The 71,106-nt window shown below is 44.3% G+C and overlaps 5 protein-coding genes and 1 long non-coding RNA gene across 8 annotated transcripts; 2 read left to right on the top strand and 4 right to left on the bottom strand.

Moving 5' to 3' along the window:
• Positions 1–11,796: 11,796 nt before the first annotated feature.
• Positions 11,797–29,565, bottom strand: LOC123092715 (rho GTPase-activating protein REN1). Of its 3 annotated transcripts, none has more exons than XM_044514536.1 (26): positions 29,386–29,565; positions 28,575–28,681; positions 26,359–26,470; positions 24,737–24,862; positions 24,462–24,498; positions 23,436–23,512; positions 21,324–21,391; positions 21,163–21,241; positions 20,764–20,908; positions 19,924–20,031; positions 19,680–19,757; positions 19,047–19,102; positions 18,888–18,957; positions 18,615–18,699; positions 18,179–18,422; positions 17,859–18,071; positions 16,716–16,871; positions 16,592–16,632; positions 15,099–15,159; positions 14,935–15,018; positions 13,653–13,769; positions 13,419–13,579; positions 13,187–13,277; positions 12,710–12,767; positions 12,460–12,542; positions 11,797–12,330 (listed from the first exon to the last, which is right to left on the bottom strand). In XM_044514536.1, the coding sequence occupies exons 3-26, from the start codon at positions 26,392–26,394 to the stop codon at positions 12,178–12,180; spliced, it is 2,427 nt and encodes an 808-aa protein (XP_044370471.1). In that variant the 5' UTR covers positions 26,395–26,470; positions 28,575–28,681; positions 29,386–29,565; the 3' UTR covers positions 11,797–12,177. The 3 variants fall into 3 exon arrangements, with proteins under 3 accessions (XP_044370471.1, XP_044370473.1, XP_044370472.1); XM_044514538.1 differs by having other exon boundaries at positions 13,419–13,561; XM_044514537.1 differs by having other exon boundaries at positions 26,359–26,436.
• An 857-nt stretch (positions 29,566–30,422) lies between these two features.
• On the bottom strand, positions 30,423–34,063 carry LOC123092713 (uncharacterized). The gene is made up of 5 exons (XM_044514534.1): positions 33,779–34,063; positions 33,204–33,277; positions 32,909–32,988; positions 31,081–31,232; positions 30,423–30,861 (listed from the first exon to the last, which is right to left on the bottom strand). The coding sequence occupies exons 1-5, from the start codon at positions 33,981–33,983 to the stop codon at positions 30,791–30,793; spliced, it is 582 nt and encodes a 193-aa protein (XP_044370469.1). The 5' UTR covers positions 33,984–34,063; the 3' UTR covers positions 30,423–30,790.
• Positions 34,064–34,192: 129 nt separating this feature from the next.
• Positions 34,193–34,769, top strand: LOC123092714 (LYR motif-containing protein 4). The gene has a single exon (XM_044514535.1). The coding sequence runs from the start codon at positions 34,280–34,282 to the stop codon at positions 34,553–34,555; it is 276 nt and encodes a 91-aa protein (XP_044370470.1). The 5' UTR covers positions 34,193–34,279; the 3' UTR covers positions 34,556–34,769.
• Positions 34,770–37,254: 2,485 nt separating this feature from the next.
• On the bottom strand, positions 37,255–38,763 carry LOC123092712 (uncharacterized). The gene is made up of 4 exons (XM_044514533.1): positions 38,451–38,763; positions 38,268–38,371; positions 38,012–38,177; positions 37,255–37,892 (listed from the first exon to the last, which is right to left on the bottom strand). The coding sequence occupies exons 1-4, from the start codon at positions 38,622–38,624 to the stop codon at positions 37,491–37,493; spliced, it is 846 nt and encodes a 281-aa protein (XP_044370468.1). The 5' UTR covers positions 38,625–38,763; the 3' UTR covers positions 37,255–37,490.
• Positions 38,764–40,745: 1,982 nt separating this feature from the next.
• LOC123094989 (uncharacterized) lies at positions 40,746–42,182 on the top strand. The gene is made up of 3 exons (XR_006446069.1): positions 40,746–40,957; positions 41,589–41,787; positions 41,871–42,182. It is a non-coding gene; the product is annotated as an uncharacterized lncRNA (long non-coding RNA).
• Positions 42,183–44,394: 2,212 nt separating this feature from the next.
• Positions 44,395–45,741, bottom strand: LOC123094988 (IST1 homolog). Its single transcript, XM_044516832.1, has 4 exons — positions 45,466–45,741; positions 45,255–45,358; positions 44,967–45,132; positions 44,395–44,872 (listed from the first exon to the last, which is right to left on the bottom strand). Exons 1-4 carry the CDS (start codon positions 45,637–45,639, stop codon positions 44,762–44,764), a joined length of 555 nt encoding a protein of 184 aa, XP_044372767.1. The 5' UTR covers positions 45,640–45,741; the 3' UTR covers positions 44,395–44,761.
• Between the last annotated feature and the right edge of the window lie 25,365 nt (positions 45,742–71,106).

The following is a 71,106-nucleotide window of genomic DNA, read 5'->3' as shown; positions in this document are numbered from 1 at the left end:
AGTATCTCAATGTTAGCGGCCGAGCGACGGTGGCAAGGTGTTTTACATTCATTCTCATTCTTGCATGGGACTTAAGCATGTAACCAAGGACACACATTCCAATTCTGAACCACTTTATATGCACTGGAGCATGTGCATGTAGTTCAAATTTGAATTATGCACATGAATGCATAGAAAACTCAGTCAATGTATAAAAATGTCCAAGAGAACCCCGAAAACTCCCAAAAAATGACACAACACTTGTGTTGTTCTACGTTGACACGAGAAAAATTTAGAAAGTAAGAAGAGGCAACATATATCGTTTGTCCGCCAAGGTGGCACGTTCCCTACTGAAACCATCTGGCTTGTTGTGAGAGAAGCTCCGGTTTGCGAGAAGCTTATACCCAAACCTCGCCCAAATGGGAAAATATGTTTACCACGGCATGTCGATGCCATTCCATGATATCATGTCAAGTTTCATGAATTTCAGCCGAGTTTTGGATTTACTATAATTTTATAACCATGTATCTCAATGTTAGCGGCTGAGCGACAATGTCAAGGTGTTTGACATTCATTCTCATTTCTTGTCTGTGACCTAAGCTTGCAACCAAGGACAAACATTTGATTTTGCAACCCGTTTTTTAGGGACTGGAGCATGTGCTTTGATTTTGAATTGTGCACCTGAAATTGCTAGAAAACCAATTTAACGTATAAAATTTCCAAACGAACCCTGAATAATTCCAATTTTTTTATGACACACATATAGTTGCATGTTCACTGCAGATAAAAGGTCTAGCAATTCAAACACTGTCCATTGCCGCTGTGACCCCATTATGTAATTCAAATCAAAATGAAAAATCAAGTAAATCCCACATAGTTTATTGTCACCAATCGTGTGAGATGCAGTACAAAATATCCCGGAGCACCGTTGTTGTATAGTACACCTATGGCTTACGCGAGAAGGTGCGTCGGCTACAGTCCACAGCCGGCGTGTCAAGCACACTAGATTGCTCCCCAAATACTCCCGCCTCTGCATCCCTCACAATCTCAAAAATATCTGCTCGCCGTTATCCAAATTTTTAGTAACCCCGCCTTCTTACTCCCGCCTAGTAAAATTTTCAGTTGCCGTAGTATTTCCTCAAACACCACCTTAACCCCCCCCCCACACACACACACACCACACACTCCACAAAACCTGCGCTCACCGACACAGACCACCCCCGTAACCATTTATAGGTCGCCCCCATCGCTGCCACTTCCATCCTCAACCTCTGCATGTGTGCCGGGGAGCTCGAGGAGCCAATGGCCCAAGAGAGGTTTATCATAGCCTCTTCGCCTGACGCCGGTGAGGTGGCCTCCGAGGTATCCCCTTCATCTTCCGCGGGCTCTTTATTGATCCGACGTTGCCGGCCCCCCGATCCGCCAGCCGCTGCACCCCTTCGCTAGTTCGAGGACTTCCCCATCCTCCCTCGGACCCGGCAACCCACAATGTCCTACCTCGGGGTCCGGTAGCGGCGATGGGGGATGTGGGTCGCTGAGATTACATATCGAGAGACCCACACCTACCGGTGGCTCGGTAGCTTCCACACGGCTGAGCTCACGACCATGGAGTACGACCACTGGCAGGTCCTCTACCACGGCACGACGGCTAGGCTCAATTTCCCCTTCGGCACACATCCGGTCCACCTCGTTCCACCGGAGCCAGGGCTGGTGAGCTCGTCTATGGCGCGGGAGGACCGCGAGGCGTGGGAGCGCCTCGAGGTCGAGGCCGCCGACGAGGCCTACATGCAAGAGCTCCGCCGGCAGCACCCAGAACTCATGGAGGCGGAGCGGGCGATCTTTGTCGGCGAGGTTATCGCGCTCTCCTCCGATTATGAGGTCGAAGGCGGCGAGGACGGCGGCAAGATTATAGCGCTCCCCTCCGATGACGAGGTCGAAGGCGGAAAGGACAGCAGTGCGGAGGGCGGCGAGGTTATCATGTTCTCCTCCGATGACGAGGTCGAAGGCGGCGAGGACAGCGGTGCGGAGGGCATCCAGGTGGGCGGCAAGGACGAGGAGATCGATGTCGACGAGTGGAGGAGTGCCTTCCCCAACGACCCCGATGACGGCACCGTCCCGGACCCAGCTCGTGGCACACCGTACCTGACGAGGAAGGATTGGCTCGACCTCTACTTCGATCGAAAGTAGTTTAGCTTAGTTTAAATTTATGTTTTATGTTCGGTTATGCAAAACTATCTATGTTTATGTTTGAATGCATGCTACTTTCGGTTGAACCTGCTTTGAACTTGATCAAATTGAAGTTTACAACATTAAGTTTAGGCGATCGACTAGAAATGGCCAAAAATTGCTGGAGTATATATATATCCACTAATTGTTTTAGTCCTAACTTTTAAAGGATCGGCTATAGATGGCCTTATGCCTTGTTTATTTCAGTTCTTCACAATGTGATGCTCTATATGTGCAACTATTTGTCGTGCAATTCAATTTCATCAATAACAGTTTCAACAATACCACTATGAATTACGATATTTGGTTGTTGTTAAGGATATTGCAATTAACATGCCTTTTCATTTTTTAACAGTAACTAGTGTACTTTAGACCCGCACAATACCAGTTTGAATGACTATTTGCTTGTTTATAAATGTTATGCCTAATGCAGTTAACACACCTTTCCACTTCTTGTTTTGCTTAACTAGCGTGCTTAAGCCTGCACACTGAAGCTATCATTTGTAGATTATGTTGTCTACCATGGATATATTTGGTTGATGTTTAGCCTGTTGTGCTTAACATGCCTTTATATGTACTCATACAGGACAATATTGAGAATAGTGTTGTTTTTTCCATCGAGGTTAGTTTCATCGCATTGCTTATATGTACTTATTGTTCAGGATCTCGGTAGCTGGTACCATATAGCCTGGGGGATGATAAGGGATTAATCGTCGAATCAGACATTTCACTGAATATATTTGTAACCCATTTATCAGTAGGTTAACTAGGTCATATTTAATATATCTGAGGCTACATAGGAACATGCATTGTAATGAATGACTAAATATGCAATCCCATGCTACATAGCAACAAGGAAGAGTGTTACCTTAATGTTCGTGTTACCTTAATGTTCTGATGATGTCTAGATATACATGTATAAAATCTTATATAATGGGATGGATGGAGTGTTGTACTACATAATTTTGCAATTGTTGTTTAGCTTCTAATATTAACTTGGTGCTTTTAGGTACACATGTCATTGCCAAAGATCCACACTTCAACCCTTTCTGCGTATGTGGCAATGAGATATTCATAAACCAACATCAAGTGAGGAAACTGATAAAGATTGTTATTAAAATGGGTCAAAAGATGTCAATCAAACTATATGTTTACACTTTATGCAAGACAACAGTGAACTGCAAGATGGTAAGTAAGAACCCTGTAGCCTTCTTTTTACTGCCCGTAATGAGTTGTGTTAGATGACAATGTCTGAATCTTTTTTCCTTTGCAGTGGATCCTGAAGTAGTTTACTCAAGATTACCTCTCAAACTACATGATTGGCGGCCAACCATCACAAGGGGTTGGACTAGAGTTGTGCATGTCTTCTGCATCTAGGAGAGCACAATAGGGCCATTCCGCTTCACCTTGTTCAGCAACCAGAATGTGTTGCCTCTTTCTTTACCATTTGTAATAGTACAAGTATAAAACCCCGGTTCATCATTCTTTATTTGATGCTTATGTAATTCTTAAACATATGTACCTGTGAATTGAATAATGCATTGGTTGTTTGAACCTGATGGATATGAATAAAGCTATAGCCTACTTTCAAGTTTAAATTAGGTACAATTTTAAACAGCAGCAATTAAATTAGGGCGAAATTACGAAATGCAAGTCATTATGGCGCACATGGTTAATAAAGCACAGCGTGTGCGATATACATCATAATCCGACACGGTTCACAGAGTGGAAACATGTGTAACAATGCACACAGTTGCTGTTTGCAAAGCGTGTGTGATGCTAGACACTATCGCATACGGTGTGGGAAAACTAAATGTGTGTGAATGTCTACCTATCATACACGGTTTGTGATGTGCCTAGAAAACTCCCATGCCTGGAATCTGCCTAGGCCTGGAATCTGCCTGGGTTTAGGTAAAAACCACAAAACTCCAACTGTGATGGCAATGCCAGCACAAACGAGTAGCAAGGATGAATCGTTTCGGATATGCGAGACATCGGAAACGATTATAGAGGGGCAACTGTATGCATCAAGGCTCCCTATCCCCGACGGTTTCTGGGTCGTGTGGGAAGGACCCCCCTATCGCCCACACTCACTAGATGACGGTTCCAAGCGCCATCGCGGAAAGGGGTTAAAAACCGTTTGTATAGCACCGATGCGTACCAGTGAAATAAGATGCATAAAAGATAAACATCACATGCAATCAAAATATGTAACATGATATGTCCATCATCATCTTGTGCTTTTGATCTCCATCATCGAAGCAACGTCATGATCTCCATCATCACCGGCTTGATATCTTGATCGCCATCGTAGTGTCGTGGTCGTCTCGCCAACCATTGCTTCTACGACTATCGCTACCGCTTAGTGATAAAGTAAAGCAATTACATAGCGCTTGTATTTCATACAATAAAGCGACAACCATATGGCTCCTGCCAGTTGCCGATAACTTTTACAAAACATGATCATCTCATAAAACAATCTTTATATCACATCATGTCTTGACCATATGACATCACAACATGCCCTGCAAAAACAAGTTAGACGTCCTCTACTTTGTTTCTTGCAAGTTTTACGTGGCTGCTACGGGCTGCTAGCATGAACTGTACATACCTACGGCACAAAAACTACAACGACGATTTATCAAGTTTGCTATTTTAACCTTCACAAGGATCGGCCGTAGTCAAATTCGATTCAACTAAAGTTGGAGAAACAGACACCCACCAGCCACCTTTATGCAAAACTAGTTGCATGTCTGTCGGTGGAACTAGCCTCATGAACGCGGTCATGTAAGGTTGGTCCGGGCCGCTTCATCCAACAATACAGCCGAATCAAGATAAGACATTGGTGGTAAGCAGTATGACGATCAGCGCCCACAACTCTTTGTGTTCTACTCGTGCATATCATCTACGCATAGACCTGGCTCAGATGCCACTGTTGGGAAATGTAGCATGCAATTTCAAAAAAATTCCTACGCCCACGCTAGATCTATCTAGGAGATGCATAGCAACGAGAGGGGAGAGTGTGTCCACGTACCCTCATAGACCAAAAGAGGAAGTGTTAACTTAACGCGGTTGATGTAGTGGAACGTCTTCTCGAATCAACCGATCAAGTACCGAACGTACGGCACCTCCGAGTTCTGCACACGTTCAGCTTGATGACGTCCCTCGAACTCTTGATCCAGTAGAGGCACGAAGGAGTCGATGAGTTCTGTCAGCACGATGGCGTGATGACGGTGTTGGTGAAGTGATCTGCGTAGGGGTTTGCCTAAGCACTACGACAATATGATCGCAGGAGTAAACGATGGAGGGGGCCACCGCACACGGCTAATACAATTGATGTGCCTTTGGGGTGCCCCCTGCCCCCGTATATAAAGGAGGAAGGGGAGGCCGGACGGCCCTAGGGGCACGCCAAGTGGGGGGAGTCCCATTCAGCTCCCCCTTCCTTCCAATGGAGAGGGGAAAAGGGGAAAGAGGTGGAGAGGGAGAAAGAAAGGGGGGGCGTGCCCCTCCCCCTTGTCCAATTCGGACTCCATTGGGGGGCGCCACCTCCCGTGGCCTGCCTCCTCCTCTCTACTATGGCCCATGAGGCCCATTAACTTTCCCGGGGGGTTCCGGTAACCTCCTGGTACTCCGAAAAATCCCCGAACCTCTTCGAAACCATTCCGGTGTCCGTACACAACCTTCCAATATATCAGTATTGACCTCTCGACCATTTCGAGACTCCTCATCATGTCTGTGATCTCATCCGGGACCCCGAACAACCTTCGGTCACCAAAACACATAACTCATATAATACATATCGTCATCGAACGTTAAGCGTGCGGACCCTACGGGTTCGAGAACTATGTAGACATGACCGAGACATCTCTCCGGTCAATAACCAATAGCGGAACCTGGATGTTCATATCGGTTCCCACATATTTTACGAAGATCTTTATCGGTCGAACCGCAATGTCAACATACGTTATTCCCTTTGTCATCGGTATGTTACTTGCCCGAGATTCGATCGTTGGTATCTTCATACCTAGTTCAATCTCATTACCGGCAAGTCTCTTTACTCGTTCCGTAGTGCATCATCCCGTAACTAACTCATTAGTCACATTGCTTGCAAGGCTTCATATGATGTGCATTACCGAGAGGGCCCAGAGATACCTCTCCAATACTCAGAGTGACAAATCCTAATCTCGATCTATGCCATCCCAACAAACACCTTCAGAGATACCTGTAGAGCATCTTTATAGTCACCCAGTTACGTTGTGACGTTTGATAGCACATAAGGCATTCCTCCGGTGTCCGGGAGTTGCACAATCTCATAGCTGGAGGTATATATATATTTGACATGAAGAAAGCAGTGGCAATAAAACTAAACGGTCATTATGCTAAGCTAACAGGTGGGTCTTGTCCATCACATCACTCCACTAATGGTGTGATACCGTTTATCAAATGACAACTCATGTCCATGGTTAGGAAACTTAACCATCTTTGATCAACGAGCTAGTCTAGTAGAGGCATACTAGGGACACGGTGTTTTGTCTATGTATCCACACATGTATCAAGTTTCCGGATAATACAATTCTAGCATGAATAATAAACATTTATCATGAATAAGGAAATATAAAATAACAACTTTATTATTGCCTCTAGGTCATATTTCCTTCAGAGAGTATGGTATAATACATAAAAAAATCTAGATATATGTTGACAAATTTCTGTTCAATCTACTCATTAATGGTCGACCGATTAATCCAACTAATAGGCCGATTCACTGATTAATCGCTACTCCTAAACCAACCGAGCAGCTACTAGTTAACAATTTCTTGAACATTGATTTCGTGTAGCATTGTATCCATTGTCATAGGGCCACCATCAACCTAACACTGAATATATATACGTAAACCACACCAAATTTCATCCACCGCATAGCACTAGAATGACTGCTTGAGGCGAGGAGAAGCAACAAGAACAATGATGTAAAAAAACATGGCAGGTCGGGAATTGGGTTTTCACATAAGTGCTTGTAACACTTTATTTATTGGTATCTAAAAAAGTACATTGCAACAAATTGATTACGAGAAACATGAATAACAAAAAAACATGATAATTAAAAAGCTACATGAAGGTTCTTCGAAGTGGTCTTTACCGCTACATTTTGCATCTATCTTTAGCTCTTCGTAGAGTTACCATTTGAGGAAGTAAGTTAACACAAGAGATTTTGTCGTTAATCTACTAGGGGGTGAAGGCGGTGAAGGCCTCGCATTTTTTTTAAGGGAGTGAATGCCTCTCATTCAATTGAGGACAATGATGTTGGATTGGGTTTCCAATTTTGTCTTGATCAACGATTTTCAAGAAGCTCTCTCATTCAAGTGAGATGTTCAATTTTAAATTTGATTTCACGACTTTGACTAGTCAATGATTTCTCAAATTAATCGGCAACAACCAGCTTATAAAAATATATCAATCTCGCCCACGCTCTCGTCATCTGTCACAAAAAATATGAACATGCAATATTGTAGAACCAATATGAGATTGGATTGAGTTCCCAATTTTGGACTTGTCAACAATTTCTCGAGGAGCTCTCTCATTCTAGTGAGGTGTTCAATTTTGAATTTAGTTCATGATTTTAACTAGTCAATGTTTTCTCAAATCAATCCGCAACAACCAGCTTATAAAAATACATCAGTCTCGCACCCCCTCATCACCAGACAAAAAAATGTCAACATGTCACACCATAGAACCAATATAACACATATGTCACCACTGCAAGAAATTGGCGTGCATACGTGTGGGTTTATTTGCAGATAACACATAATTATACATTCATGATTGATCCAGGGATCTGGTTGTAATTTTTATTACTTTCAGTCTTCTTTGTACTGCCATGATTGATTATGAATAGATCGAAAAGTTCTCTGACAAAAAAAATTAACGTCTAAAAAGAGACCATCAAAATACCACATTACAAAAAAAACCTCATCATCTCTCCCGCACGTCAAACCAACTTTTTTTAATGAAATCACAAAAACACCAACCATGCGGCAAAGTGTGTCCAATCCTTCTAGTGTTCATCTACGTCTTAACTTCTTCGAAGAGTTACAGTTTGAACAAGTAAATTACATTGAACTACCACTTTTGTAAAACAAAAAACTACTAAACACTACTACCTCCATCTCGGTGTATAAGTCATTCGTGTAGTTTTAGGTCGACAATTTAACTATCCAAATATTTATTATATGTAATGAAAAATATATATTTAGAAACTATATCCGTGTAGAAATCTAGTGATATATTTTTCATGACATATAACACATATTTAATTTCTCAAATCGATGACTTAGAACTACGTGAATGACTTATACACCGAGACGGAGGGAGTACTTTGATTTGCTTTTTGAGAAAAGTGCCATCTTTGTGGCAGAAGTAAATGTGGACTTAAAAAGACATTTCTATGCCTAATACGTCCTACTTGTACCTATACATTTTGAAATTGTCACACTTATTTCTTATCATTTAATGCATTATTTAATATATTATTGGACTAACCAAATAATTATCAGCCAAAAGGCAATTTCATGTTTGTGTTTGTGGATATAGGAACCTTACTGAACTCTGACAAATCCGAGAAAATTCAAGCGTCAATATTTCAACGAAAGAGGACACCTGCCAAAAGATGGGCTCAGGAGCTACAGGACCACACGCCTTAGGCCTAGGGCATGTGGGCCCATAGGTGCCCCCTAGACTTACCGTGCCATTTTCCGTCACAGCTACTCCCTCCGTTCCAAATTACTTGTCTTCGATTTGTCTAGATACGGATGTATCTAGCACTAAAATGAGTCTAGATACATCCGTATCTAGACAAATCTAAGACAAGTAATTCAGAACGGAGGGAGTACATACTTTGTTATCCGAGCCAAAATTCATCTACAATCATGTGTTGGTAGTCTGACGGAGGGGAAATTCACTGCCACCTTCACCAATGATTCGTCCTCCATTGTTTCTCGATGTGGTGTGAGTAGTCCACCTTCCAGAATATGGGTTTGTAGAAGTAGCTATGTAGCAACATCTCTCTACTGGTATGTGATAAATAATTACTTTATGATCAAATCATGATGTTCGATTGGATAATTTATAGATGTGTATTAATCTCACGTTCATATTTCCTTTCATTAGTCAATCTAGATGAAAGAACAATAGAGTTATGTTAGTGGTGTCCATTAGGTGGAGTGGAGTGAATCCCTATTTGTAAAGTACACTCAATGTCAAAGAGAGAAAATGCTTAGATGGATCTTCCTCTCTAAGGATAAATGATTGCTTGACTTGTTATATTGTATCACGAGCGATGAGAGGAAGGGAGAGTTCTTTTGGGCGGTTTAAAAAAATAAGCTGCCTCTTCCCAACTTAAAAAATAAGCCGTCTCCTAAATGTTTTGGGACTTCTAAATTAGTTTTCTCATAACTAGTTTAGAAGCTCCAATGAATAAGAGAGGCGACTTATGGGGAAAACTGGGGAGAAGGCGGCTTATTTTTGAAGCTGCCAAAAGAAGTGACCCGAATTACTTTCAAACGCATGGCATCTTGCTTATGCAATGCTCTATTTCAGTATTTAATATTTGAAGTGAGTTCACAAGTGTTTCGAGTACATTGGGTGGAGTGTTAGCTATTAGATATGGTATGTGTTGGCCTCTGGTAGAATTATGGATGTACAGTGGATACATAACATGATCCAAATCTATGATGATATTTGTCATGAATGTTTGGTTGATCATTACACATACATATGCTTATACATGTGTCGTCGCTATTATGAGAGACACTATCAGTGAACATATGAACCCCGTTCCAACTCTCTACATAAAAAAACTCCCCAAAAAGTAATATACATGCATTTTTGTTTTCAATATTTAGAATTCCAAAAATACAAAGCATTTTGAACTACATTATGTTTAAAAAACTTGTTGCAACTATTGGGGCCAGTAAGATTGACAACCTCACTACAATGATTCGGGGCACAAACAATTTCGTAATATGTATTGCATGTTACTTGATAGAGTCTATGGGTGTTGCCTTTAGGGAATCATACCTTGGTTTCTCGGTTGAAGGAAAAGGTTACCACTTGCTGCAAACCTCTACTTTTATTGTCCCAACAATTACTGCCTAGCACTATCACGAGAGTAGCAAGCACCAAGCCCTTTTCTGCTATTGTCGAGGAGGTAACATTAAGTCTTCTAGGTTCTGCATTACAATTTTATCTTTCTTATTATGTAGTTTGTTAGTTGCATTTTATTCACCTTAGTTAATTTATTAAAAAACTAAAAACAACAACACAATATTCCAATTGGTAGTTACTTTCTTTTATCTAGTTACTAATAGTTATATATGAAAAATGTCATAAAACGATATGACAAGGTAGTCGGCCGTGCGTCCATGCATCAATATTGTGCAAGATAGTCCAAGCCACAACAAACCCGAAACATTTTCCTCATCTCCTTCCACGAGAGAGTCAAGCTAGGGTTTTTCTGCTCTCATCGGCCCCGTCGCCAATCTTCCCCATCTCCTGTGGCCTTAGGGTCATGGAGGCGCGGTGGATCCTGTCCCTGCCGGTGGGAGGGCTCATGCTCGGTTTTTAGGTGTTTTTTTAGATTGTTTAGTGTTTGTGTCCTGCTCGAGAAGACGAGACGACGACAGCTCCCTGAAGATGGAATAAGATTCTCCTGCCTAGCCCCAGCTCCGGCGGTGTGTCTAGCGTTGTTGGAGGGTGTGTGGAGGTGTGTCTCTGGCAGATCTCGTGGGATTCAGTTGCCATCAGCCTTTGGTGGATCTGCTTGAATCCGGTCTTTGTTTGTCTATGTTCATGCGTCTATAAGTTGGATCCTTTCAGTTTACACTTTCCTTCATCGGCGACCGATTGTTCTGGTGTGTTGGTCCTTAGGGCCCTTAGCACGACGCCTTATAGACTGCCTACTACAACAAGGTTTGCACGGCTTCAGTGAGGGAGGGGTGATGACGGCGGCGCCTTCGGCTCGCTCCAGTACTTGTAGTTGTCGCTAGGTGATCTACTGACATAGATGTTATTTGTATTGCTTCTTGTGTTCTTTGCATTGCCATGATGTTTGATGAATAGATCTGAAGTTATTCTCGAAAAAAAATCATGGAATATCTCACCCTACATCTTCATGGCAGCAAGATTCCACACCCCTGCTCTCGCTAACGTGCGTCACTCAACAAAATTCCGATTAATCCATCTTAGTACCTCCAAAGTTTTCAGTGATGCTCTACACATATCGATGACTAAAGTCAGAAAACAGTATGCTTTGGCCATGCAACTGCTGCAAAACAGTAAACGGAAGAGATGAAAATCCTGAAATATTGTCCATCCTTTCTGTTTTTTTAACATAGTACAGACGCAAGCGCTCATACACACACGCATACACTCACCGCTATGATTGTCCATCCTTTCTGGATTGTGGCACAGGAACCGCCATCGGTGTATGTGTATCTGTATCCATATCTTATACAGTACTCCACAGAACTTGGTCATATAGCGCAGCAAAAGAAAAACATATGGTGAAACTCTCTCAGGCTACTAGAAACTTCCTGAAAAACAGCCGGCAAACTGCATTTGGAAGAGCACTTTGGCTGTGGTCTAGAATTTACGGAGATATGTTTCTTATACATGCCACAATTCAATACTTTCGAAATGTCATTATGAAAACACAATAAAACTGTGGGGTTAATTAATTATGGTACTCTAAAACTAGGCTGTTCGTGCGATCAGCGATTTTGGTGAACACTGCCAGCGATGCTCCTCCAATGAAAATACATGTGCACGCATCTTGAACTGGGTCCAACTCTCACGGTAGGATTATCATATGCATCTCCACCTCAAAGAAGTCGTCCCTGTGGCGCTGTCATATGTGCATCGCTCCACTACTTGATTTTCTAGCTTTAAGATGATGCAGTGTCAAATTCCCAGTCCTCATGTTGAGTCTTTATTTGGAGCTGGACCCGTTGGTGGGCGAGCCAAATCTAAGTTTTGCATCTCACTTGCGAGCATTGCCCTTCTTTCTTTCAAGAAGTTGAGCCGGTTTGTCAGCTTAGCTAATGCAGTTGGTGGTCCACCCCCAGGTTCCTGAAAGAAATAACATGCATATATAGTTGCATAAATTCAGTAAAATGAAAAAGAGAGGCAGTAGTAGCACCCACAAACTTATATCAAACAGGGACAGCATATAATATGTCCCAAAGGCATACAGATTACCTCTGTTCTATTACTTGAAAAGGCATTCAGTCCTTGAAGCCTGTGTAGGCTATTTGAGTTTTGCCTCAACAATCTTTGAGCACCTGGGCAAAACAAATCATTTTGAACTACTAAGATTGTTGCTATTAACTTTTGCTTCCTTGGGCACAGTTACTCTAACGATATCAAGTATAATTACTGATAGTACCAACTGGACCTGTATTGTATTGATAGTTAGTACTCAGTTGCAGCTTCTGGTGAGCTGGCTTACCTGTTGAAGAAGACGAATTCTGTGCGGCTTGCCTTCTCAATTGTTCAACAATATCCGCCTGAAATGAATCAATTCTTTTATTGAATAATGGAACTAAAATGGAAGAACTTAAAAGCACAACCAGGTTGTGTTTCCATCCAGTCATCCTTAACTTCAATGAGCCTGGGCCCTTTGCCACTTAATGTACTATTTGTAAAGTATTGAAATATGCAAGATAACAAGGGCATTCTTTTGGCATAATTGTTACTGACATTTTTGGTTCTTATTGTATATCAGGAAAACTCTTAACTCACATGACTAGCTTGCTTATACAGTTTGAACAGCATATACTATGTTTATCATTCCAGTATAGTATCAGGAATAACATTAGATCATTCAGCGCAAGGTAACAGCAGAGTAGCAGTCCCGGTCCCAGACAGGACATTTCTAGCAAAGCGGAAGGAAAAGCCTCAGATTTCTCTACTCGTATGGTCTTACCATGCCTGCATTGGGTAACATTCGAGATAAAGGATTGGTCCCAATAGCTGATGATGCTTCGGTTGATGAGCTGATTTCATTTTGTTTCTCTCTGGAGAAAAGTAGCCACTTCAGTACAAGTCTATTTCAAGTATATTCCTTTCCATGATTAAGAACTCTAAATAGACAGAACAAAATACTAAGAAAGGATCTAGCAAGCCTTACTACTCCAACTAAAAAAACAAAGCCTTACTCGGCAAGCTTGTCTTGGAGCCGTTTGTTGCATGATTCACATAGTGGGATGGAGCTCAGCTGGGCCTGGCTGCTGAGTTGTCCGCGTAGATCACAAGCCTTTTGCTTCAAATTCACAACATCAGCTTCAGCAGCAGCAACTTCCTGAAGATTAGCCTTAGTCTGTTTTTAACAGAAGAAAATTTTCAAAACGGTGAAAAGAATTTAAATTTAACGAAATATAAACACCGAGTACCTTGCTGTCTATTGACGACGGGAGGGACACCTGCCCTCTTCGCATATTCATCAGCCCAGACTCCAATGAGGCCCTCAAACTTCTCTCCTTATGCAGCTGATCTCGCAAAGTTTCCACCTGTTGAATGCACAAGCTATTCATGTTGAATAGAAAATGCAAAACTTACTCTAAAAACGTACCAAAACAACTCCATGAGCTCAAGAGTACCATATAGTTGTGAGTTATAATTTGCTGTATCAAACAATCGCCTACCTTGAGGGCTCATAGATTGGTGGTCACCATTAACTGAAAGTCCCAGTAAGGTACCCATTGTATAATAAGTTGTATCATCCAATTTGTGATGAATAAATGAGAACGACAGTGGCATTTAAAGGTTTTAGTAGAATTATCCAGTTTGGGTCGCCATGGCTAGTGGAGTTCAGGTCATAATATATCATTGTTACAAGAAAGATAATTGCTTAGCATTACTTGACATTATTTAAATGGAGAAAAAAAAAGCAAAAAACATGTGTATTGTCACATCGCCCCATCGTGGCTAATGGTTCAAATTGTAGCCTAAATCAAGTATGAAAATTACATGGCCACATGGGGCTGTCCGGGTAAGTGCTCTTAGCTTGTAGAGAGTTACTAAAACATCTTAAGATAGAACCAGTCAACATAATCCACAAAACAAAATGCAGCAGCAACTCGTATGTTTCGACAAAATCTCAAGGAGTTTTTTCTGATACCTAATAAAGTTTGACTGCCAAATAGAGCCAGAACTGGTAGCTTGGTTGCCTTTGCTATGATATAGGACAGTGTCTTAAAGCTAGAGAACATTTCTGAGATAGAGAAGTATGATTAGCAAGGCACGCAAATCCTGTTTTCTGTAACAGCTAATGAAGCATTTAAAAAGGGGAAAAGGTGAAGGAACATGAGTTTGTAGTGCTGCATGTCAGATGCTTCAGCAGCAAGAATTAATGGCCCATCTGAAGAAATGACACAATCAAACCCTGAGTAAAGTGCAAAAAACCAATTTGTTGACTCCAAAATGTGAGTACCATCCCCAAACTTAATGTGGCTTTCGTGATGTGGTCACGTTTCTTGGCTTAAGATGTTTGGGTAGTACTTGCGCTTATAACTGCTAGCGTAATATTCCTGTTGCACATAGTTTCTGATGCTTTTCCACATCTATTGCAAGTTTCCTTTCGTTGATGGTATCATAATAATCCCTTAATGAGACAAGCGACCTAGGGGTTCTCTTTCTGGAAAGAAAATAAAAACCTTGAGTTTGAGCTCTTACTTCTTTTTCAAGTGCTAAACGGCGTTCATGTAATGTTCCTTTCCGCTTTTCTAGACTTGTCTGGAGGTTTTTATTTTCTTTGACCTGAAAAATACAAACATCATTTCAGATGAAAGAATTCGATGTTACATAACTTTGTGTGGTCCTAGGGGAAAAGGATGCACCTCCTTTGAAACTTTAGATTGGAGATCGGCCTTGTTGTTCTCAAGCTTCTCAATAAGAGCCCTAATACAGAAGCTCAATTAGAATATCAATAACTCAAAAATATCAACAGTGTAAATTATAAATATTATGGGAAAATAATACTCAAGAAAGTATATGCATGCACGGGTGAGTGCATATATTCCAGAAAGTACTTGTTCATCTCGGAAGAATCTAAAAAGGAATCATAGCAACATGTATAACTTGTGCGCCTACAAAAATGTGTGTTATGCAAAGAAGATGAAAGATGTAATTTTTCTTTTGGACTTTTGCGGCTACAACCTTTTGTTTTTGTTGTACTGTGCACGTTGATCATATTTTTGCACAATATTTACAGGTTTACATCTCGTAACATGTTAGCCCATCTACAATTTGGGGATCTTTTCTAGTGTGCAAGTATGCAATTCAAAACCATGTGCAAACCTCAATCTCTATGGCAATTTTTAGAAGGTACAACTATTGCAGATGCAAATGATAAATGCTCCACCTATTATGGAATGACGTTCCAGGACTGACCATGGAAAATGTGCAAATACCCTTTGCAGTTTACAAATCGTCATATTTGTGCATTAGCTTTTCAAGTGCACATATTACAGCATGTGTATATGCCTTTTGCAGTTCACAAATGCTCATATTTGCTTTCAAGTTCTCGCATTACAGCACGTTTGTTCTTCCTTGACTGTTTCACACATTTTTTTAAAGCAGGTACATGTTTTCAAAAAGAGTTGCTCAAAATCTGCACTTGACATGCTATATTTTGTTTACTTGATGACATGCACTAGTGCATTTTGAAAAGAAATGTGGAAAATCCAAGGAAATGTGCATTATATCAACATGTGATATAATGTGTGCATTTTAAATATTCATGCACAAATATAACCATTTAAGAGCTACGTAAAGATACAAGACCTGGAGGATGAATATAACAATTATGAGCCTCTTTGATTTGAAGGGAAACAAAGAATTAGAACTCTTATGGATTTCGTCATTGTAGCATCGTTTATTCGTAGGAATGAGGCAAAGGAAATCATAGGGAAATTTACTTTTGACGCCAGTCCAACGGAAAAACATAGGAAATTTAGCATCCAGTATGACCTCATGTTTTATTCCTACGCGTAGGATCAAGGTAAAGCACAGTGATGGGATCAATCACGTTAGCGTTGGAACATCATTAGTAGGACTCCTGTATTTTTACGATTCAAACAAGTCATGTAAAACTTTCCCAGTGTTTTACAATCCTCTGTTCTACACATGCATTCCTATTGCGTTCCTGTATTTTTTTTCCTATTCCCTTGTTATAATCCTATGAATAAAGAGTCCCATATGTATAATATATGGTCGTGTTTTGCATGAACATTTGAAAACATTTTTTACAGCTGCATTTTGGAATTATTTTATGTCTCCAATAAATGCACATTCAAATCAGCATTACAGGAGCATATAGCCGTCTACTTACTCATCATCACTGCAGCCCTCAACGTCCAGGTCCTTTCTTGCCTGTAAATACATTACTCGTCAAACTTTATGATTATCGTGGTGGCATTGAAATGCAGAACTATGCAGATAACAACTGAACTTACTGAAGTACGGCCCCATAATGTCTTTTTGCCCCTATTAGCTGAGCTGCTTGACTTCGTAAATTTTGCTTTCGAAGATGATGAATGGGATTTTGCTATATGATCTGTGGATCCTTTGTCCTCCCTTGACAAACCACGTTCTGTTTTTCCCACTTTCATCTGAGGTTGAACAACCTATCATTGTCAGTACATGCAGTGCCAGAGATATTGTTTTAAATAAATTGAGCAAGATGAATTGTAAGGGAGACAAAGAAGTTTACAAGTGCATTAAGTCAGAGCATAAGGCCATAGTTTTGGCCAATCTGTGTGTTTGAAGCACATGAGTTAGTTATTTGAGGCTTCATGCAAGGGGGCTCTAAAGTGTAAGTCTTTTTTTTTTCCTTGAACACACCCAAATGCGTGTCATTTTGTATTAGAAATAGTCTTCTTCAATATCATATCTCAGACCATTAAGCTACTGAGAGTGTGCCAAGGTTCTTTCATACAAGAATGAAATACAAGCTTCAAGAATATATTTGAAATATATAGCAATAAGCAGTCCCTGTTTTCTTCGAGAAAACGCAAAAGCCTTGCATTTTAATGCATTGATAGAAAGAAGAGTTTTTACAAGCCCTCAGAAGGGCACTTTAAGTTCTAAGCTTTAAGCTATGTAAGAAATTGACACTAAGTTTTAAGCTATGTTGGAAACGCTGAATCAACTGTTGACTTCTTATCAGCATGCACGTGATGAAACCGTGGGCAAGTCAAATATGAAAGCATAATCTATTCATCTTTATGACTACTTGGTTCGACCAGCAAAATATTAGCCTTTAAACGGAATACTCATTTACCAGATTTAGAAAGAAACTTCAGTGACAAGTTGCACATTGAGAAGACACTATCGGATGAGCGAACATGTTCAATGTATGATTTCACCATAAAATTTGACTGGCAAAAGTGAAATTAATTTTGATAAGGAGATCAACTATCATATTTTCAGGGGAAGATCATCCATAGTCTCTTTCATTGAATATAAGCTGACTTATCTTCTCTCTCTCTCTCTCTTTTGCAAGGAAACATGGTTTTTGCAGGAAATTCTGACACCAGCACTTGGAATGCCCCATCTATAATGTTTGAAATTTGTACTATTGCTGTCAGTTAGCATACCTTGTCACGTTTGGCATTGATTCTACTATTGCCATCACATTCACTGCCGCCAGAAGAGTGTTCGGTATTATCATCCAAGTCTTCTTCAATGTCATCTTCACCAGAATCATAAGAACCATCCTCATCATGGTTGTCATTATCCGTGGAATATTCCTTGTCAACATCACCGTCGTCAGACTCAGTATAAGCGTCCGAAGAACCTTCTTCTATGTCCTATATAGGTTACTGTTTAATTAGTATTCATGACGTCACTTCAAGGAGAACCTAATATAAAAAGAAAAGAAATAAATAAGAACATGACAAGGGAAGAAAGAGCATACATCAAATATCTGATCATATTCCTCAAGCATGATGATAACAATAGCTTGAGCATGGTTGGCTGCAGCGGCAGCTTGAAGCAGCTGGAATGAACCATCCCCAGCCATACTGAAGTCTTTATCAATTTCACATTCACCAAGAAGAAGAGGACGAAGAAGGAGTGGTGCCATACAAGCCGCCAAAGCGGAACTAGACATCCTGTTCACAGCTTTGTGTGATCCAACGATCATCATCATCTTAAGGATCCTAAAAGAAAACCGATGAGTCTGGTATTCATTGGTGGAATTTGATGTTGTTATTGCTGTGCAGGCTAAATTTAACTCATCATCAAACCATTAGATAATGTAAACGGATGAGGACATATTCTTACAGAATGACAATCCAAGACATAACACTTTTGGTGATAAAATTTGAAACAAAAGCATCCTAGGTAAATACCTCTGCAATAATTGCCGATTTGGTTCCGGGAAAACTTCATATATAACTTTATTTAAAGCATCAAGTCTTTTTGTCTTGTCAGTTCCTGCACCACCACTTGTCTTTATCAGTTTATGGTTCCAAACAAATAAAAATGTTCCGAGGGCATACTGGTGCTGATTTTTTGGTACATACTTCATGAAAAATAGTTATTGGGATTATACATCAGTTTTTTTAGGCTCAGGAATGCATTATTGTTCTTCAATTATAAATAAAGTTCTGAGCCAGTCTTACGGTAAGCTGTAACCAGCGCGGTGCAACATGCTGCAGGAACTGGCGAAGCTGGCATCTCTCGAAGAATAGTCTGTAGTTTGGAGCAAAACAAATGTTACAGAAAATATAGAAACATAGTATATTCCTTGTGAATCAGAGTTAGCGTTGCCAAATAAACACCTTAATACAGTCACCAATAACATGCCCATCCTCATCTGGGGAGAACTCTTTCTTTCCTACAAAAATCAGTTAAAGTGAACTAGCAGACATAAAATTCTCAGAGGTTATGCAAAATAGTTGTATCTTCAAAAGAAAATCTTTGTGAAAGTGCAGGGCAAAGAAAAAAAAGGTCTTCTAAAGATTCAATTAAACAATGGTAAAACTCCTGACGCACTAAATTGCCAAACATCTTAAATAAAGGGCAACCTGGTGCATGTAGCTCCCGCTTGCGCAGGGTCCAGGGAAGGGTTCGACCACTTTGGGTCTATAGTACGCAGCCTTTCCCTACATTTCTGTAAGAGGCTGTTTCCAGGACTTGAACCCATGACCTCATGGTCACAAGGCAGCAGCTTTACCACTGCGCCAAGGCTCCCCTTCAAAAGGGGCAGCCCCAGTGCATGTAGCTCCCGCTTGCGCAGGGTCTGGGGAAGGGTCCGACCACTTTGGGTCTATTGTACGCAGCCTTTCCCTACATTTCTGCAAGAGGCTGTTTCCAGGACTTGAACCCGTGACCTCATGGTCACAAGGCAGCAGCTTTACCACTGCGCCAAACATCTTAAATAAGAACAAAAAAGTTAGAACAGAGGAAATCACCCTTTTCATAATCACGAAATCTGCGTTTGACTTCTTCAACATCAGCAGATTGACGGAGGATTCCTTCTCCCTTGCAACCTACAAACACAGTGTTTTTTTGCTCGTTACTGAACGGCAAGATTTTTAAATGTCATGTTTCCGCATGATTGCTTTCAATGCACACCAGGTAAATATGAGCATAAAATTAAACCTAAGGAAGGGTCGGTCTGGATAGTGTACTGATATTACAGGGAAAAACACTTACCATAATCTTCAATGAACCTCAAGGCCTTCTCCAGGAAAGCTGGACTACCATCAGCCTCTACAAGTGCAAACTGTGCAGGTCTCCCAATAACAGATGATTTATCCTCCGCTGCAAACGAAACAACATAATTTGCTTATTCAGTGCAACATAAGCACACACAGATGTGGGAAAGAATAATAAATTAGACATTATACATTTGATTCAACAAAAAAATGGCAATAAATACTATGGCATCTGACACTGGCATACAAAATAAACCTACTCAGATCCGCATAATGCAGTTTTTTCTGTAACAGCAGAATCCAGCTGAATTAAATATTAATGAATAATAGAAGGAATAAGGATCTTCATGTAAGTAGTGATTGCCCATGCCCTGATCAAGTGCATGGAGGAACGAAGCAAGAAAATAAATCCCTACGGGGTCATCATCTCTACGCTGTGTCTACTACATTGGGCTGCAGTGTTAGTGTAGGACTAGAGACATGACATCCAAACTGGAATTTATCCTACAAACTTCATTTTTTGAGTGCCCCGGAATTTCTCAACCATTAGCACGTTTAGGAAGTGATTAAATTTTTTTTTTTCAAGTAGTGAACGATGAAGTTGAACACCAAACTGGAAGTCTGGAACATACTTTGCCAGATATATGAAATGAAACAAAAACAGGTGTGATCAAACAATAAGAATGAAGCCTGAAAAAATTGACATGAAGAAATTTCATAAATACAGCCCACAATGTGACTTGTCTATTTTTATATAAATACCATTAGCCCAAAATAAAACAAAAGCTTAGATGTTAGCCCAGCTTGTGCAGGTTTGGTGAAAGTTAACATAGCTTACACTGTTCAGTTGAAGCTTCAGAAGATTCTGTTCCATCAGCGTTAAATATTGAATTTTGCCCCACTGTACTCGCTACAATTGGTGCCTGCGCTAAAGCACTCTCTAATGCATTTCTCCACTCGTTGAGTTCTTCTGTAGTTTCTGCCTGCTTGGAGACAAATCACACCATTAAATTCCTAAACAGTGCCACACAGGTATGATAGTAGTATTGAATATTAATCGAACAATTGCCCCTCCCAAACACAACCAGGGTTGCCACGTTCCACTGCTCCAGTTCCACAGCCACCCCTGTTGCCCCGCTATTTACTGATCCTCAAGAACCATACTAAGAAATGCCAATCGTCCCAATGGGAACACAAAGATCAGTACGACAGGAATTATGAAAGATATGAAACCAACCTTCAGAGTAAAAGTACGCCCTTCGCGGCCATCAGGAAATAACACTGTTAAAAGTTTCCTGTCTTCTTTGACTACAACACTGAAACATTTATCAAAATTATATGTTTATTGGATAGCATTAACGGAAATCCCCCTTTCAGCAAAATTTCAATTATGCATACCTTCCGGAGTTATTCAAGTCGATTCCACCAAGTGTAACAACTGGTTCATTTCCTCTGGGAGGTGCATTCTGAAAATAAAGCAGAACATACGAGCAATTGGCATGTTTAGAGGCCTAATACTAATATTTATAGTTGCCCATAAATGTCATGAAGAATCCTAAAAGAACTATGTATGCTTCAGCAGTAGTACTTGTTCTGTAATCATGTTCACCCCCTAAAAAATGGTGGCACTAACAGTCAACAATATCCTTGCCTTTACTATTTGCTTTCTGTCACTTCCGGTATCCAATTAATAGTATGAAAAGAGAATTTATATCCCGCTTCACATTCGGGTTCACTCCTTAAACTGTGCAAGTATCACTATTTGTATTAGGATTATGACCTAGACCAAAGTAGCAGTGGTAGAGCTTCAGAGAAAAAGTTGGGCGGGCTGGTCAGAAGGAGAAACTAAAATTTTCAAATTCCACAATATATATACTACTCCTTCCGATCCATATTATTCACTCCATCCCAAAATGTAAGACCATTTTTGACACTACGACAAGTAATATGACCGGAGGGAGTATTTGTTTCGGTAGGCATTAGTCAGTGCGTAGCACTTTTGTTCATCAACAGGATGAAAGACTATTCGTAGTGCTACAGGCAGCCTATAGGAAAATTGGCATTGAATGATAAATGAGATTTTTTGGGAATATAAAAAATACATTGTGCGGCTCAGCAGCCAGAAAAGCTCGTTTCAGACCTATGCTGCTGGACGGCTCTGGGGGCAAGGGGCAGTGCTGGCTGCATGTGCGACTCGCTGCCGTACCATGCTTGTCAGTTGCCAGTAGGAGGGAGCCTGCAGGCTTGGATAAACTGCATTTAGTAGACTGGGCTGGGTTCCGAAGCACAGTTAAAATAAAATGAGCACAATTCCTGGGTGGGCCATGGCCCAGTTTTGCCCTAAGGAAGCTCCGCCCCTGCAAAGTAGGCACTAATTTGTTGGGATATCTGAGCAATAAGATGCCATTAGCTGATATAACTTGCCTTTCACCTTTCATGTATTTTACATGGTGTCGGCTAGCATACTATCATGTGTACTTTAGTTATGTCCTTACTCAACCTTAACAAGCAGATCAGATAACAAGGTATACAGAATGATATCTAGACATCTGATTCTTTCCTCGAAGCATTTTGCTAAAGACTTCAGGTTATATATAAAGTTTTCGTCAGCTGCACTCATGTACTCCATTAAAATGAATTTGCAGCAAAATTACTACATTATAGTTTATAGTACTAATACAACATCAGCACAGAAAAAGACTCGCGCGAACTTGCATGTGCTATTAATCAATATGTAGTACCACACCCATCAGTTCTACAACAAGAAATGGCAGATTGGTAGCTTCCCTAGGGCCGCACACATTTTCAAGTGGTATCGATTAACCGATGGTACAAACCGGAAGTTGCATATAACTGGTGTTGTAAACAACGAGATGTATACTCGATGCTCTATTTTCAATCACTGTTGGAAATTTGGGACCATGATCTTGGAGGTACACTGTGGAACAAGGCTGGCAACTCCAGGGGGGCAATAGCGTAGCGGACAGCTAGGAGAAGCGAGTGAGAGAATAGAGAAATAGATGTGAGACTATTTCATTGCTTAATTAACGTAACACCACTGGGTCCTCTACATATAAATATAACACAATTCCAATGTAAAGAACAAACCATATCGTATTTCCAATTGGCTATGGCTCAGATTAAAAGAACCCATTTACGTATAGGTACTATAGGGATCTTGTCCTTAATTGGTTGCACTGGCTGGAGCTAGCGCCAGTTGCTGGCCTTCTTGGGCCATGTGGCACACATAGGGAATTCCCCACATAGCAATCATGGTAATAGAAATTTCATGGAAAATAAATAAGGTTCAAGCATTTGCTAGAAGAATTAGATAACCCAATTGAGCAGTCAACTAGCAGATTTACAATCTAATGCCGTGCAGACCTTTAGTCTGCTTTGTTACAATAAAGTTTGTGTTAAGCTTGGAGAACAAAGCAAGTTAATCATAGGATCTTTATGAGTGAATAGCTGATGCAAAGAAACACAGCAAAGTACTGCAATGTATCTTACAGGGTCACTTCTGAAGAACACTAATGATGCCCTTGTAAGAACAAACCAGCGCTTTTTCCATGTTGTCCAACCAATCCCTGTTATGTATCACAAATAATCAAATATGAACAATAGCGTGGCTACAAATATTTAGAATTCAAATTAAAGCAAAGGTGATCAAATGTAAGAAAATGACAGTTTGGGTAGCAACAAAATTCCACATGCAAAATATGGAGTTATAAGTAGAAACATTCTGATCCACTTAATTAAACCGCAACAGAATTTCCTTGACAATTTCAGTAAAAATCATCAACCATGTCTGTTGGCTTGACTTCGTTCTTCATTGGGCTTAAAGGTATCATGATTGTGAAGCAATTAGATTAGCCTACAGACCAGGCATTTTACAGAAGTACACGTTACTCTATGCCCAAACTTTTAAGCATATGACTTTATGGGGAAGCAAGCACTATAATGCCCCCATGCCATCAGAGAAATAAACAGATAGTATGTTGTTAGATTTTTAGTATTCAGTACAAGAGCGACTAGGTTGAACCATAGCGAGTTCTAAGTTAATGTGAATGATTATACTTTGCAATATATAGTCCAGCAAACTGGCTAATATTCTACCTGCTAGAATATGATACAGTAATACAAGCAACGTCTAATGGACATCATGTTTATAAAAGCTCCATGACAGATGATATGATTAACATTGTCATAATTGTGTGACTTCAGGCAACATGTTTTGCTGTTCTTCTGTGGTTCAATCATACCCCCTCCGTCCCAAAATAAGTGTCTCAACTTTAATACAATTTTGTACTAAAGTTAGTATAAAGTTGAGACACTTATTTTGGGACGGAGGCAGTATTAATTTAGTATCCCATTGGAAGGACAAAAAATTCCTATTAATAGATATATGAACTGGAGGGCTTCTGACCGTAGTCCTTACCACAAACATCTTGTTTAGATGTAACGTCTAGCAGGTAAAAGAGAGGGAGAAATATATATCTAGCCATGCTAAACCACAATTTAGCCATCCGAACATACCTTTAGATGAAAGCAGTAGATGTCCACTCTTGAGAACCTGCAAACAGATATACAAAATTGACACCATCATTCGGAGTTAATAGCATGATTTTGAAATAGCAGTTTAAAGACTCCCATTCTGATCATAAACAGACTTATAGTAAATCTGAAGTTGCAGCTATGGGTAGCAGTTACATGGCTTATGTAAACATATATAGAGAGACATTCTACCAAAGCTTAAGGTCATTTGGAGAACAGTGTGACATAAACTTTGAGTGCAAGTTGATCCGACAAACCTGGCAGTTAGGACATGAAGTTTGTGGACTATCACCGGTTTCACCAGTCTGGGAGTTCGGGTCTCCCTCTCCACATCGGCATATCTTGAACTGACCTGCATTCTCCGAAGGCTGCGAAGATGATACCTATCAAAAGGATGAAACGAAGTGGAGTAAGTACTTAGCATAAAGCAACAAACAAGTGATAACAAGGCAGGCAGAACTTGAGATTAACTAAAACGAGCAAACTACATGCGCAGATTTATGTGCACATAGTATCAACTGAATCAACAATAGAGGATCTTAACAACAGAACATTTGTCTTTTGTTATTGTGCTATGGAAGCACTATATATTCATATCGATGGTTACCATTCCTTGACAAAATTTAGAAATCTCCCTTGGTCTCTTTCTTATCTTTATCGCCTACTGTTGTACTAAAATACCACTTCACCTTAAGTCATAAGTACTAACTTTCATGCACCAACCAGCAGAATCAAAAGTCCAAACTGATGGAGAAGGTCGGGTGATCCACATATACTTCAACACCCCCTCACACATGTGGTTTGAGAAGGCCTAAACGTGGACAAAAGGAGGGCAGGGCAAGCAAAAAAAATTATTCAAAAGCCGAGACTTGAACCCAAGACCTCTTGTGCCTAATACCATATTAAGTTTCATGCACAAACTTTCCCGCAAAAAAAAAAGTTTCATGCACAAACTAATAGAACCAAAAGCCCGAACTGATGGAGAAGTTTGGCCAATCCCCATATACTTGAACAAATATGCAGGCCAGCCAGGCACCATATGTCCATATTGTCCAAGTGACATAAAGGTAAATATTTTATTTTAGAAAATAACAACACATATTTTTCTTTGAGGTAGTCAAAAGGTAGTCCCTGCATAAATTTCATTAAAAACACAAGATATGGTTTAACTTGATTTCTGGAATCCAGGCAACCCATTTTGTCTATAAATGATAATATTTTATGCTTATCAGCTGCCTAGTGACTCTTAACAACAAAAGTACAGTGAGATAAATCATAGAATCTACGCATTAGAAACACATCTATAAAGAACTACAAAAACTAAAATAAAGAATAATTGTTCTATTGCCAGTAAAGGAGAAGCAAAGAAGCGGCACGGTGGAGCCACATCAACTCCTCAAAAGTCTACAATACCAGCACACAAACGTTTGAAAATTTTAGTAAGTCTGCTTGTACAGCCCCACTCTGTAAATATTTCTTGTTTTAATAGATTTTTACTGTTAGAGCCCCCCTATATATTGTCAGCCTGCTTACTTTATTCACAACCCAAATGTCATGAATCATAATTTCATTTCATTTGGCATGTCTTTCACTGGAATGCATATTGAAGATCTTTTTTTTGTTAGTCAAGTACACCACTTGATAAACATAGCAGGCGCTCACTCACCGATCAACCAAAGTGAGCTCTTTGTCTCACATTTTATTGCAAAACATTAATTATATTGGTCTAGTATCTTCTGAAAGAAAATTAAAATCAACTGAAAAAGTGACTAAACAGTGGGGTCCAATGAATACTTTGCTGAAATGCTAGAACGGATAAGGAACATGGACAATATATCAAAAATAATAATGCTATACTTGAATCATATGACAATCTTACTGGCTGGTAAGGAATCCTGAACTCTGAAGCTGACATTGTCTTCTCAAAATAGCTGACTTATGAACAACTCAGGATGATCTGTCCCACCAACGAGTTGATGTTTCTTAAGCGGCTGATGCAATGTACAGTGTTACTCGTAATAAATCCATGAGACTTGTTAATGACAATTACAAAATAAATAGCATGATATAGCACCATAATTTGGAAGGAATCACTAATTTGTCGAGTTTTTGGATAAAGACGTCTCTCTATCAGAGCTACAGTTAAACGTTTTCTGATTGTATTCATCCTATATACCTTTTTTTAAGATAAACTCATCCTATATACCTAAATAGTTCATTTCCACTACCTCTAATATCTTAACATGCACACATGCCAGCTCATCAAAGGCCCACCACAACATGTATGGGGAAAAAATTCCATTATTGGTTGATCCCATGCACACATCCCACCTCACCACACATGTCACCTCATCAAAGGTCCACTCAACATGCATGAGAAAAAAAATCATTGTATTATGCTATCAATATATGTTTTGACTACACAGTAATCAAATAGAATATATAAGATGTGTTTTAGTTTTAGTTCATATGTTCTTAATTCAGCTACTCATGTTTCATAAAATTAAATCACTCAAAATATGTTGGAATCGATTCCCGCAGTAACGTGCGGGGTATTATCTAGTTAACTTAACTTTGTGCATGCCGATTACATTGTATCCCCGCCGCCGCCCCCTCCTCCTTCCTCCTCCCTCGCCGCCGCCCGGGGGCGCGACCAGGCAAAGCCCTGCCGTCGCTGGCCGCGGCGGGGCCCTGTGTCTTCTCGCTCAGGTGGTGCTGGTGCGGGCCGGTGTCCCGAGCCGGAACGTGGCGTTGCAGCCGGGCTCCACGACGGCATGACGGGCAGATGCGGCGCCCGGGCATCCCTACCTCCCCGCGGCGGGTGGCGCACCTGGGGTGCTAGAGACGGCGGCGGCGTGGTCCGGTGCGACCCAGGCTGCTGGTGGCCGCCTTTGCCGTGGCCGCGGCGGATGGTGGTGGCCCAGCGGCAGTGGGTGGTGGTGGTGCCGGCCGAGGTTGGGGATGGTGGCCGCGACGGCTCGGCCAAATCTGACCTCGCGGTGCCGCGGGCAGCTGCCTTGACCGGGGCCCTCTCGGCTGGTCGGGGTGGCGGCGTAGTGGCGGTGGTTCGACCCCCTCCTCCTGATTCATGGGGCGCTCGGCTCTGCCGTTGGCAGCGCATCCGACGGGTGGAGTACGACGGTTCAGTGCTTCTCGCCTTTGGCTGGCCTCGGTGATAGGGGCACTCTGGGGGATTGGCAGGGGTGCCTCCGGGTCTTGCTGTTGCCAGAGGTGGCGACGGTGACCTGGACCCAGTTCGAGAAATGGCGTGGCGGCTGCGGCGTGGCCGACAGCCGCCGGTGGCCTCCCCCCGCACTGCTCCGGCCGGCGGGGTTCCGAACTTACCAAAAGGGCATGCTTTTCTGGCCTCAACGTCGGTGATCCATGTTGATGGGAGTGGGGTGGTCTTCGCTGTCGGGACGTCAGCTTTGGTGGTGGGAGCGCGGGGAGCTCATGCTCAGGTGCTACCTGATTGCCATGACCGTGTGGGCGGCGTGGCGACCGGGGGGTGACGATCGGTGGCGGTGGTGTGGCATTCATACTGCCAAGGGCAATAAGTGTGGGCCGGGGTGAAAATATGTTCTGTCTTCTGGCACGCCGGAGGCAGCGATGTTCGTTCCCTTCTTGAAGGCATCACCGCAGTACTCATTGCCCGTCATGTTGCTCTAGGGAAAACCCTGATCCTCGGTTTGGGCGGTGGGGCACTCTAGTGTCGTATCCTTCCTTAAGGCACCGCTTTGGAGCTCACAGGTCGTCGTATGCAGCTTCGTCTCTTCGCAATGGCGTGTTCACGGTTAAGGACCTCGGTAGCTCTTGTAGTGGTATGGGTGGTGTTGCTGCGCTCAGCGCCGATGTATCCGCCTTGGGTGTGTGCATGTGTTGGGGTGGCGTGAGTTTGTATCGAGCTGTTGATGGTTGATGCTTAATATATAAAGCAAGGCAAAAGCCTTTTTCGGTAATACTAGTTCAATCTATGTACAAGTCATAAAGTCATAATAATCGTGAGCTAAGCCAAGAGAAAATGTGATAGATATTCCGAAATACGGTGTGTGCCCAGGACCCTGAAGGCAGTGGTTGGCAAGAATATGGATGTACCAGTAGAAACTGAAGCCCGGAAACTTTTAATTTCTCTTCAAGAGTTGGAGTTGGTTTCCACATCCACCATAAGTATCAGCTTGAGATATGTAAGCCATTGGCTGGACCTGGGGAGTTATACAGCAGAGGCAAAATCACGAGACATAAGTAAGATTTGATATAGCATGGAGACAATCATACAATGTATAGAAGTTTGATGCTGGTAAGTAAGATGAATACAGTACTAGTATTACTGTCGGCAGGTACCCTGCAAGCAGATGCAAGATTATTCAGACAAAGATGCACATGCACCGATGGCAGGAGCTACTGTACATGCCAATGAGTTATGGCCGAAAGCAGAATGCATGCGGGAAAAAGGCATGCAAGGCCAGGCCAATTGACAGGACTGAAACCTGAAACCAAACTTCCTCCATGCACCGGGACCAGAGAAACGAAGGCGCATTGTCGAAACAAAACAAAACAAAAGAGGAGGCAGAATCAAATGCGCGGATTCAGATAGACAAGAGACCAATTCGGATGAACAAATCGATTTGAGCATTTGCATTTTTCACAAGTCAGACATCTGAAATCGCAGGAGGGAGGGAGACAATCGTCCCAGCACGGCGCAGCCGCGAAAGCAAGCGGGGAGGAAGGGATCTAGAGGGGCGCGGAGCGGGCAAGGGGACGCGAACCGGGGCAATGCGGCTCCTCTGTCTAGCTAGAAAAATGGGGGCAACGCAACAGGGGAAAAAACCGAGCGTTCGCCCAGACAGAAAAATGCACCGGTGAAGGAGGAGCATCGACGGAGGCGGCAAGGCAATGCGGGGCTCACCTGCGGCCGCAACGCGATCGGGAAGTCAATCTCACAGCGGCGGGCACGCCATCGATCCCACCTCCTCCTCCTCCTCCCCCCTTATCTCTCTCCCCCTTCTCCCTCTCTCTCCCGTTCTATTTTTCTCCCGTCTCTTCCCTCTCGCCCGCACTTTCTCCGGGGACTTGTTTTGGAACGGGGGCGCCCAACGAAATAGACGTGTCACTGCAGGGTGGGGCCTTATCCCGCCGGGCCCACACGCCAGGGCATCGCCCCGGTCCCATTCCTTTCCGCCGTTCCTTTCCCCGAGCGAGACGGGGGCTCGCGGACGGGGTCAAGCGATCCGGGCCGTCCGCCCGGCGCCCGGGGATACGTGGCGGAGGATGACGGTACACCGAGGGGGAGAGGATGCTTCTGCTCTGCGCGATGAGGGCGGGCGGGCGGGCGGAGTGGTGGGAAGCATGTCGTTAACGGGAGGACAGGCTCTGCCGCGGGGCCCACCGGCAGCAGTATCTAGTAGTAGGAGTAGTAGGCCCTTGTGCTTGGAAATTTTGTTTTCTTCTTCCTTTTGTCCTTGGGCATGGAGCCCACCCGACCCGGATGCCACGCCCTTTCCGCCCGTGCTCACGTGTCCTCTGCACTTGTCATCGATCACCAATGATCAATCTACTAGGATTCTCGAGTGATTTCATTTCAGAGCGAAAGAGCATCACGATCAGTTGGGGAACGAATGAGCTACCCCAGCCAACCAGACACAGTTGTATGCTATTATTACTACCCCATCAACGTGAGATTGTTAAGAATTAACAGCGTCTGATGGCCTTGGGATATTGGTGCCGATACATAGTAGTAGTACATGGCAACGATACTCCACAGGATCCAATGCAATGGCAGAGATACTGATCGTGGAGTCCTAGATAAGCCAACTCCTACTATCTCCATAGGAGCCATGTGCGAAAGAACCCGGACCCCCTTCACGGTCGCACAGTACTCCAAAGACCCTTTTGATCTCGCCAAAAAGAAAGTACTCACAAGGCCCACGTACAGACAGTCACCCGTGAGGAAACAGGCAATGCAAGATATCTGCCCGTACATGCGTGACAAACAGCATGGGCGGGGACGAAGATTTGCGCCGCCGACTGGCCCACCAAACCCCCAAGTCCAAGACCAAGGGTGTATAATTCCCTCATCAGGATCATGCCAGATGAAGCAACAGCAAACACACATTCCGTTAAGAGACTTGCTACAAAGCGCACCGTTTCAAGTGCAGAAACAGAACTGCTACAAAGCGCACCGTTTCAAGTGCAGAAACAGAAGCGCTGATTTGTCGCATAAAACTCATGCCGTTGTAACAGCGACACGTGGTCCTCCTTTGTCGACGGCATTGACGGCTCGCAGCTAACACACTGACACAGTGTTTCCGCTCTCAGCTGTTACCGCTTGGTTCATCGTCCTCGTCGAGGTTGATGCCAGAGATGCTCATCTTCCCTGTGTTTACTGCAGTGCAAAGGCAGAACGAATGAGCTAACAGGACAGACATCAGGAATCCACACACAGTTGTTTATAGTGCAGACTAGCTAGCAGATTGAAATACTGGGCCAGCCTATTGGTGCTCAGAGCTCACTATCCATGCTTACTAATGCCATCCACTATGGATAGAATCGTGATCAAGGCTTCTTGTTCATTCACGCAGAAATTTTAGTACTCCATGCTTACCAACTGCGTCCAGTCCGCAAAGATTTGGCATATACTTGCTAATATGTTCTTCAGCGGCTTTATCGGCCTTCAGCGTCTCGCATTCGAAAGAGACCAAGACTTTCTTATTCCCATGTTTCTTTTGAACCAATCCAACAACGTCATCTTCCCATCTGCAAGAGATAATGTTTGCATAAGGAGAACAGCACAAAACAACATTATAAAACACTAACTAATACTAGTACAACCTCTGTAAACTAATATAAGACTTTTTAGATCACTACTTCACAGTCCAGAGGGAGTACTTCACAGCATCAGGAGCACTATCCTTCACCAACTAGTGCAAGTAATCTTTTATCAAGCAAGACAGTAAATTCTAAACAATCAAGAATCAAATTCCAACCATATGTGTTACGTACTCCCTCCGTCCGGGTTTATTAGGCCTAAAGACAACTTCTCTTATACCAAGACATATAGTAATTTGCTCACATTAATTCTTCCATTCCACTCCCAATGCACTCTCTCACATGCATGCAACCAATGAAAAAGCACACATGAAGTGTATTAATTTTTCAGCCATGACACCAACAACAATGACTTTCAATGCAACCAATGAAATGGTTGCATGCATGCACCTTTCCAAAGCGAGGCCTTATAAAAAGGGACATGCTTGTGATGCTAAGAGGCCTAATAACCCGGACGGAGGGAGTAGATATAGTTCATAACCCATGCAGCATCAATTTAAGAACAGGATCCACATAATCTCTCAAGTAGGTAGTTTTATCCTTTAAACTTGGAAGCGTCCAGCAATAAGGTAGTTTATCCTTTAAGCTATGATGAGTCCATATATGGTAAGATTGAGAGTTCAAGTCTAGATCTGACTTGTGGATCAAGTCGACCAAAATAATAGGACTGTAATCTACTCTCTGACGTAAGCAGGAGAATAGACGAATAGTTCGTCTACTTTGCCTCCCGGGGCAACAGCCCCTCCTGTACCTCTCCTCAAAACCCAAGTTCATAACAATACACTTGAGAGTTGAACATGAAATCATTAACACAATGAAACATCACATCTAACAGCCTAAGGCTACTTTGTTCAAAGAAAAAACATTGAACACCCCATAAGTTGGCCTTCATAGAAAAAAAGGGGAGGGACTTGAATTTGTATATAGTAAAGAGGGACTAAAGCATTAATTACTCAATAAAGGACTAAATAGTTGCAGATAAGGCTTGATTTATGGCTGCTTAGTGTCATGATGAAGAAGTAAACTTGTCGCCATGCCGGTCATGACTCATGATACATTTGACAATACCAAACCATCTAGACTGCACCAAAATTTTGGATACCCAAAATCCAAAATTTTGGTCGGGCAAACCTACTAAACACATCCTGAACATTTATAAATCATGGCAAAGAGATACTACAGAGGTATGCAACTCCGTGCCAGTGAGGCAAGGTAATTTTCACAGTATCACAAAATAAGACAATGATAAATTAAATTGTGTTTTGGCCTTAATTAATCACTTGCGAATAGAGATACACAAAATAGCGTACAAGGACCAATAATCCAATATAGGAGTACCCTGTTTCATCGGATTATTCCCATTCATTTAATAAATGCACTTCTTGAAAACATAATCCATTACAACAACTTCAGATAGTATAGTGCTTTCAAAACACAGTTATGGTACAGTGTTTTGATATAGCCTGAGAAAGGATATGACGTACATGCAGCTAAACTTGATGGGCATGAGCATCAGCAAATCACGCCACACCGTTTTTGCAAACAGTAAATTCAACAACATTAAATTTTGTTCTGACGAAATCCACCCATGAGTGAAGACTTACCCATGCAAATGGTCAATGTTTTGTAATCGAGCAGCATCATGCCCCCTGCATTCCACCACAACCACCTTCTCTGTCTTCCTCTGTCACATGAGCATAGGTTAACCTCTACCACACAGACTACAAATTATATAAGAATAAGAGATAACTGAGTTTTTAGGATATCTGTAGGTAACTTCTGATAGATCCAAGATAAGCCGAGGTAGTATCATTTTAGAAAGGAAGGTAAGCTAAGATAGTAAGATAATCTGTCAGTAGAATACATACTTGGTGGAGAAGAACATAACAGATGTCTGACCTTAAAATTAATGATGGAGAGCTTTATAAGGCGGTAATCATCTCCTCGGCTACATTCCCTCTCGCATGGTATCGCTTACATGATACAAAAGGAAAAGAAACTGCAATATAAGCTAAAGTTACCTTCTCTTCTGTGTAATAAATAGTAAAGAGTAAACACAAATATGGTGCACAGTTGCAAAAGACAACGGAAGCCGAGTAGAAACACAGAAATTCACTTGTATAATTAAGAACAATATCATATCAACTGTGCATCATTCTTCAGATAGAGAAAAAGAACAAAAATGCTTACTTCCTAATGTAACAGGTTATGGCATATTACACAGCACCGGAATACTTTTATGCTAGCAATCTAGCAGAACTTACAATTCAGTTCGAAATAAAGATAAACTTCTACACAGATAAACCCTAATAATATATCGCTACCACTTGTGCTGAACAAAGGGGGGTTTTGGTGGCAACACAAACGATTGAAGCGAGATGCAGTTGGAGCCCAGCCACACAATGCCCGCGTATAGGAATTAGGGGTCAATCGATAAACAAGTACAAGAAGGGTGAACGAAGAGAGATGTGTACGGGTGCCCTGGAGGCCGTAGCAGGCGGAGTCCGGAAGGCGGATGAAGTGGCCGGAGATGGCGCCAGAGGGCAGCAGCGCTATGGACGCGACGCCCTCCATCTTCTCGCCAGTATCTCCCTCCTCGACTTGCGCCCCAGCATCCTCCGCCTCCGCCGGCGGCGGCTGACGGTCGCCATTCGCCTGCGAGTCCGACAGAGAGCCCATCGTTCACACCTCGCCCAAGAGCCGAGTGCGCCTCCTAGGAGCGAAAGCGGAAACCAACGGATGTTTTGCACATAACCCCGCCAACTGCAGTTTTCTTTGCCGCAGGTCCCCGAGGCTTTACTAGGACAAGGGGTATCTACGGAATAAGCTTCATAGTAAAGGGTGCATTTGCGAATCTACCATAGCAAGCAAACCTCGACTTGTGCTACCTGCTACGCGGCTCTCCCAAAATCCCCAAAGCCCTCGTCCCCCAAAGCCAGATTTCTTCTCCAGCCTTCATCGCGCGAGAGGCGTCCATGGCGGCGGCGGGCCCAGCCAAAACGGAGGTGCTGTCCCTCTTCCGCGCCTTCCTCCGCACGGCGAGGCAGTTCTCCGACTACAACATCCGCGAGTACACGCGGCGCCGCGCGGCGGACGCCTTCCGCGAGAACCGCGCCCTCGCCGACGCGCCGGCCGCGGCGGCGGCCTTCGCGGACGGGAAGCAGCAGCTGGAGGTGGCCAAGAGGCAAGTGCTGGTGTACTCTCTGTACGCGCCCAAGGCCAAGAGCGTTGTGGAGATGAAGATTCAGTGAGCGACACCAGAGAGAGGTTTCACGCCCGCCATCTCCTCCTTTTCCTCCTTTCGGGTCTGTGCTCTTTTATGTACTGTCATAGTAGGGTTACGTCGATCTGATGCTAATAGAATTTTGCCATTACTATGTTTGCTGGATAATTGCCCTGATACGGTGGTTGCTATTGTTCAATAAGTTCGCAAATTAATGATCATGATACTATGTGTTTCGCATACCGATTTTACATGTGAAATTAACTACCTGATTGTGGCTTTAGAATTATCGTATAGTCTTGCCCTGGTGTTCTTGCAGTGGTGCTACCTTTGGCTATTACTACATCCCAGTAGCATTCGTGCGCTACTCCATACTTGTCTTGCTGACCATGATCAAATGTGTGGAAGAATTATTAAGGGTGTATTGAAGTCAATCGTGTTACCCATCAACTGTTTGACGAAATGTTGAAAGCGCGCATCCTCAGTTACAAGGCCAAACCAGATCAGGTTTTGCACGACATAAGTTGTTGTGAGAAATGAAATAGACTGGCTATGCACCGAGTAGTATTTACCAGAATGTCCTGATCCGTTCAAGAAAAGGATAACATTGCAAGGCACGAGTCATAATGTATACAACTTATTACTTATTAGTTCAATAACACAAACTGCATATGGCAAATAGCCATTAATAAAACTACAAAAGAAAAATCATGGATCTATTCTTGGCTAGCTGAAGACAAGCAAGGTACTATAAAACTTAGTATCGAAATCAGAGGAGGTCTTCTCATACTGTCACAATATGGTGAAGCATTGCCACACTGAGACTATATGGGGTAAATATGAATCTTACTAAGAATGCGGAGAGCACACATTGAAGCATTCTGTATTGATTTAATGGTTGCTTCTTGCTTGCCAATCAGGATGCCAGCTTGGGAAGCTGGCACAAGTAGCTGTGTTGGCCCTGCAGGACCAGCACCTTGCTGAGGCTGGTGGTTTCAGTGTCTAAACCATCTGTTATTCTTTTATGTACTCTGCACAAACCATCAACAGCTGGAGGAACCAGTTCATCTGGCTCATCCATTGCTGGAATCATTACCTTTAAACAGGAAAATAGTGTCTAATACAGGAAATTTAAGTACTAGAAATATGCATGAGCACTGAGGAGACAATACGTCATTGTAAGTATAGAACATATATTTTCATCCTACACTAGTTTGGTGAAATGACCGCAATGCTTACAACTACCACTGCTGCCCCAAGGCCAATAATTATTGAAATGCCGCATACTGGTAAACAAACAGAAAGGCATCCATATGGTACACCTACCACACCGGATTCGGCCTAGGCAAGAACAACTTATGTCCAGCTGGGAAGGTTTCAGAATATCAGTACTTTCCTATTTTAGCACAATTTATCCAAGATGTGTTAATTAGGGCATGTTGGTTCATTCCTGTGCTGCACTCTGGAATGTGATACTCTTTCTGGTAATCTTTATGTTACATCTCAAGTACTCCCTCCGTCCCAAAATAAGTGTCTCAACAGTAATACAACTTTGTACTAAAGCTAGTAAAAAGTTTGAGACGCTTATTTTGGGACGGAGGCAGTAAATAAAATAAAACTGATGATTAAGGTTAGCATAATGCCAAACTATGTGCTTAGTGTGATTGCATCACTTCAGAGTTGTACCATTATACCTGATATAAGCTATAGAACTCTTAAATATAAATATTACAGAACGTGTTATATATGGTCTTTACTTGCTGTTGAAGGGCGTGCAGTTGTATAATTGATTTCAAAGATATCATCATTTTCTAAAAGAACCATCTAGGGTTTGATGAAAATGTCAGGATTATGCCTTTTCACACTATTTTAGCCCCGTTAAAACTTTGCTAAACTGATTTCCTTTTGGCCAAAATCAAACGAGTGATGGAATAATCAACTTCTTGACAGGCATCTTCATCCAATACTCAAAAGACTGAAAGTCGTATTTGCATCAAAGGAGTGCAAAAGCAAACTCTGTTAACCATGACTGTTCATCTATTTTTTGGATACAAAAAGGGATTTGACTTGAGGCCTTAGACTGCAGTGAGAGCTTGGAAATATTAGTTTTCTACGGTTATCGTCACCATTGTGTTCTCCACAAATGTCATTCCATGAATAGTTTGCTCTTTACAGGTTCTATACTTGTACAGAAACTTCTGTGAATAGTGGTATGAATATCAATCTATCGTATGTTGCCCTGTTGTTGTATACAATTGTGTATGCCGACAAATTTGATTTTGATTTGCATTTGCACATCAGCTACCGAACTGACCAAATATCAGTATTCACGCTGGTAACTGATCAGCTCTTTTGGTAGCAAGAAAATCCAAAATCACCCACAAGAAAATCCAAATGCGGGCCTTGCAGGGCTTTTTCTTGCCATGATCTTTGCAGCGCACCTTTTACTGGCTTATTTCCCCTTCCATATTTTCGCCCCTGTGCATTTTTGTTGGGCCAGGTTTGACCATCTTTGCTTTTTGTACTGATCTTGTCGAGTAAATATTTGTTGGTTTGCTAGCAATTATACCTGGTCCACATAATGTTTACAAAAATACTTGCACAGCATAACATTAAGGATAGGTTGGATAACGTAGTGGTATGGTGGTTACTTAAAGCAACATCATCAAATCAAGGTGATGAACGGCGATGACCAAGCAACGGACAGGTGACCATGAGGTCCATGACTGTTAAGCAATGTGGTTTTATTGTAGCATTGGCCACTAGGGTCGGCCATGAGATACAGCTGATTTACATTTCTTTTTAGACGATAGTACAATTGACTGGACTAGCAGATAGTTTAAAAGTACCCATGTGTGTATTCATGTCTATTCACAATTTGGTGGGTGCACATGGACAAATGGCATTTGTCCTGCCCATATCGTTACATTTTTAGCCGGATGCAGAGGTCACCATCTCAGTTCTCATGCGCACCCAAGGCGCCACCACCTTCGGTTACGCCGGCCTGTAACCTCATCATCTGATCCGTCAGAATTGGTAACGATGTGCACATTCTCGTCGCTCTCCAGCCCGGGTGTGTTTGTTCCGTGTGAGCGAGGATGTTCATTGTCCGACTCTGAACCTTCATCCATGTCGTCCTGGCATGACATTTGGCCGAGGAGCTCCTGACTGTCTGGAACATTGTTGTTGCCTTCGTCAGTTGCTTCTTGGAGCCGACAGAAATCCAACAAGATATCACTGCCATCCTCCGTTGCTTCTGGAAGCTCAGAGAAGTCCACCAAGATGTTGTTCTCGGCGGCGATCTCTTTTGTCAATTTCTTCTTCAGTTCCATGCTCGTTGTGTTTCCGGACAGCTTCCAGACCAACTGCAATGGCAACACAAACAACGCATGTGAACTCCCCGCCCGCAGTTCCTCTTTCCTTTTTCCACTGTGAATCAATGAGACCCGCTAGAAATGATCAAATGTACTATAGGAGTTCTTACGATGGGATCGACGATGCCGGTGCCCTCCTTGGCCGCGACAGCAAAGTCGCCGCCGAACTTGTCTGCGAGGATGGTACGGGCAAACAGCAGCTCCTGCAGGTCGCCGCACCACCCGGCGGCGAACATGATGCTGGCCGCCGCTTCCCGTAGCTCCTCGCCGCACTCCCTACGGCCCAAACAGAATAGCAATGTTTATTGTCCAATGGACATAGAGAACCAAAGATGAGAACAGGCGTGATGAGGCAGGCAGACATACTCCGGCTTGTCTAACTGCTCAGCCTGCTCGATGAGGCGCTTGCAGTAGAGCTCTATGATGCCGAACGCCTCCAGCATGTTGTCCTCCTGGATAACCTGCTCTGCCTGCGCGCAGAAACACCAGCATCAGTATGGCTGCATCGAAGGGTACCACCACGTCTCGCTTCATGTCGTCGGTACGCACGCGGTGGAGGGCGCGGTCAAGGTGGCCGAGGACGAGGAGCTGGCTGACATCGCTGCAGGCGATGGACCTGCGAGCAAGGCGCGGCTGGCGGGCGACGGCGATGCGGGAGACGGCGAGCCCCAGGAGGGACTTGAGCTTCGCTGTCTGCTTGGAGGTTTTGTGGAGGAATCCCATGGCCGGACGATGCTTTGCACGTTGGCCCGGCGGTGGGTGTTGGCTTTGCTCTTCTGTTATATTCGGTTGTATTGCTATTTGCCTAGAGCAGACGGCGTTTGGATGCTGATCTTGGTTGCATTGCTGGTCCTTTGCGTGGAGAGGAGGAGGGATATGATCAGATGGGTTGCTTGTGGGTGGACTCATGCTGAAGTCCGCCTTGGAGGGACAAGAATTTGTAGGCTCATGTGTTTCCAATCCTTGTAGGATTTAACATGCCATGACATCCAATTTATATGTCTTTCGCTAATGCTACAAATGTTTTTAAAATATTGCGAGCAAATGAGATCCTCGTTGGTTACCCTTAGGAGTCAACCCGGCAATTCGACCCATGGGTAGGCACGCCCATGGGCACCCGACCTGAATGGGTAGGGTATGGGTCTTCATGTGCGCCCATGGGTAATGTGACATCTATGTGACTCGGTGAAATTATGTAATTATTAACTAATTATTTAACATGTATGCACGAGGCACATAGAGAAACATAGAAAAAAATGTAGGATGAATGCATGGATCTATACATGCATGGGCCAAGCACGTAACACAGAACACACGAGAAAAATAATTGCCAACCGAAGAAGAAGAAGAATAGGTGCGTGAGGCTCATGCACAAGGAGAGAAGGACCTGGCCCATCCCTCAAAAATGAGAAGCGGCCGGCCCATGGTTTTGCCCGCGCAAAGCTAAAAGCACTTGGGCCATGTTCCACTTGACTCTGGCTCACCCATTCCAGTGCAGTATTGCAGTAGTGTTGATCGATAGTACCACCTCGCTTGTGGGAGTAGAAAACGAAGGGTTGGACACCTATATAAGACAACCACAGGGGAAGAGGAGGGGAGTCATGTTGTCTGCGTGGCTTGCTTCGGAACAAACGATACAAAAAAGGTTTTTTATTGCACTCACCCGATGAATGCCCAATTGGGTCGGGCGACCCGACGGGTTCAGGCATGGGTCTAACCTAAGGCCCATGGGTAGGGTCGTCGGTTTGGCTATGCACCCGATTGTGTTTCGGGCAAGGGTCTGGTTTAGGAAAACCCGACACGACTGCCACCTTGACTTAGAAGAGTGCATTTTGTTCCTTCAGAAAAAAAAAGAAAAAAAGAGGAGAGTGTATTTTGCGCGTACTTGAGTTTTATTACAAATACACTCTCCTAAGTACTCCTTCCGTAAACTAATATAAAAGTGTTTAGATCACTATCTAAACACTTTTATATTGGTTTACGGGGGGAGTACTTGAGTGTATTTTGCGCACTCATTGGAAAGGGCTTTCGGCCCGGCTCCATTTGCTAATCAATGAAACCCGAACAAGGTCGGGGTACAGTTGTATTTTTATTACAAATTGCTAATCAATGAAACCCGAACAAGGTCGGGGTACAGTTGTATTTTTATTACAAATAATGCACGCAGAGGGAACAACAAACTCAGCTGCCTCAGCAAATGAAACTAGGAGAGACTCCCTAAACAGTTTAGAAAAGAGAAACAGCAAAGGCTAGAGAGAGGGGAAAAGCACAACACGCGCCTCATCTGAAGGCAATTAATAACAGGGCAGGGCACGGCGCCAAACTCCTCTTCCAGCCCACTCCTCCAGATTACTAATCAACGGGCAGCACACCTCGCGGAGAGAGGCCACATCTTCCAAGGATGAGCCCGGATTTGACCACAAGATGAGCGGGGGATCTCCTGCTGCCCGTTCTAGTCTCCTCACGCACTCTTTCATCTCCAACTTGGCAGCATCTAGCCAGAGCACCTCCCACATAGTAAGGATGCTGGCAGATTTCCTAACGATCACCTGCATCTCAGACCAAGCCGCCCGGTGGAAACAAATGTCATTTCTGCATTTCCAGAGAGCCTATAGGGGCAAAATTTCGTGTTATGACCCTTTTTACAAAGAAATTCAAGATCTGACCCCTGTCTGAAACTATTTCGGGATCTGACCCTTTTGACTACCGCCAGGAGGGCCGGCGGTAGGTTTGCACGTCCTACCGCCATCATCAGTGGCGGTAGGCCCTCTAACGGCGACTGACGGCCGTCGGCGCGTACTGACGGGGGAAGGGCCTACCGCCACAGCCTGAGGCGGTAGGGTTCGGTGGCCTACCGCCCGAGGTGGTGGCGGTAGGTACCGAAGAGGCAAGTGATGTTGCGGGCGGGCCCTACCTCACCCACCAGCCCCTTCTTCCTCCTCCCCTCGACTCGAACAGAGTCGAGTGCCGCCTCTCTCCTCATCCCGATCCCCTCCCTCGATCTCCCTCTTCCCCCCACCATTTTCGCGGATCTTTGGGGCAAATCGAAGAGGCCGGTAAGCTCCTCCATTCCGTCCAATCAGTTTTCGCAATGGTTTTTTATTTTTGAAGTTATTTTTGGCACTAGGTGCAACCTAGGTTTTGGTGTTGATTTTTTTATGATGTTTTAGTTGTTTAGGAGTATATGATTTAGTAGTAGGCCTATGTGAGGATGTGTGGGTGAAACAATTGCAACATATGTGAGGATATGTTGGTGAATGCATATATGTTGGTCCATTTTATTTTGTGATGTATATATGAATTTTATAAGAAATCTTTCTGTATGTTGAATGCAAGATTGTGAGGATAAAGGCATAACAAAATTCGTAGATGATTAATGTATTGCAAATTTGTGAAGATGTATGTTTTGCAAAATTGGTAGGTGGTTAATGCATAGTGTGAAAATGTGTATTTCTATTTCATATAGTTGCAAATGTATGAACCCTAGGTTTAGTCTTTCTTATAGCCATACGAGGAACCCTCTCTAGTTGATATGATGAACCCTAGAACCTAGATGAACCCTAGGTTTAGTCTTTTTTATAGCCATATGTGATGATTTATTGTGTGAATATTGTAGATATTCGTTTTGCTTGCATTAGAACAAATATTGATGTTTAATTAACTTTATCCAATCAATGCTTATATAAGGAACATGGCGCCACCACCACCAATTGACGAGGATGATGACTATGAAGACCCACTTGAGGAAGCCATCTGTGCTCAAAGAGTGAGGCTGAGCGAACGGGAGGTGTACAACCTATGGGACAACTTTCTGCCACGTGCTGAGTTGATCGGGGCGCCATTCGTGACCCGTCTGACAAGTACCATGATCGATTGACATGTCATGGTATGTTATTAGTGTAGAATCCACGGAATTGTTAATAGTTTAAATAATCCATACTTATCAATTGATATATTTTTCTTATTCAGAAATTGCCAAAGAGCCTATCTGAGAGTTGTGGCATCGAGGCTGATGAAGAAGGCTATGCTGAAATACGCCTTACCGCAAGGGGCCCCGTCACTACTTGTGCGTACGGCGTGGAAACGGACGGTCGCACACATTTAAGCACAGATGGGTGGAAGAACTTCCTCGTTGACAAGAATCTTCATGTTGGACAGGCCATCCTTATTACTATCAGGAAGACCAACCGTCAAGGCTTGAAGATGATGATCGTCATCGATATCATCTAAACTATATATGCGTGTGGATGCTGATGATCGTCATGTTTGATTGCTACCTATTTTGGCTTCGTGAAATTATTTGGATGTGATCAAACTATGTTATGTTTATGTCTATGAAATTGTGATCAAACTATGTTATGTTTATGTCTATGAAATTATGATCAAACTATGTTATTTGGTACTTGTTTCTTAATCTGTAATGGCGAAACTAATTATGCTTATGTCTATGAAATTGTGCCTATTGGTTCTTATGTTCAGGGCCCTTGCATATTTCTATGAAATTGTGATCACACTATTTGGATGTGATCAAACTTCTTATGTCTACAAAACTTTACACGAAACACAGGACCCTACCGCCAGGCTCCCTGGCGGTAGGGTCAGACAGCCTACCGCCATGAGCCCTGGCGGTAGGGTGAACCTACCGCCAGGACGCTTGCATATCTCGTTACAGAAGGCATGCACGGGAAAACCCTGCCACACCTTACCGCCAGATCCCCTGGCGGTAGGGTTAGACAGCTTACCGCCTGGTTGTCTGGCGGTAAGGTACTTATCCACGTCAGCGCGCGATGACGGCCCCCGTCTTGCTCCGTCACACCCTACCGCCAAGGTATCGGGCGATAGCCTGTCTAACCCTACCGCCAGGGGCTCTGGCGGTAGCAAAAGGGTCAAATCCCGAATTTTTTTCGAACGGGGGTCAGATCTTGATTTTGTTTGCAAAAAGGGTCAAAACATGAAATTCAGCCGCCTACAGGGCTGATGCTTGCACTATAGCAGCAGCGATGTTGGGGCTATGTTCCCAATAGTCAAGCATAGTAGGTATTTTTGTATGGTTAACACTACTAGTAAGCTCACCAACAACTCTCCAGAGCTCTACAGCAACATTAATAATCTTCCAACTCACTCAAATTAATAGTACTTGAGTTTGCCTCTTTGCGCGCCTTAAAATTCTTTAAAATCGTAATATGGGCATCATGTTATATATAACACGGGCACGCACAAAACAGTTCGAAGCAAGTATAGGATCAAGCATACCCTGCACAAAGAACGAAAATGTCCGACTTGCTTTTTAAACAAATATAACCCCCAACACTTGTCCTTTTTTGCACACATGGCAATTTTGATCATATTTATGCATGAACATTTCTGGCCGCACTAGTTTTAACAAACACACATCACATTATGCGTGTTGACGTTTTCTACCTTTTTAGCACTGTTTTTCATTTAATTGAGAGGAGTAAAAGAATGCATGATCAAAGTGAATATAACTAATATCACAATGAGAATAAGAAAAAACTAAATCTATTAGAAGGTGGGGAAAGGGAGGGGCCAAGATACTTGCAAGCTATCTACTACCTCTGTCCGGGTTTAAAAGGCCCCCGGACGGACAGAGCTAGTCCACTTTTACAAGGCCGACTAGACTTAAGTTGCTTGCTCAAAGGAGAATAAAGCGAAATTAGTTAATGCATGAATGCATGCCCGTCAGTGCATGTCCTATGAATGTCTTTTACTGGCCATGCATGCGCCGGCGCTGGTAACCGCAGTGGAGCCCTGGGATATTTGCTTTTAATACCCATGTTAACTACAACCATGCGGCAATGCATGCAGCCGCTTAAATATTGCGTGAAACCCGTTGCAGTTACCTTGGTATGAGAGGGGACTTTTAAACTCGTACGGAGGTACAATCAGGCTGGTTGTAACGGGGAGTATCATATAATAGTATCATGCATATGATACTAGTGTATAATACTACATCCGTAATGCATGGTATCATATGTTGATATCATACATGACTACATTTTATTGCCATGCATGACACAAAGTAGCACATTATTTAATATGATACGGTATCATGATATGATACTCAAGGCTCTCTTTCTTCATTTAATTCTATGCCACCTCATCAAAATTGCTTAGTTGGCATGCATGATACTACGTATGATACTCCCATTACAACCAGCCTCATAGATTTCACCGATTCAACCCGCATGGAGACGGCCTTAACCTTCTATCATCATGTAATCAAACACCCGTCACAGAGGGGGAGGGGTGTCGTATGTGAACGTGTTGATCCAAGATGTTTTTAACTTACAAGATTTATATTTCCAACTGAGCGCGACAACTAAAGTAGATGCCAAAGAACTTTCAAATTTCATAATCGAAGTGTAAGAGTGAAATACAGTTGTGTCTCCTAGCCTATGCGTGTTCAAGTCTCGGCTCGGATGTTGTGTCTCACATTCTCCTCTTAATTAATAAAACCGTAGGAGCTTCTGGTCTAGTTTTAAAGAGTAAAATACAGATGTCTTCCCTTCTCTTGTACAGTGAGCCATAGTTCTTCATGACCATCCTCCGATACTAATTTTGAACCTACACATAGCAATTACATTTTGGGCCAGATGCAGATCGAGGAATGACTTTGTCTCCTCGTGCGCACTGAAAGCTATCGCCATCTTCGGCTTCAGCGGCCTATCATCCGATCCATAAGAGTAGAAAATGCTCGAGGCATTATCGGTGTCACTCTAGTCTAGTCCAAAGGCATTCATCCTGTCAAAAGCGACGACGGCCATCGTCAGGCTCTGGACTTGCACCCATGAGTCCAAACACGACAATCTCCTGACCGTGCGGAACAACGCCGCCATTGCTTATGGGGACTTGGACAAATCCACCGAGATATTGTTCTCGGCGGCGATCTCTTTGAGCACCTTCTTCTTCAGGCTAATGCTTGTCGTGTCTCCGGACAACTTCCACACCAGCTGCAATGGTAACACAAATCATGCATGTGACTGCTACCTTTCCTCTACAACTCCAAATCAATGGACGCCTAGAAATGAAGACTATAACTTTTACCATCGGCTCGACGACCGCGGTGCCCACCTTGGCGTCGGCAGTGATATCGTCGCCGAACTTGTCGACGAGGATGTTGCGGGCAGACTGTAGCTCCGGCAGGTCACTGCACCGCTTGGCAGCAAATACGAGTCCGGCAACTGCTTCCTTTACCTCCTCGCTGCATTCCCTGTACGCTAAACATATTAGTTTTCTTGCCCAAAACATTGACATTGAAGTGGATGATCTAAAAGCATTAACAAAAAGGAGAAGAAATTAAGAGATCAGATCAGGTGTGATCAAGAGACGTACTTGGGCTTGTCTAGCTGATCGGCTTTCTTGACAAGGCACTTGCAGTAGAGCTCTATGATGCCGAGCGCCTCCAACATGTTGTCCTCCTTTATGACCTGCTCTACCTGCTCAGAAGAAAAAGCCAGCATCAGTAAAAAAAAGGAAAAAGAAAATGTAAGATCTTTAGAAGAATAACATGTCAGATGCTTGGAGGCCATAGCTAGGCACGCACACGCTGGAGAGCGCGGTCGGTTTGGCCGAGGGAGAGGAGCTGGCAGACGTCGCCGGAGGCAATGGACTTGCGAGCAAGGCGCGGCTTGCGGGCGATGGCTACACGTGAGACGGTGAGCTCGAGAAGGGACTTGAGCTTGCGGGTCTGCTTGGAGAACTTCCTGAGGAATCCCATGACTGGTGATCTGGTCTTGCCGGAGTTCCTTGAGGTGTTGGAGTTTTTGACCGGACCAACGATGCGCCTACCGGCGGTCGGCGGCGGTATCGTTGGTCCTTGGATGGGTGGTAGGGGGAGGAGGAGCTGAGTTATTCGGAGGAACAAAGGTTTTCTAGGGCAGTGTTTCTCTGTTTTTGGAAGTCTAATTTTAGTGCACAGGCTGTTGGTTCAGTTACATAAAACGAACTTCTTTCATATTTGGAACATGAGGGCTGGACGTGCACATAATAGGGAGCAAAACGTGTGAAGAAAGTTTTCTTAATAAAAGACTAGCAAAAGGGCCCATGCGTTGCAACGGGGTAATAAAATTGTGCCATTCAAATCAATCCATCGAGAACATAGACAACATTTGGTCAAAAGAAAGAACATAAATATCTAAATGAGTATATAAATAATATATAAATTCAAATCAAATGAAATCAGTGGCTGAGAGCACTTAAGAAATAGTTGTGCTAATATTACACATTTAGTAATTGACTACACACAAGCTTAGAGGCCACAATTTATTCTGAAACCCTTAGTTAAATTTAGCGATTAAACATCCATTATACAATGTGTAAATACAAACAATGATTATATTGCAAGAAACTACTATGTATTACTGGTAAAATCCAATAGCTTACTCAATCAAATGTTTGCCACTACTTTCCATCAGTTTTCATTAATCAAACAGTATAGCGTACAAACCCGACATCAAAAAATAATTCAAATCCCAAGCTAATCTGCTTCACTCTCTCCCGCTCTGCACTAATAATAAAGTGAAACTTCTTATGAAGCCAAATTGCATAGTCTGGCTTTTGAAAGGAAAATAAATGCACAATGACACACAACCTGGCAAACAAATAAAGATTAATTTGGTCAAAAGTAAGGTCAAATTTTGCATGACTCCGTAATATTATTCTTCATACACAATTAATATTTTACTCTAATGTGTTACAACACAACACTAAAGAACTCGCTTACACGACAACAGAACCATTAATAGTGATAGCAGAAGATCTTCAGTATTAAATATATGTGCACAATGATCATGTCACAAACATGCAGAAGATTGCTTGAGAAACTACATGTTGTAGATATTTGTCACACCCTAGCTAGTTCATGCATTAGAGTGTTGCATCATGTCTATTTCTTTCAACAGAAACTTGAAACGGGGATGACAGAACCCCCAGCCCCCTCTGAAACCAACTAGGGTTTACTAAAAATATTTTCAATGAACCTGAAATGCCCTTCTAAAATGTCCATCATTTTTGTTTTGGTTCAGAACCTCTGCCAAAAGTGGTGCACAATTTTCTAAGTCATCCTAAGGTCTTTGAATTAAATCATAAGTATTTGAGTTTGGGCATTTAAATTATATAAAATATTTTAAATGTTCAAATAATCTTAAACTAAAATGTTCCATGTTGTTTATATTCTAAACAGTGGGCATGAGCAGTTTGGGGATTTTTGGAGTTGTTTAGGTATTTTTAGTAAGTCCACAAAGTTACAGAATAAATAGAAAAGAGAAATAAAAAGAGAGAGAGGGAACTAACCTGGTAGCCCGCTAGCCAGCCCACCTAGCCGGCCCAGCCCAGCAGCCGCTCCAGCGAGCTGCTTGCCTTCGCCAGGCAGGCAGGCAGGTGCTCGACAGCGGCACCAGCGCGCGCCACGTAGCTGCCCGTCGCCCTGCTTCCTCCCCTCGCCTCTCTCCTGGCCGGTACGACCTCCACATCGCGCTCCGAACCCCGTGGACACATCCATTCTCCCCCCGCCTCTCTCCCTCGCTCTCCCGCTCCATGGCCGACGCCACCGCAGCCGCACCGTCGCTGTAGTCGCGCTCTCCATTGCCCCTGCGCCGTGCCGACATGTCCAGGAGCTCCGCCGCCCTCCTCTTCTTTGATCTAGCCGAGCCCCGAGCGCTCGCTTGCCCCGAGGCCTCTGCACCGACCTCACCCGACTCCGCCATCGCCGGAGATCCCCTTCGCCGTCACCACCGCACCAGCTCGTCCCCGACCGCGCCGTCTGCTTCCTCTAGACCGCCGTGAGCCTAGCTACCTCCTCCCCCTTTCCTTTCTAGCTCTCGTGCATCACAGCGAGCACACGAAGCTTCACCGCACGCGCCGCCGCCGAGCTCGTCGCCGACGTGTGTCAGGCCACCCACTGGCCACACCACCCTGTCCAACACACTCACGGCATCCCCAGAAGCCCAACGCACCTCACCACGAGCCCCACCGTGTCCCGTAGCCTCGGGTTCATCCTCACCCGAACTCCGGCGACCGCCAAAGTCGTCGCCGGCGACGTTTCCGGCCACCCCGAGCTCAACCACCACCACCAAGAGCTGCGGCTTGCTCCCAGCTACGCGTAGATGCCCTCTGCCGCTCATTTGGTCGCCAGAACGCACAAATGCACTCTCGCCGCCGCGTTCGGCCTCGCCGGCGGCTAAACGCCGGTGAGTAGACCCCGCTGACCCTCGTTTGACCACGGGTGGGCCCAGTTTGACCGCCCTGGGTCAACGACAGGTGGGGCCCAACCCTGTTAACAAATTAGGATTAGTATTAAATAATAATTAGTTAAACTAATTACACTGACACACGGGACCCACTAGTCAGGTTTGACCTGGACTGTTCTGTTGACCACTAACGTCATCCTGACGTAATGCTGACATAATAATTTATTTACTGGAATTATTTTTATACAGGAAATTCCAGGAAATACCACAAACTTCAAAAAATTATAGAAATTAATCTGTAGCTCCAAATGCAAAGTGTTATATATGAAAAATGATCAGAAAAATCCAATCTATCCATCTGTACTAGTTTCATGCATGTTTAAACAATTTAACCTGCTGTTTAGTACAGAACAAGATAAAGCACTTATAAGGGCCATTTATGAGTTTGAAACTTGAATCTTTGATTCAAAATGGTTCAAACCCATCTGGTCTTAGTTGCATTAGCCCAATACACTCATTTTGCCATGTCTCATGCATGCATCATATTGTTTGGTGATGTTGTGTATCGGTGCTCTTTGTGGCAGGATCTGCCCCCGAGGAGTACCACAATTACCCTAACGAAGAACAATATCAGTGCATCGACCCATCAGGCAAGCAACCAACCATTTGATCATATCGATACAATCCCATGTTCTCACTTCTACTCTCTTTTACTGCATTAAGACAATGCATTTCAAACTGCTGTGTGCTACGGTAGTTGAACCCATTTCCTCTGCATGACCTGTCATTGCCACAGTAACTAGATGAAACCCACTAGCATGTGTAGGAGTTGATTGAGCCGTATGTATGTGTTGTTCCTACCTTGCTATGCCTGCTATGCTTAGAGTCGTGTTAGGTCTGGTTCATCTGGGTGATGGGCTAGAGTGAAATGATTATGCCGGTAATGAGAGTGATGTGTTGAACACAATTTGGTAAAGGTATCGATGAGAGGCCATGTAGGAGTACATGGTGGGTTGTTTCATTGAAGCCGACCTTAAGCACTGAGATCTGTATGTGTGATTTAAGATTCAGCTACTACCATGCATTGGGCCCTGAAATATGACCCCGCTCGACTTCTTATCCACCCTAGTCCTCTGTCCAGGAGTTGCAAGTAGTTTCTGGTGTTTGTAGCTTACTGGAGGCCGTGGACAGCGCTGACCCGCGGGGTGGGCTGTGATGCGGTAGGTACGTGGCCGAGTACACCGGGCACCCGTTAGGTGTCTCGGAACCCTGTACACATCGTTCGGGGCCGTATGTGGAAATCTTGGCCGGACTCCCTACGGATGGAACCTGAATAGGCGATAAACCTGGACTAGAGACTTAGGTGTTTAGGTAGGTCGTGGTCTACACCCACGTCGGCTTTCGCTTGAAGTCTGCCGATCACATGTCGTGTGCAGACGCTAAGTGGTGGAAACAAGTATGAAGAAGTACACCCCTGCAGGGTTATCATTATCTATTCGAATAGCCGCATCCACGGTAAAGGACTACTTGGTTGCCTATACAGTTCATAGACAAGTAAATGGATACTACTAAAAATCTCAAGATAAGCGTGAGTGCCGAGGATGGCTCTTCCGTAGGAAGACGGAGGTGGATCCTCGGTGGTGTATTGAAGTGGTGAGTAGTGGACACGAGTGCGCAAAACCATTTCAAGTTGGTGTCTCGTAGGATAGCTTAGCCAAGAGTCAAAGCTGGCTTACTGCAATAACCCCACCAACCCTTCTTGATAATGTGCATGTATGTAGGATCTGATGTAAGTCTTGCTGAGTACCTTTGTACTCATGTTGCTTTAATTAACATTTTACAGAAGACGCTGCAACCCCTTCTGACGGGTTCTTCGTAGACGTTGACATCGATGAGTATACTGAGGCCCAGGTGGTGATCCTGAGCTTATGAAGGACCATGTAGTATAGCCAGGCTTCTCCAAGCCTCTTTTATTTTACTAGATGTCTGTACTCAGACAAGTTAATTCCGCTGTTGGCTTGTATGCTTGTATGACTTGAATGTGGGTCGTGTGACCCGTACTTGTGTGTATGCCATGTATGGCTCTCTGAGCCTTTAAATAAAAGTACTTGTGTTGTAGAGTCATGTTGTGATGCCTTGTTGTAATTGCACATATCGAGCATATTGTGTGTATGATTGAAATGCTTGGTATGTGTGGGATCTGACTATCTAGTTGTTTATTCTTAGTAGCCTCTCTTACCGGGAAATGTCTCCTAGTGCTTCCATTGAGCCATGGTAGCTCGCTACTGCTCCGGAACACTTAGGCTGGCCAGCATGTGTCCTTCTTCGTTCCTGTGTCTGTCCCTTCGGGGAAATGTCACGCGATGAATACCGGAGTCCTGTTAGCCCGCTACAGCCCGGTTTACCGGATCCTGCTAGCCCAGTGCTACAGCCCGGATTCACTTGCTGATGACCGACACGTTCGATGCTGGGTCATGGATGCTTGTCCCTGTAAGTCTGTGCCACTTTGGGTTTACGACTAGCCATGTCAGCCCGGGCTCCTTACCATATGGATGCTAGCGACACTATCATATACGTGTGCCAAAAGGCGCAAACGGTCCCGGGCAAAGGTAAGGTGACACCCGTGGGAATACCGTGCGTGAGGCCGCAAAGTGATATGAGGTGTTACATGCTAGATCGATGTGGCATTGAGTCGGGGTCCTGACAGCGTTGGCATCAGAGCCGGACTGCCTGTAGGTTCTCCAAGCCAAACTGGTCGATGTTGAGTCTAGAAATGCTTTAGTTATATGTAGGGTAATTGATTGTGGGAGGGAACGTAAGGCTCTTTTTACTCCTTTACCTCATGGCATTCTGATCTGAGTCAGTCTATTCTTCCACCGGGGGTTAAGGAATTAGGATCTCTTTTCTCTATCAGGTTCACGTGTTACTAATCAGTAGTACCTTATAGGTTTGATGGATACAAGCCTAGTTCAGTTCTACTACCCCATTATGTGCTAAGATGGACCCAGAACCTTGATATGATGTTGTTGAGCGTCTATGCAATTCTTTGCAAAATGTCTCAAAATCCTTTTTGAGCATTTACAGCCGTTATGCTGTCCAAATTCTGCTAGAAATTCTAATACCTTTGCATTATATCATGTTTCAGATGGCTTCCCGCCCTCAGAATCAAGTGGTTTGGCTGACTCGATGTATCGATGTGCCCGGTCATATGACTATGTTAGTCCGGGTAATGATCGAGACGGGTTACCGTTGGTATCCCGAATACACCGTCGAAGAGCAGTTCCGAGACTTTAATCAAACCCAATATCTCTGCACTGTCAGGATATTTCCCTCTTATCCTAGATCTACCAAGCCCCTCCACTGTTCCTATGGACTCGGGGTTACTATTGAGATGGCTGTGCAGGATGCTGCCTACTCTATGATGACCATCATGCGAGTCAGGACTGGCCTTCTTCGGAACACCGATTTCCAATATATGCCAGCTTCACTCCTGGGAGCACAAGGGTATCTCCAGGCTATCTATGCTGACTCCACTCAGGAGGACTCACTAACTCGCACCACTGCCGACATGCTCGAGGATAAGGACCGAGAGAATCGGGCCTTAAGATTGGAGCTATTCAACACCCGTGCTGATCATTGGGCCACCTTGACTCGGTTTGCACCGGCTGTGCAAGCAGGATATATGGATATGAGAGATCTGTATCCTGTTAGGTCTGCTCTACCAGACATGATGGATTGGCGTGATGTGGGCGGCATCACCCCACCCCATGGTCCCCGTAGGCCACTTTTTGTTGGTCCAAGACCTCATCCTAGCCCCTATGGCCCACAAGCTTCTCATGACCGTCTGTTTCTGGATGGTCACGTTGAGCTTCCAGGCTATGGTGGTGACTTCTATGAGGACTACTATGGAGCTGTCTGAGTTAGCAGTAGTATCTCTAGTATTGTAATAGTTGTATTTCCACCGTCCTGCGTGACCTGTGGAATATGACTTAGTGTGTACCACTTTCCGGAGGTGCAGAAAAATAATGTATAGGAGCTTGGAATGCCTCCGATGAGATGTAATCTTCCTTTCACCGTAGTAGTACTTTGTTTGATTTTGTACTAAACCTTGTATGGTGTGTATGACGATGGAATAAAAGAAGCAGCTTCTGTATCTACCATGTCATACGGATGATCATCTTACATTCCAAGTTATCCATTACATTCTACATTTCTATGTCAGAATCTTATCATCCTGGACTAAACCATTGTCTTGTTTTCCTAGGATGGTTAACACCCACACCAACCCTGCTCCCCCAGAGAAGGCCGAAGGTAGCAGAGTTGGGGAAACAAACCTGCCTCACCCTCCTTCTCTGGCCGAGGTTATGCTGGAAGCCGAGAGAAACAAGCGGGAGACCAACCGTTTGTTGGAGCGCATCGAGCAGAACACAGCACACCATCAGAGGAATAACTTGGTGTCGCTCAGCGACTTCATCAAGTTACATCCACCCACCTTCCACCACTCTGTCGAGCCTCTCGACGCTGATGACTGGCTTCGCAATATTACTCACAAGCTACGCTCTGCACTCGTAGCTGAGGCTGATAAGGTCACATTTGCTGCATATCATCTTGAAGGCCCCGCCAGTCTCTGGTGGGAGAACTATGGAGCCATGCGCCCAGTGGGCCAGGTCACTACTTGGGCTGAATTCAGCGAGGCTTTCCGTAAACATCACATTCCGGAGGGTCTTATGGACCGTAAACGTGAGGAGTTCTGCAGTTTCACTCAAGGTAGACTCTTTGTGGATGCATACAACAGGGAGTTTGGTAACCTAGCACGATATGCAACTGAGGAAGTTTCCACCGATGCCAAGAAGCAGGCAAGGTTCCGCAAGGGACTTAGCCCTGAGCTTCGCCGTGACCTCCGTCTGCATGAGTGCACATCTTTTCAGAAGCTTGTTAACAAGGCCATCAATGCTGAGTCTGGTCAGTCTGATTATGAAGCAACACGCAAGCATGGCCGCGACATGGGTTCCTCATCCGGTGCTGGTCCACAGAAGCGCCGGGTGTGGGTGCCTAACACTGCCCTGCCACCCAGGTTCACACCGAGGCCATCCTATCAGGCGCCTCGTCCAGCTTAACAATATGCACCAGCTAAGCCCTATGGTGGGCCAACCAACAATGCTCCTCCACGCACCAGCTCCGTGACATGCTTCAAGTGTGGGGAATCGGGCCACTATATGCGCGAGTGTCCCCAGACCAACCCCAACCAGTCTGGAAAAGCTGTTGGCCGTGGCAAGCCGACAGGGAAAGTGTTCTACGCCAAGCCGGCCACCGCTGCACGTGGCCATGTCAACTGTATCTCTGCTGAAGAAGCTCAAGAGGATCCCAACGTCGTACTCGGTACGCTCCTTGTTAATTGCCACCCGGCATCTGTTCTTTTCGATATTGGAGCATCCCATTCATTCATATCCGAAAACTATGCTCGTCTGCATAATACCGCATTCTGTGACATGCCTTCCACTATGGAAATTTCTACTCCTGGTTCTAGATGGCAAACCTCTAGAGTAAGCCATGGGAATGAAATTCAAGTCGGCCGACTTGTTTTCCTTGCATCATTGATAGCTCTCAAATCTTCGGATATCAATATCATCTTGGGTATGGACTGGATGTCAGCCCATCATGCCAAGATTGATTGTTTCTCTAGGACCGTTCAACTCACACATCCTTCGGGAAAGATAGTCAATGTCTTGACCCGAGTAGCCAAGCGACAGCTATATTCTCTTAACACCAGTCCTTTGGTAGACCTCGAAGACGTTCCGGTAGTCCGTGACTTTCCGGATGTCTTTCCAGAGGAATTGCCAGGTGTTCCACCTGACAGAGATGTTGAGTTCGTGATAGATCTCATTCCAGGAACTGTCCCGATTTCTAGAAGACCCTATAAGATGGCACCACTAGAACTAGCCGAGCTTAAGAAACAACTCGACGAGTCCTTGAAAAAGGGTTTCATCTGTCCTAGTTCATCTCCATGGGCTTGTCCCGTCCTCTTCGTCAAGAAAAAGGATGGTACAGATCGGATGGTTGTAGATTATCGACCAGTCAATTTGGTCACAATAAAGAACAAGTATCCGCTCCCCAGGATCAACGATCTGTATGATCAGCTCGCTGGATCCTCAGTCTTCTCTAAGATGGATTTGAGGTTGGGCTACCATCAAATCAAAATCAGGAATGGGGACATTCCTAAAACAGCCTTTGTTACTCGTTATGGCCAATACGAGTACACCGTCATGTCCTTCGGTTTAACCAACGCTCCAGCCACCTTCTCTCGGTTAATGAACTCAATCTTCATGGAGTATTTGGATAAATTCGTCGTGGTTTACCTTGATGATATACTCATCTACTCCAAGAATGAGGAAGAACATGCCGAGCATCTAAGGTTAGTGTTGATGAAACTTCGAGAGCATCGCCTTTATGCAAAATTTTCTAAATGCGAATTTTGGTTGCCAGAAGTGACCTATCTAGGACATGTAATTTCTGGTAAAGGTATTGCTGTCAATCCCGAGCGAGTTCAAGCCGTCCTTAATTGGACTCCACCTAAATCGGTCAAGCAAGTTCGGAGTTTCCTTGGCTTAGCGAGCTATTGTCGCCGCTTTGTTGAGAACTTCTCCAAAGTTGCTAAACCTCTAACTGAACTCCTCAAGAAAGATAAAAAGTTCGAGTGGAGTCCACAATGTAAGCACAGTTTTCAGGAACTGAAAAGATGCCTGACATCTGCTCCCGTATTGGTACCACCAGACTTCTCTAAGGACTTTGTTATCTATTGAGACACCTCGCGACAAGGACTAGGTTGCATTCTCATGCAAGATCGTCACGTAATTGCTTATGCTTCACGGCAATTACACCCACATGAGGAAAACTACCCTACTCATGATCTAGAGCTTGCAGCTGTAGTCCATGCACTCAAAACCTGGCGACATTACCTCCTCGGTAATCATTGTGAAATCTTCACTGATCACCAAAGTCTGAAGTACATACTCACCCAACCGGATTTGAATCTCAGGCAAAGACGTTGGGTCGAGTTGATCACAGATTTCGACTTAGGGATAACTTACACCCCAGGAAAAGCCAATGTCATGGCTGATGCACTAAGTCGTAAATCTTATTGTAACAATATGATGTTACAACAAAGTCAACCGCTTCTCCATGAGGAATTTCGGAAGCTTAACCTTCACATCATTCCTCAAGGATTCCTTTCCACCTTGGTGGCGAAACCTACTCTTACGGATCAAATCATCGCTGCCCAAAAACGAGATAAAGGAATATCTAGGATCAAGGAGAACATTGCTAGCGGAGATGCTAAATGTTTCTCTACAAATGATCATGGTGTTGTGTACTTTGAGAACCGTCTAGTGGTTCCCAAAAACCAACATTTACGGCAGTTGATCCTTAAGGAAGCTCATGAATCTCCTCTCACCATTCATCCCGGTAGCACTAAGATGTATCAGGACCAACGCCAGAGGTTCTGGTGGACTAGGATGAAGAGAGACATTTCTCAGTTTGTTGCTAATTGCGACGTCTGTCATCGTGTAAAAGCAGAGCATCAAAGCCTGCTGGCACCCTTCAACCCTCAGCTATTCCTGAATGGAAATGGGATAAAATTGGTATGGATTTCATCACCGGTTTTCCCAGGACCAAGAGAGGGAATAACGCTATCTTCGTCGTTGTCGATCGTCTTTCCAAAGTGGCCCATTTCCTACCTGTTCGCGAGGGTATAACCGCTAGTCAGCTAGCAGACTTGTACATCTCCCGAATAGTGTCCCTCCATGGTGTTCCACTGGAAATTAACTCAGATCGAGGAAGTCTCTTCACCTCTTGATTTTGGGAAAGTTTCCAAAATGCTATGGGAACCCGCCTTTCCTTTAGCACTGCCTTTCACCCTCAATCAAGTGGTCAAGTAGAACGTGTCAACCAGATTCTAGAAGACATGCTTCGAGCTTCTGTTATCTCATTCGGAATGGATTGGGAGAAATGCCTTCCATTTGCCGAATTTGCTTATAACAACAACTATCAATCTAGCTTGGGTAAAGCCCCTTTTGAAGTTCTCTATGGACGAAGGTGTCGAACGCCTCTTAACTGGTCAGAAACCGGGGAAAGACAATTCTTTGGCCCGGATATGATCCAGGAAGCGGAAGAGCAAGTTCGCATCGTTCGTGAAAAGTTGAAAACAGCCCAATCTCGTCAAAAGAGTCAATATGACCGAAAACATAAGTCTATGACTTTTGAGGTTGACGAGAAGGCTTACCTTCGGGTTACTCCTCTGAAGGGAACCCATCGTTTCGGTATCAAAGGCAAATTGGCTCCTCGCTACATTGGTCCCTTTCGCATTCTTGCCAAGCGAGGAGATGTTGCCTACCAATTGGAACTACCTCCGCATCTCTCCAGAGTCCATGATGTCTTCCACGTTTCTCAACTCAGGCGTTGCTTCTCGGATCCTATCCGCGGAGTGGACCACGAAACGCTTGATCTTCAAGATAACCTCACGTATCGAGAGTACCCCGTTTGTATCCTCGATTAAGCCGAGCGTACCACTCGACATCATAATATCAAGTTTCTCAAGGTTCAATGGTCGCACCATTCTGAGAAGGAAGCAACTTGGGAAAGGGAGGATCATCTTCGACTCGAGTACCCCGCCTTTTTCCCGGAGGAACCTAAATCTCGGGACGAGATTCTTTTGAGTGGAGGTGAGTTGTCACACCCTAGCTAGTTCACGCATTAGAGTGTTGCATCATGTCTATTTCTTTCAACAGAAACTTGAAATGGGGATGACAGAACCCCCAGCCCCCTCTGAAACCAACTAGGGTTTACTAAAAATATTTTCAATGAACCTGAAATGCCCTTCTAAAATGTCCATCATTTTTGTTTTGGTTCAGAACCTCTGCCAAAAGTGGTGCACAATTTTCTAGGTCATCCTAAGGTCTTTGAATTAAATCATAAGTATTTGAGTTTGGGCATTTAAATTATATAAAATATTTTAAATGTTCAAATAATCCTAAACTAAAATGTTCCATGTTGTTTATATTCTAAACAGTGGGCATGAGCAGTTTGGGGATTTTTGGAGTTGTTTAGGTATTTTTAGTAAGTCCACAAAGTTACAGAATAAATAGAAAAGAGAAATAAAAAGAGAGAGAGGGAACTAACCTGGTAGCCCGCTAGCCAGCCCATCTAGCCGGCCCAGCCCAGCAGCCGCTCCAGCGAGCTGCTTGCCTTCGCCAGGCAGGCAGGTAGGTGCTCGACAGCGGCACCAGCGCGCGCCACGCAGCTGCCCGTCGCCCTGCTTCCTCCCCTCGCCTCTCTTCTGGCCGGTACGACCTCCACATCGCGCTCCGGACCCTGTGGACACATCCATTCTCCCCCTGCCTCTCTCCCTCGCTCTCCCGCTCCATGGCCGACGCCACCTCAGCCGCACCGTCGCCGTAGTCGCGCTCTCCGTTGTCCCTGCGCCGTGCCGACGTGTCCAGAAGCTCCGCCGCCCTCCTCTTCTTCGAGCTAGCCGAGCCCCAAGCGCTCGCTTGCCCCGAGGCCTCTACACCGACCTCACCCGACTCCGCCATCGCTGGAGATCCCCTTCGCCGTCACCACCGCACCAGCTCGTCCCCGACCGCGCCGTCTGCTTCCTCTAGACCGCCGTGAGCCTAGCTACCTCCTCCCCCTTTCCTTTCTCGCTCTCGTGCATCACAGCGAGCACACGAAGCTTCACCGCACGCGCCGCCGCCGAGCTCGTCGCCGACGTGTCTCCGGCCACCCACTGGCCACACCACCCTGTCCAACACACTCACGGCATCCCCAGGAGCCCAACGCACCTCACCACGAGCCCCGCCGTGTCCTGTAGCCTCGGGTTCATCCTCACCTGAACTCCGACGACCGCCAAAGTCGTCGCCGGCGACGTTTCCGGCCACCCCGAGCTCAACCACCACCACCAAGAGCTGCGGCTTGCTCCCAGCTACGCGTAGATGCCCTCCGCCGCTCATTTGGTCGCCAGAACACACAAATGCACTCTCGCCGCCGCGTTCGGCCTCGCCGGCGGCTAAACGCCGGTGAGTTGACCCCGCTGACCCTTGTTTGACCATGGGTGGGCCCAGTTTGACCCCCCTGGGTCAATGACAGGTGGGGCCCAACCCTGTTAACAAATTAGGATTAGTATTAACTAATAATTAGTTAAACTAATTACACTGACACACGGGACCCACTAGTCAGGTTTGACCTGGACTGTTCCGTTGATCACTGTCGTCATCCTGACGTAATGCTGATGTAATAATTTATTTACTGGAATTATTTTTATACAGGAAATTTCAGGAAATACCACAAACTTTAAAAAATCATAGAAATTAATCTGTAGCTCCAAATGCAAAGTGTTATATATGAAAAATGATCAGAAAAATCCAATCTATCCATCTGTACTAGTTTCATGCATGTTTAAACAATTTAACCTGCTGTTTAGTACAGAACAAGATAAAGCACTTATAAGGGCCATTTATGAGTTTGAAACTTGAATCTTTGATTCAAAATGGTTCAAACCCATCTGGTCTTAGTTGCATTAGCCCAATACACTCATTTTGCCATGTCTCATGCATGCATCATATTGTTGCATATTGTTTGGTGATGTTGTGTATCGGTGCTCTTTGCGGCAGGATCTGCCCCCGAGGAGTACCACAATTACCCTAACGAAGAACAATATCAGTGCATCGACCCATCAGGCAAGCAACCAACCATTTGATCATATCGATACAATCCCATGTTCTCGCTTCTGCTCTCTTTTACTGCATTAAGACAACGCGTTTCAAACTGCTGTGAGCTATGGTAGTTGAACCCATTTCCTCTGCATGACCTGTCATTGCCACAGTAACTAGATGAAACCCACTAGCATGTGTAGGAGTTGATTGAGCCGTATGTATGTGTTGTTCCTACCTTGCTATGCCTGCTATGCTTAGAGTCGTGCCAGGTCTGGTTCATCTGGGTGATGGGCTAGAGTGAAATGATTATGCCGGTAATGAGAGTGATGTGTTGAACACGATTTGGTAAATGTATCGATGAGAGGCCATGTAGGAGTACATGGTGGGTTATTTCATTGAAACCGACCTTAAGCACTGAGATCTGTATGTGTGATTTAAGATTCAGCAACTACCATGCATTGGGCCCTGAAATATGACCCCGCTCGACTTCTTATCCACCCTAGTCCTCTGTCCAGGAGTTCCAAGTAGTTTCTGGTGTTTGTTGCTTACTGGAGGCCGTGGACAGCGCTGACCCGCGGGGTGGGCTGTGATGCGGTAGGTACGTGGCCAGGTACACCAGGCACCCATTAGGTGTCTCGGAACCCTGTACACATCGTTCGGGGCCGTATGTGGAAACCTTGGCCGGACTCCCTACGGATGGAACCTGAATAGGCGATAAACCTGGACTAGAGACTTAGGTGTTTAGGTAGGTCGTGGTCTACACCCACGTCGGCTTTCGCTTGAAGTCTGCCGAGCACATGTCGTGTGAAGACGCTAAATGGTGGAAACATGTATGAAGAAGTACACCCCTGCAGGGTTATCATTATCTATTCGAATAGCCGCATCCGCGGTAAAGGACTACTTGGTTGCCTATACAGTTCATAGACAAGTAAATGGATACTACTAGAACTCTCAAGATAAGCGTGAGTGCCGAGGATGGCTCTTCCGTAGGAAGACGGAGGTGGATCCTCGGTGGTGTATTGAAGTGGTGAGTAGTGGACACGAGTGCGCAAAACCATTTCAAGTTGGTGTCTCGTAGGATAGCTTAGCCAAGAGTCAAAGCTGGCTTACTGCAATAACCCCACCAACCCTTCTTGATAATGTGCATGTATGTAGGATCTGATGTAAGTCTTGCTGAGTACCTTTGTACTCATGTTGCTTTAATTAACATTTTACAGAAGACGCTGCAACCCCTTCTGACGGGTTCTTCGTAGACGTTGACATCGATGAGTATACTGAGGCCCAGGTGGTGATCCTGAGCTTATGAAGGACCATGTAGTATAGCCAGGCTTCTCCAAGCCTCTTTTATTTTACTAGATGTCTGTACTCAGACAAGTTACTTCCGCTGTTGGCTTGTATGCTTGTATGACTTGAATGTGGATCGTGTGACCCGTACTTGTGTGTATGCTATGTATGGCTCTCTGAGCCTTTAAATAAAAGTACTTGTGTTGTAGAGTCATGTTGTGATGCCTTGTTGTAATTGCACATATCGAGCATATTGTGTGTATGATTGAAATGCTTGGTATGTGTGGGATCTGACTATCTAGTTGTTTATTCTTAGTAGCCTCTCTTACCGGGAAATGTCTCCTAGTGCTTCCATTGAGCCATGGTAGCTCGCTACTGCTCCGCAACACTTAGGCTGGCTAGCATGTGTCCTTCTTCGTTCCTGTGTCTGTCCCTTCGGGAAAATGTCACGCGATGAATACCGGAGTCCTGTTAGCCCGCTACAGCCCGGTTTACCGGAGTCCTGCTAGCCCAGTGCTACAGCCCGGATTCACTTGCTGATGACCGACACGTTCGATGCTGGGTCATGGATGCCTGTCCCTGTAAGTCTGTGCCACTTTGGGTTTACGACTAGCCATGTCAGCCCGGGCTCCTTACCATATGGATGCTAGCGACACTATCATATACGTGTGCCAAAAGGCGCAAACGGTCCCGGGCAAAGGTAAGGCGACACCCGTGGGAATACCGTGCGTGAGGCCGCAAAATGATATGGGGTGTTACATGCTAGATCGATGTGGCATTGAGTCGGGGTCCTGACAATATTCCTACCACTTTGTTGGATTTGCAAAGATTCATCTATATTTAAACAGATTAAAAATTCAAATTATATCTCTGAAATAAAAAGTCATTTTCATAAGATCTAGAAATCCAAGATTTACACAAAGAGAAACAACATAATGTGATTTATAGGTGACGAAATTTTGCTAGAACTATCACATTGCATCTGATGATTATACTGTGAGCAAAGCATGTCCGTGCATTGCTACGGGGAAGAAGAAAATGTAGACCTCTACTCAATAATCATTTTTGAAGACTGCCCACATGCATATGCCCTCTATTTCAATATGGTGTCTCATTCGAGTTGTCGTTTATCCTTTGTCATGCACTCGTCGAGCCGTGTCCACATGATCATAGAAACATTCGAATGTGGTCAATCCCTAGGCAATGAGCTCGGCCACTGCACCGCTCATCTGTCATTGAACCGCGCCGGCGCAAGATAATGCTTAGACTAATATTGTCGAGCTGGAAGCGAGGGCTGCCCTCTGTGAGACCCTCCCTGCACCTGGTCTATATACAACCCCTCTACTGCTGCTCACTTTCAACTTGCAATGTTGTGGACTTGTTTCATGAAGAAAGGGCATGTCCTGCACTTGTCCCGCCTAAATAAGGTCTAAAGGGTGGTGGTACATAACATGATTTTTTGTACTGTACACACATGCTTAGTTATTGGTAACTAAACTTAATAAGTAAATAGCTAGTCACCCTCGATGGAAACTAAATTTTAAATGATCACCTCATAAAATTCTTGATTACTGGCGAAATTTAAAAAGTTGCATGGACAGTGTCGCACAGTACGTGTGTCGATCCACGTCAACGCTGGCATACTCTTGCGCTCCTCGTCTACTTCCTCGTCCTCATCAGTGGTAAATTTGTTTCACGACTCTCATTATAATTTCAGAGCCCACACAAAGATAGCCTTCAAATTCTTTCCTTCAATACCCACAAATCTGCCTCAAATTCCTTCCTTTAATAAATATACACAAGTGTTATTTTGCATGTGATTATCCATGCAGTCCACAAGCCTGAAATCCATCTATCCTTCCTTTATAATTTCTTAACCCATAAAGATAGCCTTCAATTCTTTCCTTTAATACCCGCAAATTCGTCCTCAAATCCTTCCTACACACAAGTGTTCTTCTTTCCTTTAATACAAACAAAATCAGCCCTCAAATTCACCCTTCCTTCTTGTCCGCTCTCTCACCGTTCTTTTTTAGGCGACTTGCTGATAATATAGGAGGCTTGCTTGTATATAAACTGGTAGGAATCTGTTTAAATAAACCATGTGGGACTAATTTCACATAAAATAACTTTGCTTAGTTGGTTGCTACGCCGTACCATGGGACAGGAGGACTATTTGATCCCCATCAGTAGCTATTTTTCTTACGCCCAGCGAAGGCCTGGCGGGCTATGTGGCCCAATACAGATACCTTGTTTTTTATGGTACATGTCGATCGAAGGTTGAGCTGACGTAGGGCTTTTTTGAATCCGATCGAAGGTCGGGACGACGTACAAAACAGAATGACCACGGACTAAAAACGGACCAAATTACGGTGGTAAGAAGCAATAGCCCCTTTATTATATATATATATATATATATATATATATATATATATATATATATATATATATATATACTAGCAAAAGAGCCTGTGCGTTGCAACGGGAGAAAAAACATAACACACACTCTTAACTGAACAACCATCACTCAGGACCACAATAGGTCCATATATTTTATTTTTGCGAGGCATTATATTTGTGTTGCCGCTTATCCTCCTTCTCACCCTCGCCGGCGATTGCCTCGGTGTTCACACAAAACAACAAAAAACGTATGTTGAATATGGTTAATCCTAAGACGTCTCTCTCTCACTCTCTCTCCCTCTCCCCCCCCCCCTCGCTCGCTTTCTCTCACTCTCGCGAAGAGAAATCTGTTGTTTTCTCTTGCGACATTTTTCAGAGGTATGCACGTGTAGTTATCGATGTTTTCTTTTCCGTATATGGTTATAGTGGGGTATTTTTTTGCAATCCAGATCGCCGCCGGTATGAAAAAACGGATCTTGCGCTATAAATTATAAGTTTGCTTCCATAACAATATTTTAAAAATATTTAACAGGTAAAATTAACATCATATTTAGATTCCTCGGTGTCACTGGACCACAACATTCTCAGGGCTGATATCCATATAAACATCCCCATTAACAGGAGGAGCAACTGGGTTTCCAAGAACCACAGCTCCATCAGCAGTTGTTTCTGCAGTCATTTGCCTGTTTGTTCATCATCGTAGCAAATATGCCCTGTGTTCCTCCAGCTTGCATGTAGCAGGAGCTGCAGTTACAGGTTAGCTGCATTTGTTGTTGCAGCAGCAAGAAGGTCATCTAGCAGCACACCTGCGGTTACAACTACATATTTTTGCATCAACAAAAAGTAAAGTAATGAACCTACAAAGGACGGTGGATGTCATATTCAGAGTCCATGGGAGAAATGGAGAAAGCAAACTGCATGCATTATGGATTATATTACTACAATATAGTGCAAGGAAGGCCATCCTTAGGTCCATATCTCTTAGGAACGTCCAGCGGCATGGTCCCTTGCAGATAGCTTGGCCTCGTCGAGTAGGAGGTTGTCAGGTGCAACATTGTAGTTGGGAGGGTTATCTGTAGTTGACGTATTTATAGTATAGTATTCTTCACTCTTCATTCTCTTGAATCTATCAGACTTGTATGTAATACATATCTTAAGAAAATCAAATGAAACAACATCAGATACATGTAAACATGAAGGAAGCACATTTGTCTAACTAAAATAAGACAAAGAAGAGATCCTTACTGTAATTGCATTCTCAACCAAGTGAAATACTAAGCCTTGCATGCCTATGAGCTCATCAAAAGGGACATCCTCGGCGACATCCATGTCATCCAGACCATCTAACATATGCTCAACTTGGGCCTATTAGAGTGATTTGGATGTTTGTCAGAAAGCTTCTTCACCCAGCTGGCAAGTCTTGAAATCAAGCATGCAAATGTAGATTCATTTCCTGTAGATATTTGATCTTCACAAAATACATGACCACAAACACTAATAACCGGGACAGATCATTCCAAGGCCAACCTTTTCTGATATATAGGTTGTACATCAGAAAATCCCACTGCATTATCTAACCATGTAGTACAAGACACCACTTTAGACCATCAGTACCAGAAAGTAAACTTTGCAAAACTGTTCGTACATACTTGAGTCTTGACAGGATTCATTAGCCATATAAATAGGAATTTTCAGGTTGGGATGGGGCGCAATTAAAAAGCAGATGAGATGCGAGTTTGGCTTCAACAATCATGAAGATATATCAGGAAATTACAAAGTTTGATTCAGTGAATACCTAAATGCAGAACCGACAGATGGAGTTCTGACAAAGTGTGGAGTAGGGGCGAACTACTGGTGGTGTGCCGGCAGCTCGATCCCCAACTCATTCGCTCATGCGCCGCACCAGGAGAGGAGCGATGCGCCCCTCGCGCGCCTGCGCGTCCCGCCTGGCAGTGGCTTTGACGCTGGTGAAGTCCTTGCTCCCGGACGCCTCCACTCTCGTGTCCTTCGTCTCCGTGCACACCTCCCGCTTCACTGTCGCGGCCTGATGCGGCCCCCGAGCGTAGCCTCCCCGCCATGGCCGCCGCCCCGCCTCTCCATTTTCTCCTCCTCCGTCTCCGCTCGCCCGTCTCCGTGCTCCCCTCCCACCTCGCCGCCGCCGCCTGATGCGACGCTCGAGCGCAGCGCGACACCCTCCTAGGTCAGATGAGGCTGTAGTGGAGCTCCACATCGGGATCCATGGCGCTGTTGTTCCTGAGTCCTGATAGAGACAAGATTTGAGAGAGAGAAAAGGAAGGGAGAAGGGAGAAGAAGAGAGATAGGGTGCATGGGAGAGGGTAATGGACAGCGGCAGGTCGGCGGCGGTTGCGCGGGACGCCGGCGTCAGTAGCAGGCCGAGGCGCTCAGACCTCGGGGAGGAGCAGAGCACGGGGCAGCGCGAGCTAGATCGGGAGGCAATTTTTTTCTTTCTCGCCCATGCCGGTTCGATTGACTTTATTATATGGACTGCGGGTTGAATACTCTAAACCACAGGGACTTTTTCACAAAAGCAGCGACGACGTACCACCAGAAGCACTAATTGCTTTATTAGTAGGTAAAGATAAAGATATATATATATATATATATATATATATATATAGGTATAGGTATATAGATAGATATAGATATAGAGGTATAGATATAGATATAGATGTGGAAAATAATTCCTATTGGACATCCCTTGCTTGATCCTTTCGGATTGAGGGTTTTTAAATGAATTTTGTAAGAATTCATTAGAAAACTTCCACTCTTTTTGTTGAGTGTCTACTGAAAACATATGATAGACTAGGAAGTATCTGACTTGTCTTGTACTCCAAGTAGATTATGTACTTCTATATATATGCCCATTAAGCTCAAGCAATATATCAACTATTCCTCCAATCCCTCTCTATCCCCTTCTAGGTATCAGCCTAACCGAACCAACCCTATCCGTCGCCGCCGCTTCCGCCCCGCACGCTGCCCTGGGGCGGTCGGCTGCCATGACCGCCGTTGGGGGCCGCGCCTGTCACGCCCAATATGCAATACTATCCTAAAGAGACTCGAAGGTCCCACCAAAGATAGAACTGCATATTGATACGCTTTTGCAAGGTGGATATCATTACATCAACATTACATAATAGATGGGGATACATCAAAAGGCATACAATGCCACACGAATACAACATCATCTTACATAAGAGCACCATCCGACTACGGATGAAACACAAACAAAAACTCAAACGACATCCACCCTGCTAGCCCAGGCCGCCGACCTGGAACCTATCCCCCGATTGAAGAAGAAGCAGAAGAAGAACTCTAAAACAAGAAACATCGCTGTCGCGTCATGATCATTGCATAACCTGTACCTGCAACTGTTGTTGTAGTAATCTGTGAGCCACAAGGACTCAGCAATCCCATTACCATGGGTATCAAGACTAGCAAAGCTTAATGGGAAAGGAAGGGGTAAAGTGGTGAGGTTGCAGCAACAACTAAGCATATATTGTGGCTAACATACACAAATGAGAGCGAGAAGAGAAGCAACGGAACGGTCGTGAAGCTAGCAATGATCAAGAGGTGATCCTGAACTCCTACTTATGTCAAACATAACCCAAAACCGTGTTCACTTCCCGGACTCCGCCGAAAAGAGACCATCACGGCTACACACGCGGTTGATGCGTTTTAATTCGTATCTGGTGTCAAGTTATCTACAACCGAACATTAACAAATTCCCATCTACCACATAACCGCGGGCACGGCTTTCGAAAGTTTATACCCTGCAGGGGTGTCCCAACTTAGCCCATCAGAAGCTCTCACGGTCAAGAAGGGTATTCCTTCTCCCAGGAAGACCCGATCAGTCTCGGAATCCCGGTTTACAAGACATTTTGACAATGGTAAAACAAGACCAGTAAAGCCGCCCGATGTGCCGACAAATCCCGATAGGAGTCGCACGTATCTCGTTCTCAGGGCACACCGGATGAGCCAGACTTCGGGTTGGCATAGACCCTGGTTGCCCAGGGGGCGCCAGACATCGCTCGGTTTGGACCAGCACTTAGAGAAGCACTGGCCCGGGGGGGCTAAAATAGAGATGACCCTCGGGTTGGCCGACCCAAGGGAAAGGTATAGGTGGTGGTGAGGCATATGGTAAAACCAAGGTTGGGCCTTGCTGGAGGAGTTTTATTCAAAGCGAACTGTCAAGGGCGTCCCATAAATCACCCAACCGCGCAAGGAACGCAAAATCCGGGAACATAACACCGGTATGACGGAAACTAGGGCGGCCAGAGTGGAACAAAACACCAGGCATAAGGCCGAGCCTTCCATCCTTTACCAAGTATATAGATGCATTAATTAAATAAGAGATATTGTGATATCCCAACATAATCCTGTCCACCATGGAGCAATCTTCAACTTCACCTGCAACTAACAACGCTATAAGACGGGCTGAGCAAAAGCGGTAACATAGCCAAGCAACGGTTTGCTAGGGAGGGGGAAAAGGTTAGAGGCTGACATGGCAGTTTGGGAGGCTTGAAGAGCAACTGATAGGTAGCACAACAAAGCGATAGAACGAAGCAACTAGCATAGCAATGGTAGTAATGAGATCCAAGGTAGCGGTCATCTTGCCTGAAATCCCGCAAGGAAGAAGAACGAGTCCATGAAGAAGATGAAGCCACGAAGATGAACCAAGCGTAGACGAACGAATCCTCACGATCGCAACGAAACGGGAACTACCGAGAAGAAGCACACAACATAGTAAACACACCACACATGAACAAGGCAAGATGCACAACCAAGCATGATGCATGGAAAAGGCTAGATGCGGCTACTCATGGCAAGAGATAATGCAAACAAGAGCAACACATCAAAGCAAGTTTAAATGAGGCCAGAAACAACATATAACAAATCCGGTAGGTCCTCATAGGCATGTTTCGAAATTGGTCCAGATCTGAATAAATCTTATATTCAAGTTGTTAAACAGCAAGTTAAGATGCACCAAGATGATCTACACGAGATTCTAGTCAAGTTACATATATAGTTCATTTCATTCGGAGCAACGGCCTAGAAGATATGAGCAAAACAAGTTAAACATGGCATTGATGCAAAATGCATACAAACATCAAGAAAACACTCTCAAAACATGGATGCAACATGATAACATGAAACTATATGCAAATCCAAGCAAGTTTCATATAGAGCACACTCAAAACGGAGCAACGGTTCAACACATACACTCTATACAAGTTTAAAAGACAAGCTGTCCAAAACAGCAACTAGGCATCTAGCAAGCATCAAAAAAGTATTCTACATCACCCCAACGTGAAAATAAAAGGCATGAGCATGAAGTACAGGTAAAGCATGACAAAACATGAACACTGAGCTATCTCCAGAAATCACTAGAACATGCTCAAAAGGACATGGCAAGATTGCGAATAATAACAGTTTACAGACTTAGCAAAAATAACATCAGGTTGCAATATTTAGAGCTATCAAACAACAAGCTACAGGAACTTAACATGGCAAACAAAGGCATATCATGATATTACTAAAGACAAAGAACAATACCCACTTACCGAATTTATTCCAAAGATCAACATAAAACATGGTAGCATCTATGCAAACATGGCAAAAGATATGACATATTCAGACATGGCAGAAACAACAATAAGCAGGCATGTTGGTGAGCTTGTACCACTCACCACAGAGCAATAAATGACATGAAAAAGTGACCAACAGTAAGAAGACATGTTTATGAAGCTAAGCATGGCAAGAGCAAGTTCATAGGATGCATGGATCACTAGCAAAGCTCATGACAAAACTGAACTTAATGTTAACAGGCTGACAACAACATTATTTAGCAATTTTGGAGCATGATAACAACAAGCTACAACAAGCTATAAATGCAACCAAGGGCATGAATGGATAAATCATGATATGAATAACAAAATATCCTTAGTGAACATCTCCAGATTATGCATGGAATGACTTGTAGCAGCAGGTTTACATAGCATCATGATATAACAGATTCAGACTAGCAAAACAGCAACAAGTACCCTACTTCACGAGCTCGATGCACTCACTACAAGACTCAAAAAATACATGGATTGCACCTCTGTAAAGATGGCATGATATATCTCAAAACTCATGTAGACATCAAGCTCATAGGATGCACACGCAAAATGCAATGAAAAAGACAAATCACCAAGTTCTGTTAACAGACAGCGGTCAACATCATATAGCACTATTGAAACGATTGTTAGGGCATCAAGATGAGCTCAAACAAGCATGGCACAATGGTATGAAATGAAGAGCATCTCCTGATGAACATTTCGATATATTATACGCATGAAACGGAGCAACACACATGAAGTTATAGCATGATGAACAGGGCATCAGAATGATAAAGTTTAGGGACGTGCGATTTTTACCCCGCGAAAAAACTGGACGAAGATGTTCAGCGGGACGAAGCGGTACGGCCTGGGCCTGTTTGGATGTAGGGACGAGGTCAACCAGATCGAGCTCTGGCGAGGTCAGCACGGATACCGGCGAGGGGAGCCGCTTCGGCGGGAGGAGGAGGCCGAGGATGGCCGGATCCGGTGGCCCCCATACCAGATCCGAGTGCGGGCGACGGGAGGAGGGCAGGGCCGGCGAGCTCCGGGCGGCGGACGATGCGGAAGCCGAGGTGGCGGCAAGCTCCGGCATCGCGCGGCTGGCGCGGGGCGAGGAGCACGGGCGGTGCGCGGGAGGCGGAGGAGGCGAGGCGCTCGGCGGCGGAGCACCAGCGAGGCGCCGGCGATGGACGCGGGCGGCCGGTGGCGGAGGCGGTGCGGCGAGGACGGCGGGGCGCAGGCGCGCGCGGGCAGGGCGGCGGCGCGGACGGGCTCGCGCGGGCCCGATCCGGGTCCCGCGGGCTGCGCGGTGGTGGGAGGAGAGAGAGGGTGAGGTGGCGGCCGGTGAGTGGAGGAGGGGGCGGCGGCGCTGACGTGGCGGCCTCTCATTGGCTGGAGCGACGTGGCGGCGGCGGTGGACGCGTCCGATGCGGAGGCGGACATGTCCGGCGGCGGGGAGGAGTTTGGCTAGGGTTTGATCTGCGAAATTTTTGGGGAGAGCACCTATTTATAGGTAGAGGGAGCTAGGAGACTCCAAATGAGGTGCGGTTTTCGCCCACACGATCGTGATCGAACGATCGAGAGCATGGAGGGGGTTTGGAAGGGTTATTGGGTCACTTTGAAGGGGTGTTGGGCTGCACACAAAAGAGGCTTTTACGGTACCCGGTTAACCGTTGGAGTATCAAACGGACTCCAAATGGCACGAAACTTGACAGGCGATCTACGGTGGTGTACCAAGGCTGCTTGGCAAATCATGGTCCATTTTGAGAATGTTTAACACCCGCTCACAACAAGAGACAAAAAAGGGGGGACGCCGGAGGACATAGGAGTGCCGGATTGCAAAACGGGCAACGGGGAAAATGCTCCGATGTATGAGACAAACACGTATGCAAAATGAGATGCACATGATGACATGGAAAAATGCAACACGCAAGCAAATGACATGGCAACGACGGTGAATAACTGGCAGACACCTGGCGCATCGAATCTGGGCGTTACAACTCTCCTCTACTAACAAGAGATCTCGTTTCGAGATCTTAGGACCGAGACGGGGAGGAAAAGAGGATGAGGTGAACCAAGAACGCAAGAGAAGAAGCAAAGAATCGAGAGCACTTGAGAAGAAGAGATGAACGACGAGATGGCGAGAATCGAAAGCTCACGGAATCAAATAGACTATGGAACCACTCCGGTTAGAACGAGATAAGAAACGAATAAGACTGAAAGGATTTAGGCATTACTCCGGCTGAAACATGGAGGAATAGAACACGAGTTTGAGAGGATGGAATGATACTTGATGGAGACATGACACAAAACCTCCGGAAAGAATTGAAAGAGTTGAATGAAAAGAACGGAGAAGAAAATGACAACTTGTGCCACAAATGAAATTGAGAGCAACCTTAGAAGAAAAGATTGAACGGAGTTGTTGAGAAAATTCAACAACGAAAAGAATAAGCTTGTTGTGGTGTTATAGGTACCATCTCAAGATCATAAGGTGATAACCGCCACAAACAGAAATGCTAGAATAGCCGAGAAGAACGAAGAAATGCAAAACTCCACTTCAAAAGAATACGGATAATTAATTACACTTCGAGACGTGAGAAGAAAAGATACTTGAATTTCTCCAACAAAGTCTTGATAAACACTTGAAGAATGAATTAAATCATGATGAGCCACCATAAGAACTCCGGTAACGAAAGGAGGACGAGATAAAATGAAGGAAGAAAGAATTAGATGAGCCTGTCGATGATTTAGATGGAGATTCCGATGAAATGGCCGAGGAAATTTGAACTCCGGAAAAGAAAAGATGAAAACACTTGGAACTAGAATTTATTCCTCATGAACAAACTCCGAAGGGAGAGATTAATCACTTGATGAAAGAAGAATAAGAATTACATTATGCTTATCCTCAATTGATGCGAAGCAATGGATTTGCATACTACTTATTCGCGTTGGAAAAGATTAAGGGGTGATATAGCACGAAAATTTGAGAAAG

This window comes from Triticum aestivum, chromosome 4B, assembly GCF_018294505.1.
Source record: "Triticum aestivum cultivar Chinese Spring chromosome 4B, IWGSC CS RefSeq v2.1, whole genome shotgun sequence".
In the NCBI taxonomy this organism is placed as follows: domain Eukaryota; kingdom Viridiplantae; phylum Streptophyta; class Magnoliopsida; order Poales; family Poaceae; genus Triticum; species Triticum aestivum.
The sequence above is the reverse complement of the archived record's forward strand: the minus strand, read 5'-3'. Positions and strand labels throughout refer to the sequence as shown.

Excerpts from the sequence above, each read along its gene's own strand:
- LOC123092714 (XM_044514535.1), top strand. The coding sequence starts at position 34,280 with ATGGCGGCGGCGGGCCCAGCCAAAACGGAGGTGCTGTCCCTCTTCCGC.
- LOC123092715 (XM_044514536.1), bottom strand. The coding sequence starts at position 26,394 with ATGTCAGCTTCAGAGTTCAGGATTCCTTACCAGCCA. Across the intron at positions 16,872-17,858 it reads TCAATGCCAAACGTGACAAG|ATGAAAGTGGGAAAAACAGA; the intron begins GTATGCTAACTG and ends GTTCAACCTCAG. Across the intron at positions 15,019-15,098 it reads AATCTAAAGTTTCAAAGGAG|GTCAAAGAAAATAAAAACCT; the intron begins GTGCATCCTTTT and ends TGTATTTTTCAG.
- LOC123092713 (XM_044514534.1), bottom strand. The coding sequence starts at position 33,983 with ATGGGCTCTCTGTCGGACTCGCAGGCGAATGGCGACCGTCAGCCGCCG. Across the intron at positions 32,989-33,203 it reads TCTCCATCATTAATTTTAAG|AGGAAGACAGAGAAGGTGGT; the intron begins GTCAGACATCTG and ends CTCATGTGACAG. Across the intron at positions 30,862-31,080 it reads TTGCGGACTGGACGCAGTTG|TAAACACAGGGAAGATGAGC; the intron begins GTAAGCATGGAG and ends TTTGCACTGCAG.
- LOC123092712 (XM_044514533.1), bottom strand. The coding sequence starts at position 38,624 with ATGGGATTCCTCCACAAAACCTCCAAGCAGACAGCGAAGCTCAAGTCC. Across the intron at positions 38,372-38,450 it reads TTGACCGCGCCCTCCACCGC|GCAGAGCAGGTTATCCAGGA; the intron begins GTGCGTACCGAC and ends TTCTGCGCGCAG. Across the intron at positions 37,893-38,011 it reads CCGGCATCGTCGATCCCATC|TTGGTCTGGAAGCTGTCCGG; the intron begins GTAAGAACTCCT and ends TTGCCATTGCAG.
- LOC123094988 (XM_044516832.1), bottom strand. The coding sequence starts at position 45,639 with ATGGGATTCCTCAGGAAGTTCTCCAAGCAGACCCGCAAGCTCAAGTCC. Across the intron at positions 45,359-45,465 it reads CCGACCGCGCTCTCCAGCGT|GTAGAGCAGGTCATAAAGGA; the intron begins GTGCGTGCCTAG and ends TCTTCTGAGCAG. Across the intron at positions 44,873-44,966 it reads CCGCGGTCGTCGAGCCGATG|CTGGTGTGGAAGTTGTCCGG; the intron begins GTAAAAGTTATA and ends TTACCATTGCAG.